This window comes from Theropithecus gelada, chromosome 4, assembly GCF_003255815.1.
Source record: "Theropithecus gelada isolate Dixy chromosome 4, Tgel_1.0, whole genome shotgun sequence".
Taxonomy (NCBI): domain Eukaryota; kingdom Metazoa; phylum Chordata; class Mammalia; order Primates; family Cercopithecidae; genus Theropithecus; species Theropithecus gelada.
In genome coordinates this window covers 30,705,081-30,776,000 of record NC_037671.1, presented here as the reverse complement: position 1 = coordinate 30,776,000, position 70,920 = coordinate 30,705,081, and the positions used below count along the sequence as shown (strand labels likewise).

Here is a 70,920-nt window from a genome sequence, read left to right as displayed (position 1 = left end):
ACGCACAGATATAAAGATAGACACTGGGGATTACAAGGGAGAAGGGATGAAGGCAAGGTTAAAAAACTAACTATTGGATACTATGCTCAATACCTGGATGACGAGATCAATCAGACCCCAAACCTCAGCATTACAAAATATGCCCATGTAACAAACCTACACATGTATCGCCTGAATCTAAGATAAAAGTTGAAATTATTTTTAAAAATACATAAATGTAATTCATTTTTCTTTCTTTTTTTATTATTATTATACTTTAAGTTCTAGGGTACATGTGCATAATGTGCAGGTTTGTTACATATGTATACTTGTGCCATGTTGGTGTGCTGCACCCATCAACTCGTCAGCACCCATCAACTCGTCATTTACATCAGGTATAACTCCCAATGCAATCCCTCCTCCTCCCCCCTCCCCATAATAGGCCCCGGTGTGTGATGTTCCCCTTCCCGAGTCCAAGTGATCTCATTGTTTAGTTCCCACCTATGAGTGAGAACATGCGGTGTTTGGTTTTCCATTCTTGCGATAGTTTGCTGAGAATGATGGTTTCCAGCTGCATCCATGTCCCTACAAAGGACACAAACTCATCCTTTTTTATGGCTGCATAGTATTCCGTGGTGTATATTTGCCACATTTTCTTAATCCAGTCTGTCACTGATGGACATTTGGGTTGATTCCAAGTCTTTGCTATTGTGAATAGTGCCGCAATGAACATACGTGTGCATGTGTCTTTATAGCAGCATGATTTATAATCCTTTGGGTATATGCCCAGTAATGGGATGGCTGGGTCATATGGTACTTCTAGTTCTAGATCCTTGAGGAATCACCATACTGTTTTCCATAATGGTTGAACTAGTTTACAATCCCACCAACAGCATAGAAGTGTTCCTATTTCTCCATATCCTCTCCAGCACCTGTTGTTTCCTGACTTTTGAATGATCGCCATTCTAACTGGTGTGAGATGGTATCTCATTGTGGTTTTGATTTGCATTTCTCTGATGGCCAGTGATGATGAGCATTTTTTCATGTGTCTGTAGGCTGTATGCATGTCTTCTTTTGAGAAATGTCTGTTCATATCCTTTGCCCACTTTTTGATGGGGTTGTTTGCTTTTTTCTTGTAAATTTGGTTGAGTTCTTTGTAGGTTCTGGATATTAGCATGTAATTCATTTTTCAAGGCAAATCCTCCCCCCCAAAACAAAACAAAACAAAAAAACCCACCAAACCCTGTAGTCTTATTTTAACCTCATAATACAGGAATTGTGACTGGAAGACAAATAAGTAGAAGAAATCCCAAACTAACAACAAGAAAGAAAAAAAGAATAGAAACAAATTATGAACATAATGATTTGTATAGATGTATACAAATAATTTAAGATACAAATAGAGTACCAGAAAGAGAAGTGAGAAAATACAAGGCAGAAGCAAAATTTGAAGAGATAATGGCTAAGAGTTTTTCAAAACCAATGAAAAACATCAGCCAACATATTCAAGAATCTCAGTAAATGCTAAAACATGACAGCAAAAGCGTAATCCATAAAAGGAAAACAAATAAATTGACTTCACCAAAATTGAAAATGTTTTTCTATGAAAGGCCCTGTTAAAAGCATTAAAAAAACAGTTATAGACAGGGAGAAAGTATTTACAAACCATATATCTGACAAAAGACTCCTAACTAGAATATATTTTTTTAAAACTGTCAAAACTCAACAGTGAAAACGCAAACAATCCAACTAGAAAATGGCCAAAAGACAGGAGCTAATGTTTACCACAGAGCTGTTGTTTACCACTGACAGCAATAAGCACACGAAAATATGTTCAACATCGTTACCTATTAGGGAAATGCAAATTAAAATCACAAAGAGATATCACTACATACTTAATAGAAGAATTTTTAAAAATACTGATGACACCAAAGCTGACAAGAATACGGAGAAATGAGCTATAATACATCGCTGGTAGAAATGTAAATAGTACAACCACTCTAGAAAATAACTGCTTAAAAAATTAAACATACACTTACCATATAACCCAGCAGTCACATTTCTTGACAGTTATCCCAGAAAAATGAAAACTTATGCTTACAGAAAATTCTAGACATTGCTGTTTATAGTAGTTTTATTTGTAGTACCAAAACACAGACACAACCTAAATGTCCTTCAATGAGTGAATAGTTAAACAAACTATGGTACTTCCATGTCATGAAATATAACTCAACAGTAAAAAGGAACAAACTATTGATACATGCAACAGCTTGAATGAATGTCAAAGGAATTAATCTGAGTGAAAGAAGTTCATCTTAAAATATTACATGCTATATGATTTCATTTATGAACAAACATTCTCAAAAATGACAAATTAATGGAGATAGTGAACAAATTAGTGGTTGCCAAGAGTTAGGGATGGGGCATTGAGAACAGAAAGAGATAGGTGTAATTAGAAAGGAGTAACACAAGAGATATTTGTAGAAATGGAACAATAGTGTATCTTGATTGTGGCAATAGTTACACAAATCTACATGTGACAAGTTACATAGAACTATACGCACACACATGCTTGTAAAACTAGTTAAATGAGTAAAACCTATGGATTGTATAAAAGTCAATTTCCTGGTTATTTTACTATTATTATGTAAGACGTTCCATTGTGGGAAACTGGGTAAAGGGTACAAAAGACCTCTATTATTACTTTTGCAATTTCTTGTAAATCTGTAACTTTTTCAAAATAAAAAGTTTTTAAAGAGACTTTTAAAATAGAATAAAGATGATCTGTATGAAGTAATACAGAGTGATTTCAGGTTATATTGTTAAATGGAAAAAGCAAAGTGCAAAGAGTACTATATATCATCGTTCTATTTTGTTTGTTTGTTTGTTTTTTAGATGAAGTCTCACTTTATCACCCAGGCTGGAGTGCAGTGGCACAATCTCGGCTCACTGCAACCTCTGCCTCCCAGGTTCAAGCGATTCTCCTGCCTCAGTCTCCAAAGTAGCTCGGATTATAGGTGCACACCACCACACCCAGTCAATTTTTATATTTTTAGTATAGACAGGGTTTTGCCATGTTGGCCAGGCTGGTCTCAAACTCCTGACCTCAAGTGATCCACCTGCCTGGGCCTCCCAAAGTGCTGGGATTACAGGCGTGAGCCACTGTACCCAGTCTATACTACCTTTCATATAATGTACTATCTTACAGTTCTTTCATATAAGAAAGAAGGACATGTAATAAACGATACACATATCTGCCCCTTTATACAAAAAGAAAGACAGGAATGATAAACCAGGAACTAATAAGATTAGTTACCCACAGGGTTAGAGGAGGTGGTGATTTGGAATACAGTATTAAAAATGGGAGAATTAGTGGAATGGAAAGGCTGAGGGGGAGTAACACTTTCGTAAGTACATATAACATTTTGTGTGTTCTAACTTTTATAGCCATAGTAATGCTTCATATATCCAAATTTAAATAAATAATTAAAGTCAACCGGAATGGAAGATACCCAAAAGAAATACAGAGAATAATAAATTAACCCACTTGCATTACAAATGAGCAACAAAAGCAAGTTAAAGAGGGTAAGGAAGAAAAAAAAAAAACTAACCTAATTAACTTTGGGAAAAAGAGTATCTTGACTATTTTGCTGATGACAGACTCATCTAAGGATAAAAGCAAAAAGAACTGTACATAAATATTGTACTCTAGTTAGTAAAATTGTTATTCCCAACAGAGTGGATTAGTAATTCTAAAGCTATTTGTGTATTAGAATTGAGCAAATAAGTACATATATTATGGATAATGAGAGCCAAATTTCTCACTGTCCAAGAAAGAAGGTACAAGAAAGGAATGGAGGGAGTTGATGCAGATAAACTCTGTGGTATTTAGATTGGAATCGGAGGCATTAGTATGAACTGTGGTCACACACACACACACACACACACACACAGAGCTAGGTACAGAAATAAAAATGTATGTGTATGCTCTGTTCACTGAGAGTCTGGAAGCAATAACAAATCAGTAGCAATGAGCACACCTGATGCCTAGATCTTGATTTCTAAATATATTTTCCAGTAAAAGGAACCAAGGATCCTTAGAAAAATTATTGATTCTAGGGCTGGGGAAGTAAAAGTCCAAGATGACCCTAGAACAGCTGGTGGTGACACAGAGTATAGAAGTTCTAAAATAGTGATGGGGCATGTTAAAAAGATACATGAGTCAACTTGAAGGAGCTCCCAAAGGCCAAATCTAGGACAATTTTAGCAGTAAATTAAATAATGATAGTATTGGGACTACAAACAATAGAATAAAACAAATTCCCATGAGTCTATATGAGTTTAAATAAATGACTGAACAAATAACAAACGGGGGAAAATAACAGCTCTTCTTTACAGTAGAATTCCAATAAATAAATGTAGAATTAGCAATAGAAATAGAAAATAGATGCTACAGAAATAATGGTTGCAGGCAAGAAGCACTGATGAACACCAACGTAAGTAGCAAAAATATTATGAGAAACAGAATATTTGCATAATCTCAAAATATTCCCTCTCAAGATAATTATAAATTTAAAAAGGAAAAATGGTCACTTTACAGTGGAGAAACCTGGAAGAAATTATCTTAACCAAGTGTTCAAAGTTATCGTCATAGTAATACAATAAAACATCGTGAACATCTTGATATGAGGTACTAAAAGGAGCACCTCAACGTTCTTGTGATATTCTTGCCAAACATATATAACCTCAATATATGCCATAAGAAAACATCAGACAAACCCAAACTGAAGGTACTTCTATAAAATAATTGGCTAATAATCTTCAAAAGTGTCAAAGTCTTGAAAGACAGACTGAGGAACTGTCCCAGGTTGGAGGAGGAGACTAAAGAGATACAGCAACTAAATGCAATGTAGGATCCTGGATGAGATCCTGGGATAGTAAAAGGACATTTGTGAAAGAGTTTGCTTTTTTTTTTCTTCTTTCTTTTTTTGAGACAGAGCCTCGCTCTGTCACCCAGACTGGAGTGCAATGGCTTGATCTTGCTCCCTGCAACCTCCACCTCCCAGGTTCAAGCGATTCTCCTGCCTCAGCCTCCTGAGTAGCTAGGATTACAGGAGTGCACCGCTGCACCTGGCTGATTTTTGTGCTTTTGGTAGAGAACCGGGTTTCACCATGTTGGCCAGGCTGGTCTTGAACTTCTGATCTTGGGTGATCCTCCCACCTCGGCAAAGTGCTAAGATTACAGGTGTGAGCATCCGCAGCTGGCCCAGTTTGCAAAATTTTAACAGTATTTTATCAATGGTAATTTCCTGTGCTTTGAAAATTATGCTATGATTATGTAAAATGTCTAGTTGAAGAGTATACAGGAGTTCTCTCAACTATTTTTGTAACTTTTTTGTAAGTCTAAAATTATTTCAAAATAAAAAGCTAACAGAATCAGTAAAATACACTCAGCAATTCATTTAAAGAGCTTTGCATTTAATTATGCGCAGATATATGTGTATATCTATATACATATATCTATAATCTACATTTCTTAAGACAATTAAGAATGTGAGGTCTCCTTTTATTTTATTTTATTTTTTTTAGCCGTGAGTCTGAAGATCTGAATGTCCTGTTTTTAAAGCAGTAATTTAGGATTCTCACCTTTCTATTTCCCTCAGTTGATCATTTTTTGCTAAAGAAGGCATGGCTGTGCTGCAGAAATCTGGTAGCCTCTGCTAAAATACTTCTATCAAGGCATATATGGCCTCCATATAGCATTCCAATCTGCTTCAGACAGATCAAGCACTTTTGGATTTTCTTGGGTATGACAGCTAAAGCCACAATTGCTCACCTATAGATGGACAGATTCAAGATCTTTCTCTTGCTTTCAGCCACACACAAAGCTAACAGTCTCATGAGTTGATTCAGAAATAGAAGCAGAACATTCAAATACAGTTAATTTCTTCTCCAAAGTTGAAATTTAGCTCACTTAGTTTATTATATCCCTGTGGCAGCTTTTACAAATTGCCACATACGTGGTGACTTAAAACAACATAAATGTACTATCCTACAGTTCTGGAGATCAAAAGATAAAAATCTATTTCAGTGGGCTAAAATCAAGGTGTCAGTGAGAGGTTGCCAGATGTCAAAGTGGTCAAATAGGACAGCAAGTCAAACTGAAAGTAACAATTAATTAAAATTGCCACCTTATGAAGCTTATAATAATCCATTTCATTCATCAATCTCAATTTGCTTTATGCACAGGCTAAAGAGATAATGCAACTGGAGTTCAATACATCTTTCAAGTGTTTAACAGAAACATTATTCTCTGAAATCTCCCCAGAAGGGAGATTCTACTTGGTCAACTACTGAGTGTGGAGATTCGTGGCAGTCAAATGATAAATACTGTTTTCACCTAAATTCATTTCATGTGGGCCCTGGGAGTCCATAAATCCAGTCTGTGGTCATTTCCTCTGATTCAGGATGTTCACCTTTTCCTTTGCTAGGTAGAAAGGAATTTATCCAGGCAATGCCTGGATATATCAAGCATGATGTCTATATATATATATACATCAAGCATGATGTCTATACAGTTTCAAAGTAACTCTCTACAACATACATCTCAGTTAATAAATGCAAAATACTTATTAATTAGTTTTGTAGCAGACAAACTTAGCAGACACTTCATAAACCAGGTAATAAAAGTAAAAAATCTCAAATAATGAGACACATGGATATCAGATGCCTCTTAATATGATGAATGAGAAGATAACAGTATTTCTGTTGTATTCCTGCCAAAAATAAATAATGAAGAAAAGTCAAATGCCCCAAATTGAGAGACAACCTACTAAGTGACAGGCCAACATTCTTGAAAAATACCATGTCATGAAAGATGAGGAAAAGCTGAAGAACTGCTCCTGATATAGGGAAACTAAGGAGACAACACAACTAAATACAACACATAACTCTGAGTTGGATCCTAGACCAAAAGGAAAAGTTGATTATGAAGGACACTCCTAAGGCAACTGACAAAATTTAAATGTGGTGTGTAGATTGGATGGCAGTATTGCAATGGTGTGAATTTCCTAGTTGTGATGGTTATGCTGGAAATGGAGAATATTCTTGTTTGGAGGATATACCCTCTGAAAACTTTAGGAGTAGTGGGTATCAGGTCCAAAACACACACAAATGCTTCAAAAAATTTATACATGCACACATGTATATCTAGAGAGAGAGAGAGAGAACTATAAAACAGGACTTGATTCTTTGTATTGAAGGCTTTGCTTTTTTGGATTTCTTATGGCAACATGGAATTAGTTGAGGAAATTATTGTTGGGCTAGCCTTGTTTGGAGAAAGCTTCAGCATTCCCTTTGATTTCTTAGAATACGACCCACTCCCTTTGGACTCCAGTACTAAGGGTTCATTTTAAACGTTAGTAAAATTTGGTCCTTATCCTATCTCCATTTCTCCTGGGAAAGTTGTTATATCCAGTCTTTCATGCTTCCTTAATATTTATCTGACAGAAAACACTTTGCCCACCTTGCTACTTACAGAATTTTGTTCTAATATTCGATACATTTTCTATTTTAAAATGCTAACAAGTAAATTTCTGAAAAATAAGTCCTAGTGGTAAGAAGGAAGACATGAAAAAAAAAAGAACAACAAAAATACAAAATACAAAAATAAATAAATAAAAGTGGAACAGCCATATTATGTCACCAGTTCCCTGACACATTCTATTTTAATCACCCTAAGCCTCAGTTTCTACATCTATAGAATGCAGATAGTGAATTGCTTTCTCAGAGAGCACTTATGAGGACTGAGTGAAATAATCCTTTGAAAGGATGGCACATGTCTGGCTAGTAATAATAAATTCAGCAGATCCTTCCCTACTTCCAGAACTTGCGTAAGTGGGTATCACTTGATAGTTTCTAAGTTTCAGAACTTTTGAAACCATTTCCATTTTTGCATAATTGGTTCATTCTACAAAATATTTATATTTATTCATATTTTCTTGCTTAGTTCTTTACTTTCTTTTCAAACTATACTTTTGTTTATTTAAATTACAACCTCTTGGCCATGCCCGGTGGCTCACACCAGTAATCCTAGCACTTTGGGAGGCCGATGCAGGCAGATCACTTGAGGTCAGAAGTTCGACACCAGGCTGGCCAACATGGTGAAACCCTGTCTCTACTAAAAACACAAAAAAATTAGTTGGGCATGGTGTTGCATGCCTGTAGTCCCAGCTATTCGGGAGGTTGAGGCAGGAGAATTGCTTGGACTCAGGAGGTGGAGATTGCAGTAAGCCAAGGTCACGCCACTGCACTCCAGCCTAGGCCACAAAACAAGACTCTTGTCTAAATAAATAAATAAATAAATAAATAAATAAAACCTTTTTGAAAATATTGTAAAAAAACAAAGTTCACACACCAGTACAATTTTTCCACTTATTCCTGGTCTTCTATTCAGGGGTAACCACTGCTATTACATTTTTAAAAAATCAATTGTATGTGAAATCTTAATTTCTTTCTCTTTCCAGTTTTACTTCATGTCCCATCTACCTCTTTCCCCTCCTCACCCCACTCCTCCTCCTAATATTACTGTCTGCCTCTCTCCAAGTTACTCTTGTTAATTATGTAAGAAGTGGCCTTTCTTATTATTCTGGGGGAAAAAAATGTCTTTTGTTATGTAATCTCACACAGACACACAATACAGAAAATCATATTTATGGTGCCTTAAATAATTATTTTATAAAACTGGGACCATGTTTTTTACCTTTTTTGCTTCTTTATTTGCTCACCCAGCGATACCCCAGGAAAATATCTCCAAGCTGTCTGTAAGACCCATAGTTCCTTATTTTAGATGGATGCATATTATTCTGTTCAGTGAACATATTAATTATTTAGAAAACTATCTACCAAAAAAAACACGTTTTTCTCTATCTCTGGTCATTAAAATATCTCTACAATAAACGTCATTGCCCATGTGTCCTTACATACTGTTAATTTCCTTTCCCTAGGAAAGATTCCCAGGAGTAACAGTGCTAGAATGACAATATATATAGTTTGTAAGCAACTATTGCCATATTTCTCACCAGAATGCCTATAACACTTTAAATAGCCACCAATAATCTGTGAGTAACTGTCTTCCTTCATCCACCTTAGCAATAAAATTCATTTATCCTTTTGTTTCTGATCTGGTGAAAATGGGGAGCTTTATCATCATTACTTTAATATATCCTTCTCTCAGAAGGAGATGTTGAACTAAAAAGATATATCTTTCTATATTTGATAACTTGATCATATTTTCTTATATCTATTGATCATTAGAATGTGCTATTCTCTAAACTGCCTATGTAATTTATTTTCCTATTGAGCTATTTGTAGTATTTTTTCAAAATTGTTAAAAGTGTTTTTTTCTATTTAATAGATACCAAATATTTTTTCTAGAATTATAAACATATGTCTTCTAATTTTATTAATCTAGAAAACAACTTAAATGAATCTGCATATTACAACATATAGAAAATAAAAGTATTACGTTTGGATTAAATACTGTACTATAAATAAACTTTAAACCAGGCAATTTAAGGGGCCAGATACAATTCTGAACTGAGGAAGACCTTAGAAACTGAGACTGAAAACTCAAAATCCATCAAAGAAAATATATACTAGATATATTGCTGCACAGTAACTTTTTAAAAAGCCATTTTATACAAAATATACCATAAATCAAATTAATACACTATTTTCTTGAGGTAAATGGTAGCTTATTTTCTGATATAGAAATCAAAGTTTTGGGAACATGATCTCGGATCGCATCTTAGAGATTTTACACGTGAAATAAAAACATTCTTCCCTTGGGCTGGGTGCGGTGATTCATGCCTATAATCCCAGCACTTTGGGAGGCCAAGGTGAGCGGATCACGAGGTCAGGAGATTGAGACCAGCCTGGCCAACATGGTGAAATCCCGTCTCTACTAAAAATACAAAAAAATTAGCCCATGCGTGGTGGCGCGCACCTGTAGTCCCAGCTACTCGGAAGGCTGAGGCAGGAGAATTACTTGAACCGGGAGGCAGAGGTTGCGGTGGGCCGACATCACGCCATTGCACTACAGCCTGGGCAACTGAGTACGGCTCTGTCTCAAAAAAAAAAAAAAAAAAAAAAAAAAAAAAAAAAAAAAAAAAAAAAAATTATTCCCTTGGCATGTGCAGCTGTGATTAAAAAAAATAATAACAAAAATAAAGACTTCTTTCCTGATAGAAGTAATTGGTTTTAAAGAACTCATGAAATAGTTTACAGAAGAAAACTAACTTCAATTCAATAGCATAAAATTCCAATGTTTTTTGATAAAGTATTTTAGTCCCCATTGTCATTCCTTTTGCATTAGAAAAAGTTGAGGATTCAGTCCCTAGAGAAAGGATTTTGCTTAGCAAATCAGTTTTGAAAGAGGAACATCACTTCGTAGAGATCTCCTCTCTCTTCCCACTGGGTATGCTGTTTACTGCTATAAACTGGGGTCGCCGGGGCGGGGAGGGGTTTTGCAGTTCAGTGATTGAGATTTCTGCCAGTGACCAAAACAAACACTACAATCAATAGAGAAAATTCTTTTATCCATTTTGCAAAACTGACTCGAAAGGTTCTCCGAGAATAGCAGTTGACACCCTAAATTCCAAGTGATGTGATGCTGCACACCACATTCTGGTCATCAGCAATATTTCATCCTTATTATCTAGTTAACTCTGAGTAGGGACTTCAGGACTTACTGCATATTCAGTGGAATTAAAATAAGTTAAAAAATTTCATGAAATCAATTATACAACTAAATGTATGAAGATGTTTATCTGTGCACTTTAAATTAGTCCTGTTTGAACTCAAGCCTTCTTACACACACACACACAAAAAAGATCTACCTCTAATGCTTAAAATGGAGGTAAGTAGAAAACATTTCTAAAAATTATGAAATAAAATTACATTAAAATTTGAGTGTTCTAAGTAAGCACTCATGTTATAGTCTGTAATTCAAATCTCAGCAAAGACCAAATTATCTGCTGGAAAAATCTGACTTAGCTTCATCTTTTAGGTGCTTTATTGTTATACATAATGTTATTTTGAGCATATCTGTAATTTCTATGGGAAATAAGAACTTTAGAGAAGGTCAGTCTTTTGTTCTAATCTTCAGTTTGCTGCTTACAAGACCTAGGACTTTGGGAAAGTAATTTCTTTGAGTATATAATTTCAGGTTTCTACCTACAAAATTAATCTTTTATAAACAGGAATTTTTTTCTTTTACAAACTTCCTTGTACAATGTATCAGCTGTGTGGAGAAAATGGTCCTATGATTCATTCTCATACTCCAGCAAAAAGACGGTATCTGGAAATGTATCTCACAGGGATATGAGAAACTTTAAGAAAACATAGAAGTAAACAGTTTTATGCTGTAAGGAAAATAGCAACCCTATAATGTTACAGAAAATAAAACTGACAGCCGAAGCTATTAACTAACTCGCCCAATTATACAGTGACTTCGGATGGCAGGTTTGGGACTAAAACTCTTGTTGCCTCTCTTCTCTCGATTTTTTTTTCCACAGTGCAATTTAAAAAGATGCTTCCAAGACTCTGTTGAGCCTCATCTGTTTTTAATGTTAAAAATATATAATGAGAAAATTCAAGAGGGAGATGACAAATATAAGGTCAACCAATACACAGGTAAGAAAGGAGGTAAGGATGCGTATTCATCTAGGTAAGTATTCTAAACTAGGGATTAAAACATTCTAAAGTGACCACAGATAAAAACTATAAAGATCCCCTCAGCAGCTTTCTAAAATTCTCTTCCATTAACTTCTGTTTTAATCCACTTGCTACGCTCTCTTTCTGATCTGCTAGATATATCACATAATTCAAATGTTTTGTTTTGCTAGTCAATGGAATGTTTGCTATTCAAAATGCGAATAATTGTATCTGGAGATGCTGGTAATGTGATTTTATTGGAAAGCAGAGAAAGCTACCACCTTTAAGACATTAGCCACAATTGCAAGCAATTGGAGCAGGTGTTAACAGGTAAGTACTCAGTAGCCTATTTGATATAATCTTAAAGATGCAGATAAGGACTTCCTAGTTTTGTTTTGTTTTGCTTTTTAGTTGTTGACAAACATTTTAATCCTAAAATTAGGGATATGAATCAGAATTTAAATTACATAAAATGTATGAAATACAAAAGGATACCACAGCTATTTAAAAATATCCTTTTAAGAGTGGATAAATATTTGAGGTAACTGTTTGTTTAGAAGATGAGAAAGTATGCAAAGATGAGTAAGACAGAATATTAGAATTCAGTGCTCTGAAATCTCCAGCTTCCTCCCCTCACTGCTTTCCGGCTGCATCATTGTTATTCAGCTCCAGGGCTTCCTACCTGAGTGATAAATATTTCCCCCCTCCTTGTGCCCTTACTACAGAATGCGAGGGGATATTACATAACAGGATACACTAATATGTTATATTGATGAGAGGGCAGTTTATTTATTTTGTAAGGACTGAATCTCAGAGTGAGGCAGTCAATTAATTTGAAAAGAGTCAACTGATTCTCTCCTTCTTCTATAATCCTCAGTGAAAGGGCTTTTTGGTGAGGCAGTCTCTTAGCTGAGTTCTAAGGAGAAAAGTAAGACAGATGGCCTGGTCAGGAAGGAAGGGCCATTGACCCATGTTAAAGGAGAAAGCACATGCAGTGTCCTTAATAGTGAGAGATCTCCTGAGCAATAAATGACAGGAGACGTTATAATTTATCCAAACAGGAACATGTCTGAGAATAGCAGTGACTCTGTTAGTGACTATGTCAAGATAGCAGGAGTACATTCAGCAGTCCTGAATAAACTGGGGCATTTCAGCCATCCCAAAATTATGGGTTTGAGGGGATCTCTTCAACACTTGTGCAACTCAAAGAAATTGTGAAGTATATGAAATCTGTCTTTACTGAGGCCATTTGCCTTGTTTTATCTGATTCCTGCATTCCTTGGCGCTCTCTCTTTCTCTGTCTCTCACATTAATTGGATCAGTCTGTAATTTTATGTAAATTGCTAGCAAAATATATTACTAGTAATATATATATATTATAGTAATATATATATTATAGTAATATATATAATAGTAATATATATATATATTACTAGTAAGATACAAAATGCTCCTACAATCCATCCTTTAAAAAACTCTTTGTACTTTCAGACTGAATTTTAAGTAATTATCAAGAAATAAAAAAATTATATTTCTTATAATATTTATACCATCATGGAGATCAAAGTCTTAACTAAAGCAATGCTAGTCTGAAAGTAGAATACAGAGAATAAATTGGTCAGCACAGTCATTTAAAAAAATATATTACAAAAGTAATGTCTGCTTATTAAAAACTTGAACAAAAAATAGGTAAATTTATTAGTAAAGTCTGCTTTACTCACCACCATTTTGATTTCCTAGGAGTAATACTTTCTTCTGTATCATTCAAGGTAGTTTTAAATTTATATATTAGTATATATATGTTATACTAATATTATATTCTTTTTATAAACTGATGGAATCATGCTATACAAATGTTCAGTAACTTCCTCTTTTCACTTAAAAATACCTTTGAATATCATTTCATATCCACATCTATGACTACAAATCTCAAATTTCTTTTCATATGAGAGTCAAGGAGACATTTATTAGGGAATAATGGTTCTAAAATAACTAGAAAAATTAAAATTCACATTGCTAGCATTTTGCTGAACATGAAGGAAATTGAAAAACAAATATTCTGATATTGATAAAGTAATAAAATAATTAAGTGTCCCATTAAGATTTTGGGGGAGATGAATACATGTTTAGCTGGTAGAGTTGGCATATTAGTCCCTCCAGGAAATGTATGGGGCTGAATAGCCTCTATTCAAAGCATCTCAGAGTTCCTGCAGAACTGTTGTACTTTCTCTGACATGGCTGTGCATCTATGTGCCAGGCACTTTGCTAGGCAATTTACAGTAAAGATCACATTTATACTCACATCATATGCTTACTATGACCCCCTCTTGTTGGAGTTGATGGTTTGTGGGTTAAGAAGGAAATCAGATGTTGAGTTTTAACAGGCATAGTCATTTCCATTGGTAACCCTAGGAAATTTAAACTTCTAAAAATCATAAGTAATTCCTCTCTGAGCACCTCAGACCTTGGATCACTATAGTTCCTTTCATCCACTTTTCTCCATTTCTAAAGGCGTGAGTCTAGGGTAAATGTGTGCGCTTATACCTCACATCATTTATACTTCACATCAAGACAACTTAGAAAAATATTACAGTAGTCCTTCCTTATCTGTGGTTTTGCTCTGCACAATTTCAGTTACCCACAGTCAATCACGGTCTGCAAATATTAAAAGGAAAATTACAGAAGTCAACAATTCAGAAGTTTTAAATTCACGCCATTCTGAATAGCCTGATGAAGTCTTGTGTTGTCCCACCCAGTCAAAGGAATCATCCCTCTGTTTAGAGCAGGGGTGTCCAATCTTTTGTCTTCCCTGGGCCACATTGGAAGAAGAATTGTATTAGGCCTCACATAAAATACAGCAACACTAACAACAGCTGATGAGTTTTTTTTTTTTTAAATCATCAGTGAATATCAGGATGTTTTAAGAAAGTTTACAAATCTATGTTGGGCCACATTCAAAGCCGTCCTGGGCTGCGTTCAAAGCCATCTTGGGCTGCATGCAGCCCGTGGGCCTCAGGTTGGACAAGCTTGATTTAGAGCATCCACCTGCCTGTTAGTCACTGAGTAGCCATCTCGGTTATCAGATCATCAGAACACAGAGGGGTGAGTACACTAGAATAAGGTGTTTTGAAGAGAAAAAAAGAAAGGGCCACCACATTCACATAACATTTATTATAATAAATGGGGGTGTGGAGCTGTTATACTTGTTCCATTTTATTATTGTTCTTAATCTCTTACTGTGCCTAATTTATAAATTAAACCTTATTATAGTTGTGGAGGTATTAAAAAAAACATAGTATATATAGGGTTTGGCACTACCCACAGTTTCAGGTATCTAGCCACTGGTGGTCTTGGAATGTATCCCCCATTGATAAAGGGGGACCACTGTATCATCTTCATTTTACAAATGAGAAGTGTGGAGATCAAAGGGTTAGAAGCATTCCAATATCATGAATGTAACTAATTAGAGAGGGTAGGGATATGAGACCAGCCTGTCAACTTCAAATATCATATTATTAAGGAATCTATACAAATTCTATGAGCTTCTAAAATGAAAAGGATGTGTCTCCTTAAATTGTGTCTGATAACTTACTAGATACTGTCTACATGACTTTTTTGAGGGAAGGGGAATAATGGGAGGTGGCTTTAACTAATTTTAACTGATTCCTACAATCAGGGAATCTCACTGGCCTTGAGGAGAAATTAGAATGAATTCAAATGACAGGAAACTGTATCTACATCTACCTCACAATAAATATCTAGGTAGGAAGAATGTGAAAAATACATTTACAAACAGTAAAATATCAAAGGATACATTATGTCAATTTGGAAACTGAAAATATGGCTTAAGATTTTTGAAATTAGGCCGGGCACGGTGTCTCATGTCTGTAATCTCAGCACTTTGGGAGGCTGAGGTGGGAGGATCACCTGAACTTGGGAGTTTGAGACCAGCCTGACCAACATGGAGAAACTCCATCAATACTAAAAATACAAAATTAGCCAGGTGTGGTGGCACATGCCTGTGATCCCAGCTACTGGGGAGGCTGAGGCAGGAGAATCGCTTGAGCCATGGAGGCAGAGGTTACGGTGAGCTGAGATGGCGCCATTGCACTCCAGCCTGGGCAAAACAGCGAAACTCCGTCTCAAAAAAAAAAAAAATTAAAAAAAAAAAAAATGGATTCTTGAAATTCACTTTGCTGATACGCTGTTACAAATATATAAACACTTTTTAAATACTTGGATGGATAAATATTTATATTTTTATCAATACTTTTTCACATTAATTGGATCAGTCTGTAATTTTATGTAAATTGCTAGCAAAATGATTATAGCCGACAAAATCAGTAAGTGTGTTGTTAACTTCCTGACTTCTTGTATTTCAGAGAATGAAGAGTTGAACCATTCAACATGAATTGGGTAAATAAGAGTGTTCCACAGGAGTTCATTCTGTTAGGTTTCACAGATCAACCATGGCTAGAGATTCCACTCTTTGTGATGTTTCTGTTTTCCTATATCTTGACAATCTTTGGCAATCTGACAATAATTCTTGTGTTACATTTGCATTTCAAACTCCACACCCCTATGTACTTTTTTCTTAGCAATCTCTCACTCCTGGACCTTTGCTATACCACAAGTACAGTTCCACAAATGCTGGTAAACATATGCAACACCAGAAAAGTAATCAGTTATGGTGGCTGTGTGGCCCAGCTTTTCATTTTCCTGGCCTTGGGTTCCACTGAATGTCTTCTCCTGGCCATCATGTCCTTTGATAGGTTTGTAGCTATTTGTCGGCCTCTACATTATTCAATTGTCATGCACCAGAGGCTCTGCCTCCAGTTGGCAGCTGCATCCTGGATTAGTGGCTTTAGCAATTCAGTATTACAGTCCACCTGGACACTTAAGATGCCACTGTGTGGTCACAAAGAAGTGGATCACTTCTTCTGTGAAGTCCCTGCTCTGCTCAAGTTGTCCTGTGTTGAGACAACAGCAAATGAGGCTGAACTATTCTTCATCAGTGTGCTGTTCCTTCTAATACCCGTGACACTTGTCCTTATATCGTATGCTTTTATTGTCCAAGCAGTGTTGAGAATCCAGTCTGCTGAAGGTCGACGAAAGGCATTTGGGACATGTGGCTCCCATCTAATTGTGGTGTCACTTTTTTATGGTACAGCTATCTCCATGTATCTGCAACCACCTTCACCCCGCTCCAAAGACCGGGGAAAGATGGTTTCTCTCTTCTATGGAATCATTGCACCCATGCTCAATCTCCTTATATATACACTTAGGAACAAAGAGGTAAAGGAAGCCTTTAAAAGGCTGGTTGCAAGAGTCTTCTTAATCAAGAAATAAGAAATATACAAATGATAAGTTTTGCTAAAGACACAATGCTTACTTAGCTTACTAACTTCTCTGCAAGTTGCCCTATTTTTGTCATTACTATAGAGAACTATTGTAATCTCCCTCAAAGAAAATTTCCTTGACAAAAAGCTATATTTATTTCTGTTGCCTAAACATTTTCATTGAACAAGCCCCCAGAACTGGCCTTCCAATGCACCAAAAACTAATCAAAACATTTTCAAGGTTTGTCAAACTTTACATCAATGTTTGTACAATTCAATATAAACTAGACTTTTCTGATCCAGAAATCATTTCTTCAGTAATACACACATACACACACACTTAGAAACAAAGATGTAAAGGGAGCTTTTGAGAGGTTGCTTGCAAGGATGTTAATAAATAAATAAGGAATTCCCAAATTATAGGCCTTTTAAAGACATCAATTTTACATAGCTTATAATTTAATTCTCTCCAAATTGCTTTATCATTACTATTCTTAGAAAAACTATTATGGTGGTCTTCAAATAAAATGTCGACAGAGAACTATATCTGTTTTCCACTGCCTAAATATATTCATTGCACAAATCTTGAAAACTGATCTTTTATGAATTCTCAAAATAGCATAGCCTTAAAACCTTTAAGGTCTCAAACATCTTAGCACTAGTCTGTATACATCAGGAAGAGTCTTAGACTTCTCTGAAACCAAAATAAAAGCTTAGAAATTCTTTCCCCAGAAACAAAACATTTGATACACATACAGATGCCCTCATCCTTACACACATACACACACAAACTCCATGGCACAAATTATTTTTCAGACAATTGTAGATCTAACAGAAGTATCCAAAACCTTGTCTTAATTATCGATATAAGGTTAACAGCCCTAGCCTAAATTTTAACACTATTCGCACATCAACACAATACTAAAATCCACAATGATTCTCCAACCCCCAGTTTTACTTAGATCTTCTGTTGTTTCTGTACTTCGCACTTCCCGTTGAAGTGTCTTATTCCATCTACCAAATAAAGTTGTAGCTACATTTTAGACTGAAATCAAATGCCTGCTTTTAACCTTTTAAAATTATTCTTCCATTGTATATATTATCTCTCTCCTTTTAACCTCGAAAGCACTTAAAGGGGCCAGGCATGGTGGCTCACGCCTGTAATCCTAGCATTTTGGGAGGCTGAGGCGGGTGGATTGCCTGAGGTCAGGAGTTCAAGACCAGCCTGGGCAACAATGGTGAAACCCTGTCTCTACTAAAATACAAAAATTAGCTGGGCGTGGCGGTGTGGGCCTGTAGTCCCAGCTACTAGGGAGGCTGAGGCAGGAGACTCGCTTCAACCCAGGAGGTGGAGGTTGCAGTAGAGATCACACCACTGCACTCTAGCCTAGGCAACAGAGTGAGACTCCATCTCAAAAAAAAAAAAAAAAAAAGGAAATGAAAGCAAGCACTTATAGGTTAAGTCATTAAAAAGCACATTATATAATCATGTCCACAGCTTGTTTAATGCACATTTCTTGTCCAAAAAGAAATGCTTATTAATTTCATGTTAGTTCCCTTGAGGTAGCATAGATCGTAATTTCAACTTCTTCCATATGGACTTCAGAGCCCGTAAAAATGCTAGAGAAAATAAACACTATAAGTTGGTTATTTGGTTGATTTTGTGAGTTACACTATAATTATATTAACTGCTTCATTATTATTCTTTTTCCAATTTTTTCTTTTATCAAATATGTCATAAAAGTATAAAATGCAGTAACAAAGAAATACAATTAGAATGTTTTACTTCAAAACCTTACAGTAACAACATAAATTTCAGCATAATTCTAACCCAACATGGTGGATCTTAAAACTTTAACTTGCATCAGAATCATCTGTAGGGCTTTTAAAGTTCAGATTGGTGGGGGTCACCTACCCCTAGACCTTCTAATGCAGTAAGTCTGGAGTGAGGCCTGATAATTTGCATTTCTACAAATTTCCAGGTAATACTTATGTTGCCTGTTAGGAGACCACACTTTAGGAACAGCTGTGCTAACAGTTAAAATAAATAAAGGTATGCTGCTTGCTGAGTTTCTATCCTTTATTTTTAGAAATGAGTTATAATTTAAAGGAAAATAGGAGAAAACACTAATAGAGTATATTGAAATACGAGGGGACATTCCTTAATAAAAATGTATTCATATCTTAAAGTCCAACTAAATGATATGCCAGATTTCCAGAGACAAATTTTGATGTCAGCTCAAAGGCAATGTCAGGGTCCTTTAAAGAATTATGAGAAAATAGTAGAGAAACCAGAGTGATGGAGATTGAAGTATTTTATATTTTTTTAAATGAGCCATTAATTGATCTAATAAATTGCATATTGGTAAGTTCTAAAGCCATATGACAAAATGTTATATATATTTTGCCATCAGTTACCTTGTGACTATATACATATATATTCTGGCTTCATTTAGAATAACAATTACTAAACTATGTTATAGAGATACGTATAATAATTTTTTTTTTTTTTTTCAGACGGAGTCTTACTCTGTCACCCAGGCTGGAGTATGGTAGCACAATTTTAGTTCACTGCAACCTCCGCCTCCTGGGTTCAAGCAATTCTCCTGCCTCAGCCTATGGAGAGTAGCTGGAATTACAGGCAAGTGCCATCACGCCTGGCTAATTTTTGTATTTTTTGTAGAAACAGGGTTTCATCATGTTGGCCAGGCTGGTCTCAAACTCCTGACCTCAGGTGATTCAATTGCCTTGGCCTCCCAAAGTGCTGGGATTACAGGCGTGAGCCACTGCACCCAGCCTATAATTCTTGATTTCTTTTTTTTTTTTTTCCTAATTCAACTTTTAGTTTAGATTCAGGGGGTACATTTGCAGGTTTGTTACCTGGGCATATTTTGTGATACTGAGGTTTTGGGTATGATTGATCTTGTCACCCAGGTACTCAGCACAGTATCAATAGTTAGATTTTCAACCCTTGTCCCCCTCCCCACCTACCCACTCTAGTAGTCCCTAGTGTCTACTGTTGCTATCTTTATGTCCATGAGTACCCAATGGTTAGCTCCCACTTATAAGTGAGAATATATAGTATTTGGTTTTCTATTCCTGTGTTAATTCACTTAGGTTAATGGCCTGTAGCTGCATGTTGCTGCAAATGACATGATTTTTTTCTTTTTTATGACTCATGGTATTCCGTGGTATATACGTACCACATTTTCTTTATCTAATTCACTGTTGGTGGGTGCCTAGGCTCATTCCATGTCTTTGCAATTGTGAATAGTACTGTGATGAACATATGAGTTCATGTGTTTTTTTGGTAGGATTTGTTTTCTTTTGGATATATACCCAGTAATGGAATTGCTGAGTGGAATCGTAGTTTTAAGTTGTTTGAGAAATCCCCGAACTGCTTTCCACAATGGGTGAATTAATTTACTTTCCCACCAACAGTGTATAAGTATTCACTTTTCTCCATAGCCTTGCCAGCATCTGTTGTTTCTTGACTTTTTAATAATAGCCATTCCAACTGATACGAGATAATATCTCACTGTGGTTTTGATTTGCATTTCTCTGGTGATTAGTGATGATTAACATTTTTTCATATGTTCATTGGCTGCTTGTATGTCTTCTTTCAAGAAGTGTCTGTTTATTTCTTTTGTCCATTTTTAATGGGTGTTATTTGCTTTTTGCTTGTTCAATTGTTTAAGTTCCTTAGAGATTCTGGACATTATGCCTTTGTTGGATGCGTAGTTTGCAAATATTTTCTCCAATTCTGTAGGTTGTCTGTTTACTCTGTTGACAGTTTCTTTTCTATGCAGAAGCTCTTTAGTTTAATTAGGTCCCAGTTGTTAATTTTTGTATTTGTTGCAATTGCTTTTGAGGACTTCGTCATAAATTATTTCCCAAGCCCCATGTTCAGAATGGTGTTTCCCAGGTTTTCTTCTTCGATTCTTGTAGTTTGAGTCTTACATTTAAAACTTGAATCTATCTTTAGTTAATCTTTGTGTATGGTGACAGATAAGGGCCCAGTTTCATTCTTCTGCATATGGCTAGCCAGCTATTCCAGCACGATTTATTAAATAGGAAGTCCTTTCTCCATTGCTTATTTTTGTCAATGATCAGATGGCTATATGTTTGTGACTTTGTTTCTGAGTTCTCTATTCTGTTCCATTGGTCTATGTGTCTCTTTTTGTACCAGTGCCATGTTGTTTTGGTTACTGTAGCCCTTATAGGATAGTTTGAAGTCGGGTAATGTGATGACTCTGGCTTTGTTCTTTTTTTCTTAGGATTGCTTCGGCCAGTGGGACTCTTTTTTGGTTCCATATGCATTTTAGAATAGCTTTTCTACTTCTGTGAAAAATGACGTTCATAGTTTGATAGGAATAGCATTGAATCTATAGATTACTTTGGCTGATATGGCCATTTTAACAATATTGATTCTTCCAATCCATGAGCGTTGAATGTTTTTCCATTTGTTTGTGTCATCTATTATTTCTTCAGCAGTGTTTTGTCGTTATCCTAATAGAGATCTTTTTGTTTGTTTGTTTGTTTGTTTGAGACGCAGTCTCACTCTGTCGCCCAGGCTGGAGTGCAGCGGTGCGATCCCGGCTCACTGCAAGCTCGGCCTCCCAGGTTCATGCCATTCTCCTGCCTCAGCCTCCCGAGTAGCTGCAACTACAGGCGCCTGCCACCATGCCCGGCTAATTTTTTTGTATTTTTAGTAGAGGCAGGGTTTCACCGTGTTAATCAGAATGGTCTCCATCTCCTGACCTCGTGATCCACCCCCCTCGGCCTGCCAAAGTGCTGGAATTACAGGCGTGAGCCACTGCGCCTGGCCTAATAGAGATCGTTTACCTCCTTCATTAGATGTCTTCCTAGGAATTTTGTGTGTGTGTAGCTATTGTACATGGGATTGCCCTCTTGATTTGGCTTCAGATTGAACATTATTTGTGTATAGAAATGCTACTAATTTTTGAATGTTAATTTTGTATCCTGAAACTTTACTGAAGTAGTTTATCAGTTCCAGGAGCCTTTTGGCAAAGTCTTCAGGGTTTTCTAGGGATAGAATCATATTCTCAGTGAACAGAGATAGTTGCACTTCTTTTTCTATTTGGATGTGTTTTACTTATTTCTCTCACCTGATTGCTCTGGCTAGGACTTCCATAAATCTTGATTTCTGAATAGAATTTGCAAACAATTCTTATCTACTTCTGTACAACATGGAGCAATAATGACCAAAATGTCAAAGCGGTTCCATTTGTCCCTATCTTTTTGTAAAATCTCACTCAAAAGGTGATTAATAAAACACTATCACCCTGAAAATATCATTATAAGACTTAAGTGTTTTGTCCTACTAGAATATGCACTTACAAATAACTTGCATGAATTTAAAGAGAACAGACTTCATAAGTTAAAAATGACATTAAACTTTGGGAAATTAATAATTCTAGAGAAATCAGAAGTAAAATTAAAAAATAAAAGCAATAAATAAAAGGATGAAATTTAACATAAATCAAGATGGACACATTTACTTCATTCGTATACTACAGAATAGTATTAGTAGAAATATGACTGGCAGTGAATCCCATAGAAGCCCAGCTAAGACATATGGATAATAAAACATGTAGATTATTGGCTTTAGTTTGAGGATTTTTATCTTAAGTGATACATTATAAAACTAAAATGCCTACACAAAATAATGACTAGAGAATTGAAAAATCAGAACATCATGCCTCTTGAAGAATTATTGAAGGCATTTATTTTTTCAATGTTGAGTAGAAAATGCTTTGTCAAAGTATGAAGCAGAGCTTTCTTCAGGTATTTAAAGGGAAATCATGTGCATAGCTTAGTTTGTCTCATAAGGGTTAGAAATCCTACTAATGCATAAAAATTAAAAAGTAGATCTGAGCATGATATATGGACACACACACACACACACACACACACACAAATAGATGTTATACCATGATGAAATAGCTGACCATTTCTGGCAATTTGGGAAAATAGAATTCTATATAAAATAGAGATTAAAGAGGAAAATGCCTTTCCTCTTTAAATTCTGTTTTAGGAATTTTCTTTTGTGAAATAACATTTGTGATAACAATTTCTGTTAATGACCAAAGAAACAAAAACAGGCAGAGAAAATGATAGCTATAACTAAACCTTTGGAATAATGTCATGTAAAAGAAATTGAGTTGATTCCAAGGAAAGAACTGGATGGAAGCTATTCTGATTTAGCATATAGAAGTCAATGCTAGAAAACATGAAATGGCTTGAATGGGTAAATATCTGTGGAGATACGATTTTCAAATATGAGAAGTAGTCCAAGGGAAGTTGGACTATGTGACTTATAAGATCCCTTTCAATCCAAAAAGTGTATGGCTCTGCCAATTACAATATAGGAGAAATTTGGTTAGATTTTTTAAAAACTTCCTGAAGATAAAAGATGGGGTTTAATGGAATATTTAAACAAAGGATACAGTGAAGTAATCAACTGTATCAGTTTCCCAGGGCTATCATAACCAATTGTCATGTACTTGATGGCTTAAAACCATAGAAAGTTATTATCTCACAGTTCTGGAAGCCAGAAGTCCGAAATCAAGGTACTAGCAAGGCCATGTTCTCTCTGGAGGGTGGTGGGCAGAGGAGGTGTGGTGGTGCTGGTGAACTTGTTTCCGCTTTTTTTGTTTTTTAGTGACTATTGGCATGCCCTGCTCATCCTTGTCTTGTGGCTACATCACTCTCAGCTCTGGCTTCATTTTCATATCTCTTTCTTTTCTGTGTGAGCCTCAGTCAAATCCCTCTTTGCCTGTCTCTTACAGGAATTCATGATGGCATTTAGAATTCACTCAGATAATCTAGAATAAATGTCTCCTCCCAAGATTCTTAATCACATCTTTCTCCATATAAGGTAACATTTGCAGATTCCAGTGATTATCACCTAGACATATCTTTTGGGAAGGGCCATCATTCATGGTACTGCATCATCTGTATCATTTAGGGCTATATAGTCCATCATCTTCCAAAGAAAAGAGCATAAAATTTACTTTTGAAGGGTCAGATTTTTAAATTTTAGATTCTTAAGGAAATGAGCAAGAATCCAACTGTATTCCTACTCGTAGTATCATTACTAGCTTATGAGAATTTGTAAACTGTATACATTTTCCTGTTTAAAACAACAAACACATAGATTATATCATTTTTCAGTACATACACTGAATTGACCACAGGGCAAAAATTGGTGAAAAAATAAAATCTTTTGTGCAGATATAAGAAATCAATATAGTTTTTAAAAGGTGCATGAGTATTAGCACCATATGGATAGTGGAATTATTAGGAAGATAATACAGTCTGTCTCTCTGTGTATAATTTAAATATAGACACAAAATACATCGTCATATTTATCATATTTTACTTTTCTAAGTTATTTACATTAAGAATAACAATAATAGTCCCATAAATATGTCACAGGTTTTTTTTTTAAACACCATTTCCAGTACCAAAATGTGTCCCACATATACTCCAATAAAACGACACAGATCATCAGACTGATAAAAAAGCAAGGCTCACTATATGCTGTCTATACGAAAGGTACTTTAAATATAAGGACACTAGCCGGGCATGGTGTCTCACACCTGTAATCCCAGCACTTTGGGACCCCAGGGTGATCACTTGAGGTCAGGAGTTTGAGGCCAGCCTGGCCAACTCTGTCTCTACTAAAAATATGAAAATTAGCAGGACACAGTAGCAGCACATCTGTAATCCCAGCTACTTGGGAGGCTAAGGCACTAGAATCGCTTGAACCCAGGACGCGGAGGTTGCAGTGAGCCATGAAATGTGCCACTGCACTCCAGCCTGGGTGACAGAGGGAGACTGTTCCAAAAAATATATAAAATAAAATAAAATAAAAATATATGTGTGTGTGTGTTTGTGTATGTGTATATATATGTATCTATAATGACACACACAAGTAAATAGTAAAAGATTGGAAAAGGTAGCCATAGTAACATTAATCAAAAGAATTGGCTATGTTATTATAAGAGAAAGTAGATTTCAGAGTAAAAAATATTGCCAAGAATATAATCATTTAATAATAATAAACCAATCCATCAAAAGGACATGTGAATCTTAAACATTTATACACATGATAACTAAACTTCAAAATACATACAGAGAAATCTGGTAGAGATGAAAGAGGTAGGTATGCCATGATTATAGGTGATTTCAGCACCCCTTCATCAATAATAGATAGAACAAATAGACAGAAAATCAGTAGGCATATAGAAGACTTGAACATTATCAACCTAAGTGATCTATTTGACATTTATAGAAGGCTCTACATAGCATCAGCAGAATATGCGTTCTTCTCAAGCGCACACACATTTCCCATGATAGACCATGTTCTAGAGTATAAAACATCTATCGGTATAGTTAAAAGGATTCAAATCATAGCAACATATGTTCCCTGACAACACGTTTTGTTGCAAGCCTGAGAGAATTTTAGTTCAGTTATAGATGTTTGCTTCTATGCCTCACAGTTTATATTCCAAATTTCATAAATTCTAAGATGTATATTTTCTCACATTTAACTTCTCTTAAAAATTGCTGTTCATCTATAATCTATGACTTTTACAATCATGTTGGCCAGGTGACAGTCACAACATAGTTGCTATTGCAGTTGTGAATTGCAATGTGTGAAGTTCACTGTTACTCCTGATAGCCTAGCTGGCTAACTGGAATCCTCCATGTTTCAGTCAACAAATGATTTTAGGACCATTTATGGAAGGACTATAAGTCTGAGTTGTATCCTGAAAACTTTGTTGATACTGTGAAAGAAAAATCAAAATTACTAAACTAAAGGGAAAAGTCAAGCTGGGAACTACTCAGGGCAAACCTTCCCCCCATTTTATTTAAAGTCATCCCTCTGCTTGCTGAGACAGATGCATATTCTGATTGCCTTCTTTGGCAAGGCTTATCAGAAACTCAAAAGAATGCAACAGTTTATCTCTCACCTACCTGTGACCTGCAAGCCCTTCTTCCCTGCTTTGAGTTGTCCCCGCCTACCTGGACGGAACCACTGTTCTTACATATATTGATTGATGTCTCATGTCTCCCTAAAATGTATAAAACCAAGTTGTGCCCCAACCACCTTCGGTATATGTCGTCAGGACTTCCTGAGGCTGTGTCATGGGTGTGTGTGTCCTCAATCTTGGCAAAATAAACTGTCTAAATTAACTGAGACCTGTCTCAAATTTTGGGGGTTCACAATACTTTCTGGTAAGCTCAAGAATGCAATAGCGTTTGTATTTGCAGAATAGGTATAGTAACTATTACTGGATTACAGGGAATACTGTAAGAGTTCAGAAATTTAATGGTTCAGCATAATTCTGGGAACATAGTAAGTTCTCACTGAGTATCTGCTACAATAATGTTTCAAATATTATTGTCCCTCAGTAGCAGGTAAAAACTGTGGCTCAGATTGACACATACTTTGTAACAGGGAGTTCCAAAATTTGAATTCCGGCCAGTACCTCCAAATTCCAGTTGTTTGCCACTAAACCACTCTTTTCATATGTGTTAAAAGTGTAATTGAATTACATCTTCTATTTAAGAAACAACTTATTCTTTTCAAAGAAATCACATTTCTTATCTCTTTGAACAGATGTTCTTATTTCCATTGTACACGGGCAGAAATTGAAACATGACAATTATCTAGTCAAGGTTGTCCAGCCAATCTAACAGAGAAATGTCCTTTTCACTAGAGAAACACTATAGGTTAACCTGGTTTTTCACAGGAAAACTTGAGCAAAAAAATGAGAATATCAGGATTGTTAAGCATGAAGAAAATTCTAAAAACAAGAGACAAAAGTTGATAAAAATGAGAGTCACTCATGCCTGTAATCCCAGCACTTTGGGAGGCCGAGGAGGGCAGATCACAAGGTCAGGAGTTCGAGACCAGCCTGGCCAGTATGGTGAAACCTCGTCTGTACTAATAATACAAAAATTAGCCAAGCATGGTGGCATATGCCTGTAGTCCCAGCTACTTGGGAGGCTGAGGCAGAAGAATTGCTTGAACCAGGGAGGTGGAGGTTGCAGTGAGTCAAGATCATGTAACTGCACTGCAGCCTGGGTGACAAGAGCGAAACTCCAACTCAAAAAAAAAAAAAGGAGAAGAAGAAGAAGAAGAAGAAAGCCTCAAGTAAGCATGTGTACAACTTCAGTAACACATTGTGCATGCAGCCCCTCCAAGTGCTGGCAGGGCCACCGTGCATGAGCACAGTCCACCCCAAGGGAAGAATCAGGGGAAAAGGAATGCAACTCCCCGGAAACATGCCAATGGAAGCATGCTAACATATAAAGTCCCAAGTCAAACATCAAACAGCGCACTTGAGTCTCTCAAGTCACCCACTTGGCCGTCTTCCAAGTGTACTTTACTTCCTTTAATTCCTCTCTAAAACGTTTTAATAAACTTTCTCTCCCAGGGCACAGTGGCTCATGCCTGTAATGCAAGCATTTTGGAAGGACAAGGCAGGTGGACTACCTGAGGTCAGGAGTTCGAGACCAGCTTAATCAATATGGCGAAACCCCATCTCTACTAAAAATATAAAAATCAGCTGGGCGTGGTGGTGTGTGCCTGTAGTCCCAGCTACTTGGTAGGCTGAGGCAGGAGAATTGCTTGAACCCAGGAGGCAGAGATTGCAGTGAGCCAAGATTGTGCCCACTGCACTCCAGCCTGGGCAATAGAGTGAGACTCTAGTTCAAAATAATAATAACAATAATAATAATAAAATTTTCACTCCTGCTCGAAACCTTACCTCTATCTCTCCCTCCGCCTTATGACCCTCAGTCTAATTCTTTCTTCTGAGGAGGCAGGAGGTGAGATTGCTATAGACCTATACCGATTTGACGCAGCTAGTATCACAGCCAGCAAGGTATGGAATGCCTTGATGGCATCACCTGAGAACTTGTTACAAATGCAAATTCTTGCATTCTATTCTGACACACTGCTTTAGAAACCCTAGAGTTTGTGGCCCAAATATCTTCGTGTAATAAGCCCTCCAGGTGATTCTGATGCATGCCAAAGTTTGAGAACCACTGGTTTAAACTATTTGAAAATTGAGCTGTTGTCAAATTGAATGCTGAGTAACCAACCAACATTGCATCCTTCAAGTGTCTACGAGGTGAACAACACCATGCTAAGGGATACAAATTTACTCATTCATTTGATGGGATTCAAGACATGCTACCCCAAAATATGGCACCTTGGCATTTGAGAAAACATCAGAAGCAGGAAGGTCACTCTTTAACCTTCCTTTAAAGTAGGTCATAAAGTGAACTAGTGAAGTATTAACTCTCACTTTCATTCCAAAGGTACCCTCCCTAAACCTGGAGGAAAGCCTTATCTTGGCCACTGCACCTTATTTTGGCCAGGCGCTGTGGCTCACGCCTGTAATCCCAGCACTTTGGGAGGCCGAGGCAGGCGGATCACGAGATCAGGAGACCAAGACCATCCTGGCTAACACGGTGAAACCCCGTCTCTACTAAAAATACAAAAAATTAGCCGGGTGTGGTGGTGGGTACCTGTAATCCCAGCTGGTCGGGAGGCTGAGGCAAGAGAATGCCGTGAACCTGGGAGGCAAAGCTTGCAGTGAGCCGAGATGGTGCCACTGCACTCCAGCCTGGGCAACAAAACAAGACTCCATCTCAAAAAAAAAAAAAAAAAGAAAGAAAAAAAGAAATGTCCTTATCTCTGAAGACATAGTAATACAGAAGAATCTAAACAGGTCTGCTAAGATCCCCCCAGTTTATTACCATTAGATCATACCCCTTCTGTCCTACAATGATATTTCTCCCCAGCTATCCAGTTCTTCATCAAACTTAGCATAGAAATACACAGGTATCTTTGAAATTTGTCTCTGAAGGCTTCTGTGTCACATAAAACCTAGAATAAATAAGTTTCTGTTGTTAATTTGTCTTTTGTTATAGGGGCCTCAGCCATGAACCTTGAGATGGGTGAGGAAAAGATATTACTTTACTGATAAGTACTTACTGCGCATCTACTAGGTGCCTGCATATTTTCAGAAATTGCAGACACAGCAGTAAACAAAACTGACAAAAATCCATTTCTTTTGGGGACATCTAATCTGGTGGACAGGAAATAAAGTGAAATTTATGCTAGGTCAGAAGGAACTAACTGCTATGAAGAAAAATGCAAAGCAAGAAAGAGGGGTAGGGTGTGTACATTTCTCTGTTTGAAGGCAGATGTTGCTGCATCAAATAGTGATCAGGCAAGCCCTCAGTGATGACAAATGGACACTTAAAGGAGGAGTAAAATTGAAGAAGGTGAAAGACCTGCAGGAATTTCTTGGGGAAGAGGTTTATGGGCATAGGGAAGACAAACTGCAAAGCCTGTACTGAGTCTGTGTGATATGGTTTGGCTGTGTCCCCACCCAGATCTCATCTTAAATTGTAGTTCCCATAATTCCCATGTGTCATGGGAGGGACCCAGAGGGAGGTAATTGGATCATGGGGGCAGTTTCCCCCATGCTATTTTTGTGATAGTAAGTTCTTATGAGATCTGATGGGTTTTATAAGGGGCTTCCCTCTTTGCTGGGCTCTCGTTTCTCTCTCCTGTCACCATTTGAAGAGAGACGTGTTTGCTTCCCTTTCCGCCATGATTGAGAGTTTCCCGAGGCCTCCCCAGTCCTCAGTTAAACCTCTTTCCTTTATAAAGTACCCAGCCTTGGGCAGTTCTTTATAGCATCATGAGAACAGGCTAATACACTGTGATTGGAAGGCTCTAAAGAATTACCTGGCTCTTCATTGGTTGAAGCACAGTGAACAAGGCCTGGCGTGGGAGGAGAGGAGGCATGTGTGGCAGGAGGCAGGGAAGTAGGGCCTCGTGGGTGATTTTCAGGAATACAGCTTGGTGTGTACCTACTTACACATTATCTGCTCCCCGTCCCCTTCCCATCTAAGCTGCTTCCCCAAGGAGGGGGCCTTCACAAAGGCGAGGCTGAAGAGTAGGTGTGAGAATGAATGAATGAGCAGCATGAGAGGGATGGTACTGATGAAAACTACTTTTTTTTTTTTTTTTTTTTGAGACGGAGTTTTGCTCTTGTTGCCCAAGCTGGAGTGCAATGGCGTGCTCTCGGCTCACCGCAATCTCTGCCTCCCAGGTTCCAGCAATTCCCCTGCCTCAGCTTCCCGAGCAGCTGGGATTACAGGCATGCGCCACTATGCCCGGCTAATTTTGTATTTTTAGTAGAGACGGAGTTTCTCCATGTTGGTCAGGTTGGTTTTGAACTCCTGACCTCTGGTGATCTGCCCGCCTCGGCCTTCCAAAGTGCGGGGATTACAGGCGTGAGCCACCGCGCCCGGCCGAAAACCACCTTCCTGGTTAAAAGAGGGAGAGCAGAGGCCCTAGAACTACTGGAGTACGGTTTCTAATGTTGCTGGTGGGCTGGTTCAGGTTCTTGACTTCACTGCACAAAATAATTTGAAAGTGAGTCCTAAATAAGCAAGAGTTTATTGCAAAGCGAAAGTACACTCTGATAAAGCTGATCAGAGAGGGCTGCTCAAGAGACAGTACTGGCTGATACTGGACAAACTCGCCTCACGGGAGTCTTACATGATTATTCATGAGCAGGTGGGAGGACATTGCTATAAAACATGTTCTGGGTGGTCTCTTGGTGCACTGTGGTTTTGCATGGTAGCACATACATCGCATGTCTCATTAGCATGTTAAATATCCCCCTGGGGTGTGTTTTTTACTGCTATAATGAGTATAGGTCAATTTAAGGACACCAATCACGGGTTTCTGTGCTTGCGCCTATTGGAGGATTTTTTTCCCCCTTTTTGCTCTTCTAATTCTTCGCTGCAGAATGTTCCAACTGTCAGGCCTCTGAGCCCAAGCCAAGCCATCGCATCCCCTGTGACTTGCACGTATAGGCCCAGATGGCCTGAAGTAACTGAAGAATCACAAAAGAGATGAAAATGCCCTGCCCCGCCTTGACTGATGACATTCCACCACAAAAGAAGTGAAAATGGCCGGTCCTTGCCTTAAGTGATGACATTACCTTGTGAAAGTCCTTTTCCTGGCTCATCCTGGCTCATCCTGGCTCAAAAAGCTCCCCCACTGAGCACCTTGTGACACCCCACTCCTGCCCACCAGAGAACAACTCCCCTTTTGACTGTAATTTTCCTTTACCTACCCAAATCCTACAAAACGGCCCCACCCTTATCTCCCTTCGCTGACTCTCTTTTCGGACTCAGCCCACCTGCACCCAGGTGATTAAAAAGCTTTATTGTGCACACAAAGCCTGTTTGGTGGTCTCTTCACACCAACGCGCATGACACCAACCATAAGTCCAGGATGCGGCTGGTTTGTGCACTGTCAGGCAATTTGTCCTCTCTATTTATTTAGCAAGTTTGTTCTCCTTTAAGAGAAGCTATGATCACCGTATCTAACCTACCTCATTTAAACTAGGTTCCATATCTGAAATCAAATGCAGATATGTGTGTGCATGCACAGGCTTCTAGAGAGTGAGTCCAGATCTTTCATCACTGTCTTAGCTTGGGCTGCTATAAAAAACAACATAGGCCGGGCGCAGTGGCTCACGCCTGTAATCCCAGCACTTTGGGAGGCCAACGTGGGTGGATAACGAGGTCGGGAGTTCGAGACCAGCCTGACCAATATGGTGAAACCCCATCTCTACCAAAAATACAAAAATTAGCCGGGCGTGGTGGCGGGCGCCTGTAATCCCAGCTATTCAGAAGGCTGAGGCAGGAGAATCGCTTGAACCCGGGAGGCGGAGGTTGCAGTGGGCCGAGATCAGGCCACTGCACTGCAGCCTGGGTGACAGAGCGAGACTCCATCTCAAAACAAACAAACAACAAACAACAACAACAAAAACTGCCACCATAGACTGGGTAGCTTAAACAGACATGTATTTCTCACAGTTCTAAGGCTGGAAAGATCAAGCTGCCAGCATAGCCTGGTTCTGAAGGGGGTATTTTTCCTGGTTTGCAGACAGTTACCTCCATGATGTGTCCTCACATGGCAGAAAGAGGTAACGTCTTTCCTGTATCTTCTTATAAGGGCACTAATTCCATTCATGAGGACTTAACCCTCATGACCTAATTACCTCCCAGCTACCTTCAAATATGTCACATGGGGAACTGGGGCTTCAACATATGAATTTTGGAGAGACACAAACATTCACATTCTGTGAACCGAGGTCTTAAGAATCCCCAGCCCTGTACTGCAGCCTAGGCGACAGAAAGATACCAAAACAAACAAAACAAAAAAAGAAAGAAAGAAATAAAAGAAAAGAAAGGAAAAGAATCCCCACCCAAGACTTTCCCCAGAATATGATCAGGAATATCAGACCAGTGCTTTTGGCATTGATAAGCTTTCAAAAGCAAGTTTAACTTCTGAGTTTGGCCCTTACATTTATGCTCAGGTAAGGTTGAGCAGCAATCTACCTTAAAAAGGAAAAGATTGCTGGAAAAATTTGTGCTTCAAAGGAAAACTATAACACATCTTTCTGTGTCATCTGATTCCGATTGTACGGGAGCTATTTTACAACTCTGCAAATTGTAGATAATGATGGCAATACAAAATTCTTCGTATCTATGGACATGCAAATTAATTATATACTGCGGTAGGGACAAAATGGATGGCCATCTTCTTTAAACACGTTTGGGGAACATCTCACCAAAACAGTTTTGGCCTCATTTATACACCTATTTTAATATTCCTGATCTATAAATAGCATCTGTTCTTTGGATTCTCCTATATGTGCTGCGAGCACTCTTTGGATTCTCCTTTGAACAGGTATCAACACCTCACCAATTACCTCATTGAGTTACACAAATTTTTTTTACCCGGGTTCATTTTTATATTTGTATTAGAGTCATCACTGCACCCGTTGTGGAAATTATTCTTCAATGAGACCTTTGCGCTCAGTTTGCCAGGAAGAAGTTTCCAGTGCCACCCCATAACCATGGCAACTGAAGCATAAGGTAAATCCACAAAACTCTTAAATCCCCCACTGCCTCCCTTTTCTTTGGGGAGACCAGTGGAGAGCAACACTAGGTTCCTGTTTGCCTCCCCTTCCCTCTGGCTCCTTCCCTCCTCCCTCCTCTTTTGGCCGCCCTACCTCCTTTATCCTCTGCTCGGGTTCTCTTCCTCCGCGGTCCTCCACTTCATTTTCTTTATTCTTCGTGCTCATGTAACCCTATTCTACCTCTCCCGTTCCCTCCAGAACCCACCTGGACTTTGAGCGGTCATAAAATGTCTTCTGCCTCCCAAACTAAGGAATTTGGCATCTTCCATAGCGCTTCCTGAAACTTAAGAGTCCGGAGCTTGAGAGCACTCGGCAAGTGGATACCCAGGGCCCTGCGGCGGCGGACAGAGTCAGCTCAGGAGCCCGCACCCGCGTGGTGAAGGTGCAGGCCCAGTCGGAGCAGTCCAACTGCGCCGCTGAGACCGTGCCGGAGCCGGGCAGCCCACACACGGGCCAGCCTCCAGTGTTGCCAGAGACGCTTTGAAGTTGCATTGAAAGGGATTTTTTTCTTCCTGAAAAGAAGGGAAGAAGGCAAGAAGGCTCTGTTATGAGGCTCTATTCGATAAGAACGGAAAGCTACCTAAATATCTTTTTGAAAACAAAGTCTATGGTGTCAGTTGGAGTCCTGAAAAATGGCAAAGCATTCCTAGAGACGGTAAGGGGTTGTCTCTACAGCAAGCATTGGTGGTTCAGTGGTAGAATTCTCGCCTGCCACGCGGGAGGCCCGGGTTCGATTCCCGGCCAATGCAGCGGTGACGTTTTGTGCTTCTTGAAAACTACGCATTATAGTTCAGAAGTTGGATATTTTCCCTATTCGGTTTTTTGCCTTAGTCTTACGTCCTGACTACATGATAAAGCAGGCAGGGTAGCGACAGGCTATTCTTACAGAAACATCGAGGTTTTCTTTTTTTTGCTTTCAGAATGTTTGATACCAATACACGCTGAACTCATCCTCATGTTTGCAGCATAAATAGAACTAGTGACCCTTGGTGGGGGGTGGAAATCAGATTTATTTAACTGTACCAAAAAACCAAAATCCCCACCAACTTTTACCAAAATCCCCACCAACTTTTGAGGTAAACATCACAAAGAATTTCCCGGCAGAGCAAGCTTCCACGTGTAGCAGAGTGGCGCAGCGGAAGCGTGCTGGGCCCATAACCCAGAGGTCGATGGATCGAAACCATCCTCTGCTAGCCCTTCTTTTTTTTTTCTTCCCCCCCTAAAAAGTTAGTTAGGATATACTGTCACCAACCTTCCTTCCCTTGCTAGGTCAATCAAAGTGAAAGTGACAGCAAATGGAAGTATTCACATTCCTTAGAGGAGAAAATCAGAAAGCAGCTTTCAGTTAAGAAATCAGAGGTATCCCATCTTACAGAGCGGGAATTGATACTAAGTCCATGAGCTGAAATACCTCCACCTCTACATACTATCATTTTGTAAACTATAATTTAAGTTTAGAGTTTCCAGTTTATAGGTAGGTAAATTTTAGAGATTCAGTTAAAGAGAATTGGAAGTATTTATTTTATTTTTATTATTTTATATTTTATTTTATATTTTATTTGAGACAGGGCCTCACTCTGTCACTCAGGCTGGAGTCCAAGTGGTGCGATCATAGCTCACTGCAACTTCGAACTTGTGGGCTTCAGCAGCCTTCTGAGTAGCTGGAAGTACAAGTGCTCCCCGCCTAGCCCAGCTGTATATATATATTTTTTTAATTGTAGAGATGGGAGGTGGGAGGAAGGTGTCTCACTTTTTTTACCCAGTCTGGTCTCGAACTCCTGGGCTCAGATGATTCTTCTGCCTCGGCCTCCCAAAGTATTGGGATTACAGGTGTGAACCCTCTCGCCAGACCATGAAGTTATTTTGAATAACAACTCTTCCAAAAAATGTCTTGCTCCTAGTCTGTTTTCTTCCTTAGCACTTATTACTGTGCAGTATATTGTGTCTTTATTCATTTAGTATTTTCTCTCTCATGGGAAGTAAATTTAAAAGGATAGATTTTTGTGTTTTGGCACTGTAGTTGCCATCATACCTAGAACAAGGCCTGGTACATCTTAGATACTGGTGAGTTGGTAAATATTAGTTAATAGCCACAATTTTCAATTCACTAAACCGAAACATCAGCATTTCTCATTACTCATCACCTTATTTTACCTTTTAAAAAATTATAGAAGAGTTAAAAGTGACCACACGGATTTGATCTATTATTAGCATCATGACATATTCACTACAATTTTCTTTTATATTTAGAGAAAAGAGGAAAACACTCATGAAATGTAAGTATTCTTCAACTCCATCCCCAGACCTGTTAACGACTTTCTCAGGGCAAGTCTATTATGACTTTGATGCTCATCTGTCACGTTTCGTTTTCACTCCTGCTTATATATAGGCCCATGGCAATACAATTTTTTTCTGAAACGGTCTTACTCTGTCGCCCAGGCTGGAGTGCCATGGCACCATCTCAGCTCACTGCAACCTCCACTTCCCGGGTTCAAGCAATTCTCCTGCCTCAGCCTCCTAAGTAGATAGGATTACAGGTGTGCACCACCACTCCCAGCTAATTTTTTGTATTTTTAGTAAAGACAGGGTTTCACCATGTTGCCCAGGCTGGTCTCAAACTCAACACTGTTCTCAATAAGAAACTTTCTAATCACACAGATAAGCAGGGACACTTGTGATTTATCTTAAAAACAAAAAACAAACAAAAAAAAACAAGAAAAACGGAACTGTACTTTTTATTTTCTCCTGGATCCTATTTAAGAAATGAATTTTCAGTTTATTCTTGGATATCGTGACTGTAGACAGAGCCTCCTTCCAAAGTAGTGAATTCAATTTACCTCCTAATCTTATACAAGGCTGCCATTCTTCTTTCTGTATATAATTTCCTATTAGCAAGCATGAAATTGAAAAGAGAGCAGCTATATAAAGATAGTCGTTTTGTAAAGACAGACACTTTGGGACCTCAGAGCACACTGTCAGTGTATTGTGAAAGTTGTCAGAATCAAAATGTAATCACTAATGTTAAGAAAACTCTGACAAATAGAGCCCAGGAAGGCCATGAGGAGTGAGTTTTTATATTTGTATATCTGATCATAAAAACTATCACAAAACATTATAAAAACCACAACCTTGTATAAAGGCCCTTGCAGATTTACACAAAAATATTTTTATAAGGACATCCATCCAGTAACTGTCTGTCTAACCTTGAACTGGTGTTACCTTTGTTATTGATCTTGTCAATGAAAAGAGTCAAACCCTGTAAAATATTTGAAGAGATGTATTCTGAGCCAAATATGATTGTGTCCTGTGACACACCCCTCAGGAGGTCCTAAGAACATGAGACCAAAGTGGTCAGGGCGCAGCTTGCTTTTATACATTTTAGGCAGGCAGGAGACATCAATCAAATACATTTAAGAAATACATTGGTTTGGTCCAGAAAGGCAGGATGCCCAGGCGGGGCAGGAGTGTTGGGGTGGGGGGTGGGGATGGGGTGCTTCCTCGCTACAGGTGAATTTAAACATTTTCTGGTTGACAATTGGTTGAATTTGTCTGAAGACCTGGGATTGACAGAAAGGGAGTGTTCAGGTTAAGAAAAAGATTGTGGAGACCAAGTTCTTTTGAAGTCTTACAGTGGCTGCCCTTAGAGAAAATAGATGACAACAAATGTTTCCTATTCAGATCTTAGTTAATCTCTTTAGGATTGGGAGGGTCTGGAACAGAGATTCTTTACAGACGCAGATTTTCCCACACACAAAAAAACAACTTTGCAGGGTCATTTCAAAATATGGCAAAGAAACATGGTTTTTGGTGTAAAATATTTTGATTTTCTTCCTTGTCTCATAATGTTTTATGCCAGAGTCAGGTTGGAAAGTAACTCATGATATATAGGGTTAAATAAAACCCATCTGATGAGAATTTATGATTTGTAGGGCATGACTCCCCAGACCCCTTATTTGGGAATTGGGCAAGATAAAAATCAGAGTTTAGTCCTCAGTCTTTATGGTCAAGGATAATTCTTTCTAAACAATTATGTAAATAATTGATTTTTTAACCTTGTCTTTTTTTACCTTCCTATATACTCACCTTATTTACTCTGGCATGCATATTCCCATTACAATGCTCTAGTCCCCCAAGATATATTTTATTTTAGAGAGCCTCCCTCTGTTATTTAGGTTGGCAGTGTAGAACTACTTTTTCCATGATTGAAACAAGTCTTATGGTATGTGACATTTGTTAGTGATAGCTTCATGTGATCCATATGGAGGAGATCTATTTTCACAAGCCAACTATTTATTCTGGAAGAGACTTTAGAAATCACTTTTAGTTGAGGAAAAAGAGACCAGGAAGAACAATCCAGTAAATGACATAAAATGAGGTGATGGCAGCCAGGGCGAGTGGTGGATAGAACTTAAACTTTCTAATTCCTCAAATTATTAGTCCTCAGTTGCCCATTTTATTCTTTTGGATGCCAACTACAGAGATTTTCTAACCTCAGAATTTCTTAGAGATGCCACGAAACTCCTTGTGTGGGAGACTATTTCTCTGGCCAAGAACTGCTCAGGTTTGGAGGAAAAGGGTATTAAGATTAGCTTTCCTCTCTCCCCACCTCCTTTCCACATTCATCACTCCGAACCATTCAGCATTTTATCAACTCTCTACAACTTAAATTCTTTCTCTATTTAAATAGAGGAGTAAGGAGAAAGGGGAGTTGGAGCGACCTAGGAAGAGTACGATAATGAAAACAGGAATGGGTTTTCAGAGTAGATAGTGGCCTATCTGGACGAGGAGCCAATTTCTAGTCTCTTCTCCATTCCACTTCTGTTGCTGTTAATCTTCCCAAGATAGATAAAAATGCCTAGGAAGGATTTTCATGATTAATTAACTTCCTTCTCCTGGAGAATCTGCATTTAATCAAATAAAAGAGATTCAGAAAAAGCCCCTCTGTGCATTTGCTATTTCCCAAATGACTTTAGCATGAATTAATCAGCATGACAATGCGGCATATTTACAATGCGGCATATATTTGGGATGATATTTACTGAACTCCTTCAGTATACACTATAGAGGCAAGGGGCCAGGCACGGTGGCCCACACATGAAAATCCCAGCACTCTGGGATGCCAAGGTGGGCGGATCACTTGAGTCCAGGAGTTCCAGACCAGCCTTGCCAACAGGGTAAAACCCCTTCTACGAAAAGTACAAAAATTAGCTGGGCGTGGTGGTGCGTACTTGTGGTCCCAGCTACTTGGGAGGCTGAGTGAGACATGAGGCTTAAGCTTGGGAGGTGGAGATAGCAGTGAGCCGGGATGGAGATCGCAGTGAGCCAGGATGGTGCCACTGCATTCCAGCCTCAGCAACAGAGTGAAGGCAAAAAAAGAAAAAGAAAGAAACACTCCTTGAATTACATTACAGAGTAAAGGAAAGCTTCCCCTTCACCCTCTGAAGGTTTGCTGAAAATCACTGACTAAAAGGCAGATTAATAGGAGAAAAAAAATTGATCATAGTTGTAAATCACATGGGAGCCCTTCAAAATGAAGGCCTAAAGATACAGGGGAAATTGTCCATTGTTTTTAAGGTTCTATAAAGTATGGACAGCCTTGTAGAAATGATTGGACATGAAGGGTAGGATCTAATGATAATAAACACAGTAGGGAAACCCAGAAAGGCCTGTCTGTCCAGATTCTTCTTGGCCTCTCTGAGCAGCATTCCTTCCTTCTCGGTATGGGGCAGGTCCCTCTCTGGAATAGGGATCTTATGACCTATAGTCAAACAAAGAAGGGCAGATAATTTCTGACCATAAATGGCCAGTTTTCATACAAAAAGCCTTGTGGAATGGGGTGGGTGAGGGGAGCTACAATAGTATTTGTAGGTTTTACAGCTGGCTTTGGGGAAAAGGGGTTCTGGTTTTTATGACCTGCCTTGGGGAAGAGAGATTTTAGTTTCTGTGGCTAAGCTTGAGGGAGAATGACAGATCAGAGACAGAAGGGCAGGAGGTCAGGGAAAAGCTTCTGCTTCTGAGGCTGCTGCTGAGGCCTTCATTTTGGGTTATAGTTTTCTGAGCCCCAGCAATATATCAAAACATCATACTCTTTCTCAAAAATGTATACAATTATGATTTGTCAATTAAGAATAATATTAATAATAAAAAATAGTGTTACAGCTCTTTTAGAATTTGTCTAGCAGGCCTTATGGTTTTCGCTAGGAAGTCCCCACCCCCACAAAGAATAACATTAATTTAAAAATAAGACAAATGTAACATAAATAGAAAAGAACAGGTTTATTTACCCGGGTAACTACTCAATCCACAATGAACAACTCTGAACGTCTTTCACCACTTTTACCTCATAGCTGTGAGAACTGAATTTTTTGTTTTTTCTCTAGTTCACTTTGCCTGTTTACTTAACTGGCAGAAAGTAACTCTTGAATGCCTGATGTATGTGAAGCCTAATGCGCTATCCAGAGGGGCCAAGTGAGGAATGAATTACTTTCAGCTGAGGATTTAGAAAGTTGGGAAGTCCGGGGCATTTGATGTGGGCCCTGATGGCAGAAAGAGCAGCTTGGTGAAAAGCTTGTCATGGATACAGGAATCTTTGTTAATGTCCAGAGATCTCAACTTCAAGGATGAAGGGCTTCACGAGATCTCTATTTTAGAGGTGAAGGGCTTGATGAAGTCAGCAGATTTGTTTTTTTAATAGTCTGTACCATGATATAAATGTTTTATTAGTTGTCAATATTGAAAATTTATAATATTTCATATTAAGCTGCACATAATCTTGAAAAATTAGAAGTCACACTGTCCGTGTGCTTGCATTGCTAGAAGGGAGAAATCAGTGAAACCAAATTGCACAGGTTTTGTCTTCACTTCTCAAGTTCCCACTGGTCCTGTTAGTTTCCATATTAGTTGGCATTTATCAATATGCTTGTGCTATGGTTGTTCTTACAGCAGAATTAAGAAAACAGTTAAATATATCTTGGTCGATTATCTCTATCAAAACTGGAAAAATGAAATATGGTGTCAGAAGTTAGTGTGTTTCAAGAAAAATAGCAAATAGCACCTCTCTTTATAGAGATAAGGCATGATTTTTAATATCCAGATATTTTGCTCTAATGTGCTGGGCCTTTGTGAGCAATTTACTTTTAACTTCTGGTTTAAGGAATATCATAACTGTCACCTTATCTGCAAATTAAGCTAAATGTAGATATTTTATAAAGGAGAACTTGGAATAGAAAGTTGGGATGAAAGCATGGAAAATGGTCTTAAGTGCTGTTATGGACTTCATTGTGTTCCCCCAAACTTAGACCAGGTGCAGTGACTCCCGCCTGTAATCCCAGCACTTTGGGAGTCCAAGACCAGCCTGGACAACATGGTGAAACCCTATCTGTACTAAAAACACAAAAATTAGCTGGGCGCGGTGGCAGGTGCCTGCCTGTAGTTCAGCTACTCAGGAGGCTGAGGCAGAAGAATCGCTTGAACCCAGGAGGAGGAAGTTGCAGTGAGCCTAGATTGCGCTACCGCACTCCAGCCTGGGCGGCAGAGTGAGGCTCTGTCTCAAAAAACAAAACAAAACAAAACAAAACAAAACAAAAAAACTTAATGTTGAAGTCCCAACCCTCAGTGTAGTTGGTATTTGAAGTCAGGGCCTTTAAACGGAAAATTAAGGTTAAATTGAGTTGTAAGTGTGGGGTCTTAATCTAATAGAACTAGAAAGCGTGATCCTATTATTATTTATTTTAGGGTACAAAGCATTTTGGCTTTTGATTTTATTTGTTTATTTCTTTTGGACAGCTCTGACCAGATCACAAAACTCAACAGGACTTCCTCCCTTACCCACTCCTCGCTCTTTCTATTTACCTCCCCCACCCTCCTCCCGCTCCCTTTTAACCTCCGCACTAACGACTCTTGAAGAAGCTTGAATCCTGCAATTAAAAGGAGTGAAAAATGGAAACCCTACCCTAGCCCACTGACTCAGTAGAAAGTTAAGAAGAAAGCATTTTAACTGGGACCAGAAAACACAACGCCTTGAACTTGTGCTTTTGCTTTTTTTGCCACAAGATGGCAAGAGAAAGTCACACGTGCTCTCTCACCCACTCGGAGGCTAATCATCCCTCAGATGTTCTCTCAGGGTCGCGGGATGGGCAATCTCGTAAAAGAGAGCGACGAGGAATAAAGGGAGGCGACAAATGTGATGCCAAGTTAAGGAACATGATGAAATTAGGGGACTGCTCTCCAAGTAGCTTAGCTTGTCGATAAGCTCTGTCGCCAAGCCCGAGGCGCCAAACTAATGACAAGGTACTGGGGAAGAGAACATTTTAGGGTAGTGAACGGCAAATCCTACATGTATTTTGCACGACTCACTAACCAGTTGGCATAATTCGGGGCTGTTTGTCACCTGTGACAGAGACGACCCTATTCGTCCGAGATAGCCTTCCACCCAGAGCTGCAAAGGAAGTGACGGCAGGAAAATAAAGGAAAAGCTACGGGGTGATTTTAAAGCCTGGAGTGGAATTGTGGAGGGGCTTGCTATTTTGCTTTTAAAGATTTACAGTAGAAGTAATTTATTTAAGAGAGGATAACGCTGTGGCAGAGGATGCAATGCTGAGAATTCAGGCACTGTTGAGAAGAGGGGATCATGCCTTGAAAGTCTCCACTCCCTTATACTCCCAGACTCTTGGTTTACCTCCTATTTCTGTGATCTCTTCTGGTGTCCGCTTCTCTTTAAATGAGGGATTCTCCAACATCTGTCTCAGGATTCCTAATCATGGACTTTAAAATCCCACCTGCACAGAACGGAAAATTCATTCCCATTCCCGGAGAACCTCTTCGAAAAACACAACCATAATGAGACTATCTGGCAAATTGCAGCCCTTGGCGGGCTTTTCAAATAGAGCGTTGGCCAATCAGAGAAGGGGGACGTTACAGGCATTTAAAGATTAACCCGACCGGGCGCGGGCTATGGCTCACGCCGGTTATCCCAACACTTTGGGAGGTCGAGGCGGGTTGATCAGAAGTTGCAGACTAGCCTGGCCAAGATGGTAAAATTCCGTCTCTACTAAAAACGCAAAAATTAGCCTGGCACGGTGGCGGGCGCCTGTAATCCCAGCTACTCAGGAGGCCGAGGCAGAATTGGTTGAACCCGGGAGGCGGAGCTTGCAGTGAGCCGAGATCGCGCCACTGCACTGTATCCTGGGCAACAGAGCAAGGCTCCGTCTCAAAAAGAAAAAAAAAAAAAAAAAAAAAGGAAGGAGTAAGCGAAAGCAAACTTGTAATTGTAGTTTAAAGCACAACTGCAAGGCTTTTTCCCCAAGGGCACCTAAGAACCTAAACTAAATTTGTCAGACTGAGCGTATATACTCACACGCAAAAAGCCTAGGGAGCTTAGCTTACTTTTTCCCGCCATCTGCCCTCCTAAAGGAGGGCGGCCGTAGCCCACTCAAAAGACTACAAGCAAAATGCACCGGCTCTTTCTCTGGAAGCGTGAGTGGCTCTGAAAAGAGCCTTTGGATTGTCGGCAGCTGCGGGCGAGCTCACTTGGAGCTGGTGTACTTGGTGACGGCCTTTGTGCCCTCGGACACGGCGTGCTTGGCCAGCTCCCCTGGCAGCAGCAGCCGCACGGCCGTCTGGATCTCCCTGGAGGTGATGGTCGAGCGCTTGTTGTAATGCGCCAGGCGGGAAGCTTCACCCGCGATGCGCTCGAAGATGTCATTGACGAAGGAGTTCATGATGCCCATGGCCTTCGATGAGATGCCGGTGTCGGGGTGGACCTGTTTCAGCACCTTGTACACGTAGATAGAGTAGCTCTCTTTGCGGCTGCGCTTGCGCTTCTTGCCGTCCTTTTTCTGGGCCTTGGTTACGGCTTTCTTAGAGCCCTTTTTGGGGGCTGGAGCGGACTTAGCCGGGTCAGGCATGGCGGAGGAGAGTGAAAGACCACTCAAAAAAAAAGAATGAAGAGAAGCTAGGTTATGCCCTATTTATTCACAAGTCTATATGCAGATGAGATTGAGAAACTCTTCTGTCTGATTGGAAGTTACTCAGATGACGTCGATATCAATATAGTCCAATCAAAATACGTATATTGAGAAACCTTATTTGCATTAAGAGAGAGCCGCAAGCTTAGCCAATGGCCCAGCTTCTTTTTCGCGCCCAGCAGTCGCTATAAAATGCGTCCCTCTAGTTTTCTTCCAGTCACTTTCTGACTTAGGTCACAGGTCGTTTTACCATGTCTGGACGTGGCAAGCAGGGAGGCAAGGCTCGCGCCAAGGCCAAAACCCGCTCCTCTAGAGCCGGGCTCCAGTTTCCCGTGGGGCGAGTGCACCGCCTGCTCCGCAAGGGCAACTATGCTGAGCGGGTCGGGGCCGGCGCTCCGGTTTACCTAGCGGCGGTGCTGGAGTACCTGACCGCCGAGATCCTGGAGCTGGCGGGCAACGCAGCCCGCGACAACAAAAAGACTCGTATCATCCCGCGTCACTTGCAGCTGGCCATCCGCAACGACGAGGAGCTCAACAAGCTGCTTGGTAAAGTTACCATCGCTCAGGGCGGTGTTCTGCCTAACATCCAGGCCGTGTTGCTCCCCAAGAAGACTGAGAGCCACCACAAAGCTAAGGGCAAGTAAGGACTGGACTTTAAAAGTGTAAACTTGTAAGACAAAAGGCTCTTTTCAGGGCCACCCACCGTTTCTACGGAAGAACTGAGCACTCTGTTCTCCAAACCTATCAGAAATTTGTGGCCGAGTTCAAGCACTGAGGTCATTAGTTTCCTATTGGGTAAAATGCAGGTATTGAATCAGGCCTAGTGAATACTATCCAATTGCTTCATTATACTGTTAAACGACCGTCCTTCATTGTACCCTCCCCACAAACACCTTTCTAGGTCTTTAAAAAACATTTTGGGGCCGGGCGTGGTGGTTTACGCGTGCTCAGCATTCTGGGAAACTGAGGCAGGTGGGTGGGGAGGGGAGAAATCTCTTGGGACTTTGAGTTCCAGACCACCATGATAACGAGACCTCTGCCTCTAAAAAAAAAAAAAAAAAAAAAAAAAAAGCTGGGCGCGGTGGCTCACGCCTATAATCCCAGCACTTTGGGAGGCTGAGGAGGGTGGATCACGAGGTCAAGAAATCGAGACCATCCTGGTCAACATGGTGAAACCTCGTCCTTACTAAAAACACAGAAATTAGCCGTCCGTGGTGGCGAGCGTTGCCAGGGAGGCTGAGGCAGGAGAATCTCTTGAACCCAAGAGGCAGAGGTTGCAGTGGGCCGAGATCACACCACTGCACTCCAGCCTGGGCAACAGAGCGAGACTCCATCTAAAAAAAAAAAAGAAAGAAAAAATCAATGCAGGGCGCAGCGGCCCTTGCTTGTACTTGGCGGCAGAATAAACTTGACAGCAGAAGGAACACTTGAGCCCCAGGAGTTTGAGATTTCAGTGAGCCAAAACCTTGCCACTGCACTCCAGCCTGGGAGACAGAGCGAGACTCCGTCTCAAAAAAAGAAAAACAAAACCTAAACAAAAGTATTTCTGGTGATCATTTGCTCCTGTGAATATAACAAATGTTAAACCAACCTTTTTGTTGTTTTTATGGGTCTTTATCAATACCAGAACCTGGTAGTCCTTTGATCAACTAAAATCTCCATCCTAATAAAATGCTGTTGTCAGAACTACCCAGATTCACTGGCAAAAATCTAATCACTGACCCAAACCTATAATTCCGCGCATGCTAATGAAATTAAACAATGATTTACATAATTAATCCAATAAGCCATTGGGTTGCTTTAAACTCAGTTAATCAAGAGGTCACATACCATTTATTGGTTCAAGCACCTATCAGACTCCTTCTCCACACTACACTGGGCAAAACTAAGGTTTTGGTGTTTTAGCGGAGAATGTGCCAGACTAAATTTAAGTTGTTTTTGTTCTGGGTGTTGATATAGTCATTAAAAGATTTAATTAAGAAGTTACAAAACGGAACTACTTTTTGGAAGTACTAGCAAATACATTGTTCCACTGTATATATTTTTACACGATCCGAAATAGGAAAAATGACCCATTGGAAATGAATTTAAGACTACGACTGACCTATACAAATTCTAGGTCAGATTATATTTTCATTGGGGGAATCTTAACATGATTGGTTGAAAACAATAAATAAAATAGCCCGGAGGGCGGGCGCGGTGGCTCGCACCTGTACTCCAAGCACTTTGGGAGTCCGAGGCGGGCGGATAACTGGAGGTCAGGAGTTTGAGACCAGCATGGTCAACACGGTGAAACTCCTTCTCTACTCAAAAATTAGCGGCGTCGTGGCAAGTGCCCAGCTACTCCGGAGGCTGAGGCAGAATCGCTTGAACCTGGGAGGCAGAGGTTGCAGTGAGCTGAGATCGCACCACCACACTCCACCCTGGGCGACAGAATGAGACTCCGTCGGGGGGAGGGGTTGGCGGGGGAAGAGGTGGCAGGAACCAAATGAAGGTAGTACTGAGAACCAATCAGGTTATTCTCACGGCAGTTCTGACCAATCAGGATCAGATCATCGTTATAAATTCTGGTAGAAGCCACTGCTCATTCAGTGCCTTCTTTCAGAGCATAGCTTTCTCAACTATGGCTCGGACGAAGCAGACAGCCCGCAAGTCCACCGGCGGCAAGGCACCGCGGAAGCAGCTGGCCACCAAGGCAGCGCGCAAAAGCGCTCCAGCGACTGGCGGTGTGAAGAAGCCCCACCGCTACCGGCCAGGCACTGTGGCCTTGCGCGAGATCCGCCGTTATCAGAAGTCGACTGAGCTGCTCATCCGCAAACTGCCATTTCAGCGCCTGGTGCGAGAAATCGCGCAGGATTTCAAAACTGACCTTCGTTTCCAGAGCTCGGCGGTGATGGCGCTGCAAGAGGCGTGCGAGGCCTATCTGGTGGGGCTCTTTGAGGACACCAATCTCTGTGCCATTCACGCCAAGCGCGTCACTATTATGCCTAAGGACATCCAGCTTGCGCGTCGTATTCGTGGTGAGCGAGCATAATCCCCTGCTCTAGCTTGGGTTTCCTACTTGTTTCCAAAGGCTCTTTTCAGAGCCACTTACGTTCTCACGGAGGATAGCTGTCACACCATTGGTTGACTTAAATCAACTTTAAAACAGGGGTAAACTGGGGGAAACTGGTCAAGGCTTGTTCATTATGATTCCTTCCTGTGTCCTTTGTCTTCTAAGATGGTCCTTTTCTCTGGGCCCATCTCACAAAAGGGTCTTACTTTATCCGAGGAAATCTGTACATCTAAGGTCAATCTGCTTCAAGGGGAAAGCCAAAATCCTTGCACATGCTGTCCTTTGGGGCAGAACTTTGGGGATAGCATGTCCTGAACCCCATAACTAACAATTAGATTACAGGTTATATGAAATGCCATTCTTAACTGTGAAACGGGCACTCGCCTTGGATCCCTGGAAACTCGCTGAAAATCATTGACGTGAGGCCGGTTGATTAATAGAAGAAAGGGCATACAAGTGTATTTGGCACATAGACGCGAGAGACTTCAAAATGAAGACCCACCCGCCAATGAGATACAGAAATTTATATATCACTTTGAGGTTATAGAAAGAATGCAAGCTTAGATCCTGGCAAAACAGATTATAGGAGGGAGAAAGGAAGAGGCTTGGCTAGCAAGGGGTGGGGGGTGTTGTTATGTAGCTGAAACCTCACAGGTAGCAGTCCTCAGAAAAAATAGATGGTAAATGTCTCTTGTCAGGCTGGGCGTGGCGGCTCAGGCCCTCCACTTTGGGAGGTTGTGGAAGGAGGATTCCCTGAGCCCAGCAGTTTGAGATCAGCCTGGGTAACAGCAAAATCCTGTCTCCACGAAAAACAAAAAAGCTGGGTGTTGCAGCGCACACCTGTAGTTCTAGCTGCTCGGAAGGCTGAGGCAGGAAGATTGCTTGAGCCCACCGAGTTCAAGGATGCAGTGAACTATGATTGCAACACTGCGCTCCAGCCTGGGTGACAGCAAGACGGTCTCAAAAAAGTAAAAATAAAAAAGGTATCAGACTCTCAGTTAATCTCTCCTAGATCCAGGAAAGGACTAGAAAGGGAAGGCCTGGCAACAAAGGAAATTTCCCCCACAAAAGACTGATTCGCAGGGCCTCATTGGTCTGCGGGCCCTGAGGCAGCCATTTAAAAATAGGTCAAGGCCGGGCGCGGTGGCTCAAGCCTGTAATCCCAGCACTTTGGGAGGCCGAGACGGGCGGATCACGAGGTCAGGAGATCGAGACCATCCTGGCTAACATGGTGAAACCCCGTCTCTATTAAGAAATACAAAAAACTAGCCGGGCGAGGTGGCGGGCGTCTGTAGTCCCAGCTACTCAGGAGGCTGAGGCCGGAGAATGGCGTGAACCCGGGAGGCGGAGCTTGCAGTGAGCTGAGATCCGGCCACTGCACTCCAGCCCGGGCGACAGAGCGAGACTCCGTCTCAAAAAAAAAAAAACAAAAAAAAAATAAAAATAGGTCAAAGAAATATCTTTTGGGGTAAAAGAGTTTTATTTCCTTCACTTTACTTTCCTCAAGAGATTGCTTTAAAGGTTAAATGCAGTAGTATATTCTAGGGCCTTGGACAGTGCCCCAGAAAACACATTAGGCGCACAAAAAATACTCCTTGAACTTGATTTTATCTCTGAATCTTAGTGTGGAGTACCCCTTGTGGGAGACTAAAATATGCCATCCCAAAGTATACTTTGTCCTATTTCAAGATGGCTATTCAGAGAAACTGCAAACATAGGAATAGCTTTGAAAAACTCTTTTGTAAGAGAAATTTATACCTATCAAGAAAATCTACATTAGTAAACCATGGATGCAGGTACTGGCTTTCTCTGAGGCCCCTTTTCCTGCCTAAAGAAGTATCTAAGACTGACTCAAAGGAGAGAAAACTACTTTGTCACAGGCTGTCAGCTATTCTGCGATTACCAGAGAGACTTTATCTATATAACAAGAAAACCTTTGCCTTTCCTCCCTCACCCTCCTACAACTTGTGTCACCACCTCCTCCAACCCCCCAGAAGTCCTAAGACCTTTTTTCTTTCTGTAGTCTCAGAATGGTATAAAAACATCAATTATTTGGCCCTTCTGAGAGAGAAATAATATAGGGTGGTCACAAGAGAATAGAAAATTCCAGGCAGCAGTTTCACATGACTAGCAAAAAGGAAGCTGTTGAAATAGCTGCACAAGCTAGGAGCCAAAAAGACCCTGAAAACTGAAATGTTTGCTAAGCTGAGTAAGTCCTAGTTGACCCAACATGGCACTGGATTTGACCGAGCTTTCACCTGGGACCTCTTTATACACTTATTAACATACAAATCAGACACCCACCAACACCATGACAGTTCTGAGAACACCCATATTTCATGGAAAAATGGATAGCACCACAGTTCTGAGAAATTGTCACCCTTTTCCAGAAATCTTCATGAATATTCCACCCCTTGGTTAAAGAAACCCACAAAGATAGAAGCCCCAATCACTGCTGGGCAAGACTGACTCTCTTGAGTAAGCCTGCACTTTCCTTCCTTGAGTGTGTATTTTTCACTTTGCAATAAACCTCTGTACTTTCACTATTTTCTGACTTGTCCTTGGATTCTTTCTGGCAACAGTGGCAAGGGCCTGGACACTGGCTGGGATCAACATCCTAACGGCGTTTGGGTACCTCCCCTAGCCCACAGTATCATTTCTTGGAGCATTGTATTTTGTGAGGCTCTTGTGCATATGCAGGTAATAAATTTGTATGTCTTTTTTTTTTTTTTTTCCTGTTTATCTTTCTACTGTTGGTTAATTCCAGAGACTCAAATTATTGAAACTTCAGAAATCAAAGCAGAAGTTTAAAACAACCTTCATCCTCATAGAACTGGGGAAATACATCTAAATTCTCTGATAAGATTGGATTGAGAAGTCACTCTTGTCATTGGTCAAGATTTGGGAAATAATACAGTTTGATTAGTAACACAGAAACAAATCACTGTAATGATGTCACTTCTGCTAATGGCCAGTATTTATTTGTTTATTTATTTTTATGATTTCTGTTAGCTTCTGCTTCACAAAGCAACATTTTCCAATCTTGTGTTCCAAAACAGGAAACATTTTTGTTTAGGAAGCAGAAAAGATGAGAACAAATGCTTCAGAACCACTCCCTCCTTCCCAGAAGTGATGAAGCCCTGAAAGCGTATAAAACAAGACAGGAAACAAAGTCACTGAAAATATATTATAAATAAAGCTTATGTAGATTTCCACTCAAATGGAATCTTGAGATTCTACAAAAACTGTTTCCCAAAAATATGGTTCTCAATATGAAAGAGATTCTAGGCCTGACCCAGTGACTCACACGTGTAATCCCAGCACTTTGGGAGGCCGAGATGAGTGGATCACCTGAGATCAAGAGTTTGAGGCCAGCCTGGCCAACATGACGACAAAACCCTGTCTCTACTAAAAATACAAAAATTAGCCGGATGGGGTGACCCGCACCTATAATCCCAGCTACTCAGGAGGCTGAGGCAAGAGAATCACTTGAACCCACGAGGCAAATGTTGCAGTGAGTCAAGATTGTACCACTGCACTCCAGCCTGGGCAGAGGTGGCAAAGCCAACATTGTACCACTGCACTCCAGCCTGGGCAACAAAAAGGTTCTAAAATGTGAAAAACATGTTTTTCTATATATCTGTTGATAATAATAAGGTTTCTTATCTGCACAAGATTAGAAATACTGAATTTTCTGAGATGGAAACTAGTACAAGCTACATTAAATTTTTAATCTATACAAGTAGTGTAGAGAACCAAGGGAAAAACTTCCCCTTTGCCATCTGAAGTTTCACTGAAAAATACAACTCACAAAGTGCAGATTAATAAGAGAAATGGCAAATGAAGTTATGATGTATACATGGGAGACAATCATTGAGTGATCATCCAATATCCCAATAAGGCCCAAATACTTAAATAGCCTGATTTCAGAAGGGAGAGAAAAGATGAGAAATATAGGTAACTTTGTTTATGGACAATAAATAATTAATAGGGTGAATAAATGGCTTGGGGAACAGAGATTAAATGTAAATAATTCCCTTGGGAAATTGACCTAATCGCCCCCCAAAGGCCACATCTAATATCACCACATTGGAGACTAGGCTTCAACAGTGAATTCTGTGAGGACACAAACTTTCAGTTTATAGCACTAGGTATAACTTAGTGTCAAATGGGAGATGGAGAAACTCACTCTCATGTGGTGGTTTAGTGATAGTGGCTTTGCAAAAGACATTTGGAGAACCATTCCTTCTGTGCCCAGGCCTATGCTCCAAGAAAACTCTCCTGTAGACCCATATGAGGACAGATCAAGTGTATTCATCAAAGATATTTGTGATAACATGAAAGTAGAGGTAATTTAAGTCATTGAATAAGTAAAATATAGTGGATGAATACTAACCAGTGCTCTCTTTTTTGAGGTCAAGATATAAGTAAATGTCAAAAACAAGAGCTGAACTCAAGACTCCATCAACCTTACTATTGCCACTCAATTCATACTGTGAAAGAAAAGGGCTGGGCGCGGTGGCTCACGCTTGTGAGCCCAGCACTTTGGGAGGCAGAGGCGGGCAGATCACAATGTCAAGAGATCCAGGCCATCCTGGCCAACATGGTGAAACCCCGTCTCTACTAAAAATACAAAAAATTAGCTGCATGTGGTGGTGCGCCTGTAGTCCCAGCTACTTGGGGAGCTGAGACAGGAGAATCACTTGAACCCGAGAGGCGGAGGTTGCAGTGAGCTGAGACTACGCCATTGCACTCCAGCCTAGTGACAGCGAGACTCCGTCTCAAAAATAAAAAATAAATAAATAAAATAAAATTTCAGGGACTTCTAAATTTATTATGTCAAAGGTGAACTTAAGCCCTGAAGACTGATTCATGTAGCATATTTTCAATTATGCCTCTTAGATTATAGTTTAACTCTTTTCCTCATTGTTCTTGTTCTGTAAATGTCTAGGACAGATCCAGACCTCCCCGCTTCCAATCACTGATCTTAGTTATGCATTATCTGCCTCCTTCACTGTCCTTTGTCTAACTCAGACCAGATGATGCTCGAGACCTCATGACAGTTACATCTTCTTGAGGCTCAGAAACTAATAACCAAAAATATGGTGGGTTGACATGCTGAACTGAAGAAGCTTCAAGTTCTCTCTGACCATGCTTTGCAAAATCTCTAAATCCTCTATCTCAAAGCACTAGATGAAGTTGTTCTCTGAAGTTCCTTTATCGGCCTAAAGTCCCAGCCCACCAACGAGAACAATTGTTTTTTATTCTTTTTATCCTGTAATCTCATTATCTATTATGGAAAAAAAAAGATCAAGAATATAACCATTGACCGGGTGCGGTGGCTCACGCCTGTAATCCCAGCCCTTTGGAAGGCTGAGGTGGGCGGATCACCTGAGTTTGGGAGTTCGAGACAAGCCTGACCAACACGGAGAAACCCCGTCTCTACTAAAAATACAAAAAATTAGCAGGGCGTGGTGGCGCATGCCTGTAATCTCAGCTACTCGGGAGGCTGCGGCAGGAAAATCGCTTGAACCCGGGAGGAGGAGGTTGTGGTGAGCCCAGATCCCGAGATCGCGCCATTGCACTCCAGCCTGGGTGACAAGCGTGAAACTCTGACTCAAAAAAAAAAAAAAGAATGTAACCGTACCTGAACAGACCCTCAAGATAATGTTGTCTCCCAGGAGCATTCAAATTCCAAAGAGAACTATTTACAAGTTAATCTCTTTTCCCCAATCCACTCATTCTACCTAGTAATCATTTACTGCTCCTCAGCAGAACCTTCGGTTAACCTGTTTAGCTACGACCTTCTCTTCTTCTCAGAACCTTCGGTTAACCTGTTTAGCTACGACCCAAGCGCACATTCTTTCTGTAAACATTTTCTGCCTAAAGAATGTTTGTAAACTTCTGTATACTAGTTGGAAAGTGGGTAAACACTCTGCGGTTGTCTCCTATGTGCACGTTAACACATTCGTAAGCCTTTTCTCTTATAAATCTGCCTTTTGTGGTAAAATGTTGTAAATGACTACAGGACACCAGGGAAGACCACTTACCTCTTCACTATTGAGTCTCATTATAGATGAACTTCCCTGTTTTCTATCTTACACAAAGACTTCCTGACTATCATATTGTATAAGATGGAATTTTAAATACACTCTTTTAAATGTGAAAGAAAATAAAAACAAGCCGTAACTAGTCAAATTGTAACTCGTAAGCCACCTTTGTACAGAAACTTAAAATTCTACTAAATTTCTTTGTTTTCTATCGATAGAAGCAAAATCTTTACTTTTATATTTGGCGCTCTGATTGATTCCATTGATCCTGGAGTCTATTTTCCAAATGGCTATTCCCAGCTTTCATTTGAATAAACTTAAAAATATATATATTCTTTTTTTTTTTTTTTTTTTTTGGAGACGGAGTCTCGCTCTGTCGCCCAGGCTGGGGTGCAGTGGCCAGATCTCAGCTCACTGCAAGCTCCGCCTCCCGGGTTTACGCCATTCTCCTGCCTCAGCCTCCCGAGTAGCTGGGACTACAGGCGCCCGCCACCTCGCCCGGCTAGTTTTTTTTGTATTTTTTAGTAGAGACGGGGTTTCGCCGTGTTAGCCAGGATGGTCTCGATCTCCTGACCTCGTGATCCGCCCGTCTCGGCCTCCCAAAGTGCTGGGATTACAGGCTTGAGCCACCGCGCCCGGCCAAAATATATATATTCTTAATAGAGACAGGGTTGCTATGTTGCCCAGACTGGTAGGCTGGTCTGAACTCCTGGGCTCAAGCGATCCTCCTGTTAAAGAAAGGGTTCCCAATACAGACCCCAATAGAGGGTTCTTGGATCTCTTGCAAGAAAGAATTCAGGACAACTCCGCAGTGCAAAGTGAAAGCAAGTTTATTAAGAAAGTAAAGGAATAAAAGAATGGCTACTCCGTAGAACAGACTGGTTGCCCATTTTTATGGTTATTTCTTGACGATATGCTAAACGAGGTGTGGATTATTCATGCCGCCCCTCTTTAGACCATATAGGGTAACTTCCTGACCTTGCCATGGCGTTTGTAAATTGTCATGGCCCGCTGGGAGTGTAGCAGTGAGGACTACCAGAGGTCACTGTCACCACCATTTTGGTTTTGGCTGGCTCCTTTACTGCAATCTGCTTTATCAGCAAGGTCTTTATGACCTGTATTTTGTGCTGATCTCCTATCTCATGCCGTGACTTAGAATGCTTTAACTGTCTATGAATGCAGTCCAGGAGGTTTCAGCCTTATTTTACCAGCTGCTGTTTAAGATGGAGTTGCTCTGGTTCACACCCCTCTGACATTCTTGCTTTTGCCTCCCAAAAGGATGGGATTACAGGTGTGAGCCACCAAGCCCAGCCAATTAAATTCTTTACAAGTAAATTCTGATCCTTTCAATGATAGGTTGAAAGACTTTCAGGAGAAACTGAGAGGTTTCCTGATAGAGTTTTACAAGTCAGGTTTAAAACCGTAGGCACTCGGCGGGAAGCAATGGCTCCCGCCTATAATTCTAGCACTTTGGGACACTGAAGCGGGCGGTTTGACTGAGCTCAGGAGTTCGAGACCAGCCTGGGCAACACGGTGAAACCCCGTCTCTACTAAAAATACAAAAAATTAGCAGAGCGTGGAGGCCTGCGACTGTAGTCCCAGCTACTCGGGAGGCTGAGGCAAAATAATTGCTTGAACCTGGGAGGCGGAGGTTGCAGTGAGCCAAGATTGCGCCATTGCACTCCAGCCTGGGTAACAGCCAGACTCCGTCTCCAAAAAAAAAAAAAAAAAAAAAAACCAACCATAAGCACTCAAAGAATATAGCACATATGGCATAGTAAACGTCAGGCAAGAGGGTAGAGGGCGGTCGCTGTGGCTCACGCCTGAGATCCCAGCACTTTGGGAGGCCAAGGCAGGTGGATCACCTATCAGGAGTTGGAGACCAGCCTGACCAACATGGAGAAACCCTGCCTCTACTAAAAATACAGAATTAGCCAGGCGTGGTGGCGCATGACTGTAATCCCAGCTACTCGGGAGGCTGAGGCAGGAGAATCCCTTGACATTCGCCATTGCACCCGCCATTGCACTGGAGCCTGGGCAACAAGAGCAAAGCTCTGTCTCAAATAATAATAATAATAATAATAATAATAATAATAATAATAATAATAAAAAGGGCACGGTAAGAGGAAGAGAAGTCAAGAAGGGCAGTGGATTCTGTATCTTCAAAGTTCTTTAATTGATCTTTTTGTTTTGCTTTTTTAGAGACAGGGTCTCACTCTGTCACAGGCTGAAGTGCGGTGGTGCCATCGTAGCTCACTGATACATTGAAGTCCTGGGCTAAAGTAATACTACCCTCTCACCCTCTGGAGTTGCTGGGGCTATAACCTTACCTGGCATCTCAATAGGTCTTAATACCACTTGGAGGCATTATAAGCTTAAAGATGCGGGCGGGGCGCGGTGGCTCATGCCTGTAATCCCAGCACTCTGGGAGGATGAGGTGGGCTGATCACCTGAGGTCAGGAGCTGGAGGCCAGCGTGGCCAACGTGGTGAAACCCTGTCTCTACCAAAAAATACAAAAATTAGCCAAGCATGGTGATGCGTGCCTTTAGTCCCAGCTACTTGGGAGGCTGAGGCAGGAGAATCGTTGGAACCCAGGAGGCGTAGGTTGCAGTGAGCCGTAGACCACACCACTGCCCTCCAGCCTGGGCAACAGTGAGACCCTGTTTCAAAAAACAAAACAAAAAAACGCTTAAAGATGCTTTGAGGATGAGAGCAGGGATGGTCATTTCTCTGAGGCAAGGCCAAGGAAGAAGGAAAACTTGATGTTTCCATGTCTCATGTTTAAGGTTCTGACCTGGCAAAGGCCAATGAAGTAGAATGCAAGACTTCAGAGAATAAATTAACGGAGAGGAAAAAACTGAATTGCAAATGGTGTTTTGTTTTGTTTGAGACAGTGTCTCATTGCGTTTTATATACATATATATACACACACACATATCTATATATATACATGCACATATATATGTGGGGGGGGTGTCTTTGTGTGTGTGGTGTGTTTACGTGTGTGTATTGGAGCAGGTGAAGTGAGAACTAGAAGTACTAATAAATAAACTATTTGTGAATGAAGACCAAAGAGGGGGAAAAGCCATGTAAAACACAACCTATCAACCAATTCTAAAGCCTTATGCAAAACAAACAAAACTAGGTGTCAATGAGATAAATAGGTGGCATATCAAATGGAAATTTTAAACTATATTAAAAAGGATTGAGGCCAACACTGAAACCACCTTTGCAAAATTATGACTGAGACAGTGAAAGAGATTTAACTTAATCAACTCCATCTTGCTTCTAACCTCCTAGCTGTCCTTGTTCATTCCTGGCCATAGACTGAACTAACTTTGGGAGAAACATAGTTTATAGTTTAAAAACAAAAATTGTAAGCCCAGCATTTTGGGAGGCCGAGGCGGGTGGATAACGAGGTCAGGAGTTCAAGACCAGCTTGGCTAAGATAGTGAAATCCCGTCTCAAGTAAAACTACAAAAATTAGCCAGACGCGGTGGCAGACGCTTGTAATCCCAGCTACTGGAGAGGCTGAGGCAGGAGAATCGCATGAACCTGGGCGGCAGAGATTGCAGTGAGCCGAGATCGCGCCATTCCACTCCAACCTGGGCGACAGAGTGAGACTCCATCTCAAAAAACAAAAAACCAAAAACCATAACAGCCCTTTCCTGGGGCAGATCTCCTTCTTGCCTGGGGACTAGATGCAAATATGAGCCGCAAGATTTGAAATTACGGTTTAGAAGTCATGCAACTGGAGGCTACAAGATTCAGACCCTCCCTAAACTGCTTTCAAGATCAGCACTTGAGATGTTTTGCAGACCCTACACTTGATGAATCAGCTGGCACCACACAGATCGATAAAGTGGTTCATCTGATCTTGTGGTCCCCACCCAGGAACCGACGCAGTGCCAGAAAACAGCTTCGACTCCCTGTGCTTTCAGCCCTGACCAGTCAGGACTCCCGGCTCATTGGCTTCTCCCCATCCACCAAGTTATCCTTAAAAATCGTACTCTCTGGGCAACCAGCTCGGGTCCCCTTCCACGCTATGGAAGCTTTGTCCTTTCGCTCTTCACAATAAACCTTGCTACCGCTAAAACAAAACAAAACAAACAAACAAACAAAAAACCTGTACTCCCTGAATGCCCGGCTCTGCGTGAGTTACTCTTTCTTTATTGCAATTCCCCTGTATTGATAAATAGGCTCTGTCTAGGCAGGGGGCAACCTTGGGCGGTTACAGTACTCTAAAGTAAGGACATTAAGAAATTGTCAGAGACAACTGCAGATCAGCAAGCATCCCCCAGAACATCGAAAAGATAAGCACACTTCATTCATTTGCTTAAGCATAGAGGGAATTATATGGAAATGAAAATACTGCTAGCATTTCTCTTGGAAAAGTAAAACTTTTTTTTCTTTTTTTTTTTTTTGAGACGGAGTCTCGCTCTGTCGCACAGGCTGGAGTGCAGTGGCACGATCTCGGCTCATTGCAACCTCCACCTCCCGGGTTCAAGGGATTCTCCTGCCTCAGCCTCCGGAGTAGCTGGGACTACAGGCGCGTGTCACCACGCCCGGCCAGTTTTTTGTATTTTTAGTAGAGACAGAGTTTCGCTGTGTTAGCCAGGATGGTATCGATCTCCTGATCTCGTGATCCACCCGCCTCAGCCTCCCAAAGTGCTGGGATTACAGGCGTGGGACACCGCGACCGGCCAGGAAAAGTAAATATTTTAAATCTCTTTTTTAAATATCTTTTTAATTTCTATTATTTATTTCTTTTGTTTTCTTTTTTTCTAGTCAATCTTGAGCATGGTAGAAGTACAACTTTTTTTTTTTTTTTTTGTGAGACAGCTTCTTGCTCTGTCACCCAGGCTGGAGTGCAATGCTGCAATATTGGCTCACTGTAACCTCTGCCTCCTGGGTTCAATTGATTCTTGTGCCTCAACCTTCTGAGTAACTGAGATTACAAGTACAGGCCACCATGCCCAGTTAATTTTTTGTGTGTTTTTAGTAGAGACGAGGTTTCATCATCTTCGCCAGGCTAGTCTCACTCTCCTGGCCTCAAGTGATCTGCCTGCCTCAGGCAGTACAACTCTTTTTTAATGTGAAAAGAATACACAATATATTCCAGTTAACCAACAAGGATATACTGAGCAACTGTCATATCAATTAACATTATCATAAGTGAGGAAAACAAAAAGGAGTCATTAAAAAAGGTACTTAATTTAAATGAAACAAACTTTTTTTTTAAATTAAGAAATCTTCTATTTGTTTCCATGCTGGTAGGAGAAGAGAACTAACAAAGTATCTGATTTAACGATTTAACACAGAGAATTTTCAAGGGTCTGGGTGTGGTGGCTCATGCCTGTAATCCCAGCAGGTTGGAAGGCTGAGGCAGGTGGACCGCTTGAGCCCAGGAGTTCGAGACCAGCCTGGGCAACATGGTGGAACCCCATCTCTACAAAAAATATAAAAATTAGCCGGGCATGAATGGTGGATCACACCTGTAGTCCCAGGATCTGGGAAGGCTGAGGTGGTAAGATCGCACTCCAACCTTGGTGACAGAGCAAGAGCCTGCCTCGGGGAAAAAAAAAAAATTACATATCTGAAAAACACAGATGTCAATGCTGTAGGGCACAGAAGTTGGGAGACCATAAGGGTCACAGCCTGAACTATAACAAAAAAGAGGTTAACAGCCGGGGCAGGTGGCTCACGCCTGTAATCCCAGCACTCTGGGAGGCCGAGGCGAGCGGATAACGAGGTCAGGAGATCGTGACCATCCTGCCTAACACGATGGGACCCCGTCTCTACCAAAATTCCAAAAAAATTAGCCAGGCCTGTTGGCAGACGCCTGTAGTCCCAGCTACTTGGGAAGCTGAGGCAGGAGAAAGGCGCGAACCCGGGAGGCGGAGCTTGCAGGGAGCCGAGATCATGCCACTGCACTCCAGCCTAGGCGACAGAGCGAGACTCCGTCTCAAAAAAAAAAAAAAAGGTTGACAAATGTAAAGCATAACAAATGAATCTAATCAAAGTTTTACCTGACACTAGAGACTTCAGAAATGAAGCTCCAAAGATCCAGGGAAAACTGTCTATTTTCATATGTACCTCCAATGAAGAATAGACAGACATTTAGAAATGTGTTTAGACAAAGACAGTATTGAAGAAACTTAGCAAACCTTGTCCAGATTCTTCTTGGCCTCTCTGTATAGCATTCCGTCCTCCTAGATATGACAGGACCCCTTTGGAATGACAGTCTTCAAGGGAGAAGGGAGGGTAACTTTCTAGGTTTTAAGGCTTGCTTTGAGGGAGAGGAGTTGTAGTTTCTGTGACCTACTTTGGGGAAGAGACCTTCTGGTTTGTATGACTCTCTTCCAGGGGAGAACAGGAGGAGGTCGGAAAGACTTTGCTTCTGAGGGTCCTCCAATCTCCTTTAGTTCAAAGTACTCAGCATGCCAAGATGTTATACTTTCAGGAATTATGTTCTGAGCCCCAACAATGTAAATATTCTCAGGGCAATGCATTTATTTATTTATTTATTTATTTATTTATTTATTTATTTGTATTTATTTACTTTATTTTTTTGAGATGGAGTCTTGCTCTGTCGCCCAGGCTGGAGTGCAGTGGTGTGATCCTGGCTCACTGCAACCTCCGCCTCCCGGGTTCAAGCAATTCTCCTGCCTCAGCCTCCTGAGAAGCTACAGCATGTCAATATGCCATACTTTGGGGAATTATGTTCTGAGCCCCAACAATGTAAATATTCCCAGGGCAAAGCATTTTTGTATTTATATTTATTTATTTAGAGACAGAGTATCGCTTTGTTGCCCAGGCTGGAGTCCAGTGGTGTGATCTCGGCTAACTGCAACCTTGGCTTCTCAGGTTCAAGCAATTCTCCTGCCTCAGCCTCCTGAGTAGCTGGGATTACACGCATGCGCCACTATGCCCAGATAATTTTTGTGTGTATTTTTTTTCTTTTTTCGTTTTCTTTTTTTTTTTTTTTTTTTTTTTTTTTTGTGACAGAGTCTCGCTTTGTTGCCCAGGCTGGAGCGCAGTGGCGCCATCTTGGCTCCCTGCAAGCGCCGCCTCCTGGGTTCAGGCCATTCTCCTGCCTCAGCCTCCCCTGGGACTACAGGCGTCCGCCGTCATGCCCAGCTAATTTTTTGTATTTTTGGTACAGACGAGTTTTCACCATGTTAGCCAGGATGGTCTCGATCTCCTGACCTCGTGATCCGCCCACCTCGGCCTCCCAAAGTGCTGGGATTACAGGCATGAGCCACCGCTCCCGGCCGCTTCGTGTGTATTTTTAATAAAGACAGGGTTTCACCAGGTTGACCAGGCTGGTCAGGAACTCCTGACTTCAGGTGATCCAACAGCCTCAGCCTCCCCAAGTGCTGGCATTACAAGAGTGAGCCACCGCGCCCAGCCCAAGGGCAAAATATTTTCAAGGCAATCAGTAAACCAGAGATCTTTCATAGGATTGTGAAAGGAAAATAAATCTCAGGACCCCAAAACCACTAAGCCAAGGGAAAAGTCAAGCTGGGAACTATGTCAGGCAAACCTGTCTTCCATTTTATTCCTAAATAAGATAGCTATAATAAAAAGCTACATACCTCCCTTACAATTTTCCCATAAGGAAATTCCTTGTGGACAAAGGATAAAGAGAACTCAAAGTCATCCTTCTGAGGCTCACCTGAGACACATGTGTATCTGATTGCGTCCTCTGCCCTATTATTTATGTAAAAATGCAGATTCACTGAGCCAGACTAAATTGTGTATTCAATGGGAGGCTGATCAATGACTCAAAAGAATGCAGTCTTTTGTCTCGAATCTACTTCTAACCTGGAAGCCCCCACTTCGAGTTGTCCTGCCTTACTGAACCGAACCAAAGTACATCTTACACATGTTGATTGATATCTTTTGTCTCCCTAAACTGTATAAAAGCAAGCTATACCCCAACTACCTTGGGCACATGTTATCAGGACCTCCTGAGGCTGTATCACAGGCCCATCCTTAACCTTGGCAAAACAAACTTTCTAAATTGATTGACACCTGCCTCAGATACCTTTTGGTTTACAGGATGTTATATAGACAACCAGAATATTCCTCCCCCAAAATATACCACTTGGCTATAAGGATTATTTTGAGAAACAGCTGACGCAGAAAAAGCACTGAAAACGGTAAAAGTTTCTCTTTCATGAAGCAACAAAAACAAACACAACTCCTTTCATGTATAAAAGACATTTCCCTTGGTAAAGATGTCCTCCTTGGTTATATCAGAAGAGGAGAATGGCCCTCAGAGACAATTCTTACCACCTGAGATGACTTGAACCTGCATACAAGACTTTATCAGATAATCCTTGTCTTCCATTAGTTTACTCCCTATATTTTCCTTCCCACAGTTTACTCCCCTAGGAAACCACCACCTCTTTAAAATGGTATACAAACCCCCGGGTCTGTCTGCCTCCATGGGCTTTTATTCCCTTTCTGTGAAGGCTCCCATATGCATATATACAGCAATAAATCTTTTCCCCTGTTAATCTGTCTTTTGTCAATTTAATTTGTAGGGCCCAACTACAAAGCCTAACAGAGTAAAATAAAAGTTTCTTATTCTACAGTTTCCTTCACCAGATAAAGGAGCACTTATAAGGGTTTTCAGTGCTTCTAGATTTCATCTTGAAAAAATTAATTATAAAATAACATATTCAATACCTTGTTTTATGGTCCAAAATGCTGCCTAATTTTTCTGTAGTTGGAAAAGAGGATTGCTGAGATTAATGCGCCACATGAGATACAGGGTTTAAACCCTCAAGTTTAAGCACTTAGGTTCCATTGTTAAAAGTGAGGGGAAAAGGCCCGGCCTGGTGGCTCATGCCTGTAATCCCAGCACTTTGGGAGGCCGAGGTGGGCGGATCACCTGAGGTCAGGAGTTTGAGACCAGCCTGGCCCACATGGCGAAACTCCGCCTGTACTAAAAATACAAAAATTAGCTGAACGTGGTGGCAGGTGCCTTTAATCCCAGCTACTTAGGAGGCTAAGACTGCAGAATCGCTTGAACCCGGGAGGCAGAGATTGCAGTGTGCAGAGAACCCGCCATTGCACTCCAGCCTGGGGGGACAAGAGCGAAACTCTGTTAAAAAAAAAAAAAAAAAGGAGAGGGGGGAGAGGCCAGCCTAGCTCAGCGAGAAATTGATTAACTGATACAACATAAGTATGTAATGTTTTGCACATACAGTAATCATAGAATAGTTCATAATATACTTGGAGAGACTGACTTTTAGAATAAAATTACATGTTTGTTAAAGGCATAAATAATCTAACACTTTTGAAATATAAAAGGTAAACATTACTGAGAAACGGAATCTGATAGCTGGAAGGCAGGACAAAGCAGGGCCAGCCTAGGTCACGAAGGTCACCCAACATGAAACTGTTTTTTTGTTTTGTTTTGTTTTTTGTTTTTTTGAGATGGAGTCTCACTCTGTTGCCCAGGCTGGAGTGCATGGAGTGCAGTGGTGAGGTCTTGGCTCACTGAAACCTCCGCCTCCCGGGTTCAAGCGATTCTCCTGCCTCAACCTCCCGAGTAGGTGGGGTTATGGGCGCCCTCCACCACGCCTGGCCAATTTTCTTTATTTTTAGTAGAAAAGGGGTTTCGCCATCTCAGCCAGGCTGGTCTCAAACTCCTGACTTCGTGGTCCACCTGCATCGGCCTCCCTAAGGGCTGGGATTACAGGCGTAAGCCACAGAGTCCAGCCATTTGAAACTCTTTTTCTTGGAATAAAGTCATCCTTGGTCTTTCCCTCCTGCATTTTATTTGTAAATGTAAAAGACAGGGTTTCCGGGCACAGCTGATTTCCTAGTTCAACAGAAAAGAGGAACAAGAGGGAGCTCAAGCGGCATCTTCACCACTCGAAGGAACTAGAGGGTAAAAGCCACCTTTCTTTCTCAAACAGCTTCCTGAAGTGTTTCTAGGTGGAATGAGGGGGAAAAAAATAGGAAATCAGTTCTTGCCCCAAAAATGTGGTCGGGGAGGGAGGTAAACGAACAGAAAGGACAGCTACAGAAAGAATAAAAGGTAAGGAAAGAATAGAGAACCAAATTTGGGAAAGGTGAGGAATCCCACCTTGGAGCTATCATCAGGTGTAGTCTTTCGCAGTCAGCCACTCCACAGGCTGATCACTTCGAGATTGTACGGAAGCAGTTTCTACACACGATTTCACAACTGCCCGAAACGACTGTGATTACCCCTCTAGAGATGGCGCCACTTGATTCCAGCAGCCACAAAGCACTACAGCAATCGATGCTAAGAGGTGACAGGAAAAACAGGCTGCAACGATCCAGCCAAAGGAATGTCGTTGCAGCGGCGGTCAACCTAAAACACTGTGGAAGGGAAAGATGAGCTCAGTAATTTTTAATTGGGCATCATTTTCAGAATCTGGAGTTTAAGCACCGCCCTTTCCATTTTTTTCCTGAAGTCGTTGGCAGGGCGTAAGGTCTGCGATTGACTGACCGGATGCAGCTGGTGTGGACAGTTCTCAATCAGGTCCGATTTATCACTATATGTACAAGTACTGCTGCGAGACTCGCTGTGTTGCATTTTACTTAGTACAAGATATGTCTGGACGCGGCAAAGGTGGGAAGGGTCTGGGCAAAGGAGGCGCTAAGCGCCACCGCAAAGTCCTGCGCGACAATATTCAGGGTATCACCAAGCCAGCCATCCGACGCCTGGCACGGCGTGGAGGCGTTAAGCGCATCTCAGGCCTTATATACGAGGAGACGCGCGGAGTTCTTAAGGTATTTTTGGAGAATGTGATCCGCGATGCAGTTACCTACACGGAACATGCCAAACGCAAGACAGTCACGGCCATGGACGTGGTTTACGCGCTCAAGCGCCAGGGTCGCACCCTCTATGGCTTTGGCGGCTGAGTGTTTTCCTTACTTATCCCATTCCTCAAAGGCCCTTCTCAGGGCCACCCATGAAATCTGTGAAAGGGCTGTAGACTAGAGCCTTAATGTCCTAAGAACATCTAAACGTATGGCAGTTTTGGCAAATTAGCGATTCTACATAAGCAGTCTCTAAGGTTTATTGCGGTTCGGTGCCCCTTTCAGCATTACTTAGTGGTTAAAAGTGTCGTATTCTCTGATAGACGGCCAAATTCATAACGCCTCCGGTTTTTGCAAGTCACAGTGGAACATCCGGTCTCATTTACCTTGTGTCGATTACTTTCCCGCTATGAATGCAAGGGCTGTGTAACTATGACACTAGTCCGCAACGCTCAAAATGCCTCAATATCGCCCTTTACAGAAAAAGTCGGCCAACTTCTAAAACATTCTTAAGTACGTTTAAATTTGAGAAATACTGGCATACCTACAACGCTCGAGTTTCATGTCCCCTTCAATGCCTCCACTTAAAAATTTACTCTAGTTTCACTTTTCCTTCACGTTCCTTAACTTTTTGTCAAACCAATAATGACACCACATAATTCAAATAGTGCAAGGTAAGTTTAAATTTTTCAAGCTTACATTTAAACAGGATTTTGATGCATGAAAATTCCTAGAGTTTAGGGGGATTTTTTGTTTCCGTTTTTGTTTTTCTTTAGCTATCAAAACCATTTTACGTTTCTTGACCCAAAGCTGAGGCGGAATGTCTCCCTTTCACTGGCAGATTAAACTGGGAGCCAATTCCGTGTGTGAGACGTGGCATGCCACAGTCTACTGTCCAATCAGAACGCGAGGGCAGCTATAAATACAGGGATGATCAGTTTTTTTTCTCTCATTTGTGTTGAGTAGTTAGGCCTACTTAGCAATGGCACGGACAAAGCAGACAGCTCGCAAGTCCACCGGCGGCAAAGCGCCGCGCAAGCAGCTGGCCACCAAGGCGGCTCGCAAGAGTGCTCCGGCCACCGGTGGAGTCAAGAAGCCCCATCGCTACCGCCCCGGCACCGTGGCTCTGCGCGAGATCCGCCGCTACCAGAAGTCCACTGAGCTGCTAATCCGGAAGCTACCTTTTCAGCGCTTGGTACGGGAGATCGCACAGGACTTTAAGACCGACCTGCGCTTCCAGAGCTCGGCGGTGATGGCGCTGCAAGAGGCTTGCGAGGCCTACCTGGTGGGGCTATTTGAGGACACCAACCTGTGCGCCATTCACGCCAAGCGCGTCACTATTATGCCCAAAGACATCCAGCTTGCGCGCCGCATCCGAGGGGAGAGGGCATAAATGTTTTTCTATCATCCCAAAAAGTCTGTCCAACCCCAAAAGGCTCTTTTCAGAGCCCCTCAATTGTCACCGAAAGGAAGCTGTAGATTTTGAGACGTGTCTTAAATCCATGTTAGTTACAAGTTGTGGACAAAACGTAGTCGTGGCTCAACACACTAACGCAGGAGTTAGGTCACAGGCTGTTGGTATGCTAAATCAATTCCACATGCAGAACCTGCTCCTACTGATAAGGATTACCATTCAAAAAAGACATATGTCATAGGGACAATTGTGCAGATGAAGTTTAACTTTTGAAAAGTATTCCTGTTCTTTGTGGAATGTGTTTCCTGCTTGTCTATCTGCTCCTAAGGAAGGGAACAAGTAATATAGTGAGTGTACACAGGCTCTTATGAGGCCGAGGCGGCCAGATCACAAGGTCAGCACATCGAGACTATCCTGGCTAACACGATGAAACCGTCTACTGAAAAAAAAAAATTGCCGGGAGGGTGGCACGCGCCTGTAGTCCCAGCTACTCCAGAGCCTGAGGCAGGAGCATTGCTTGAACCTGGGAGGCGGAGGTTGCAGTGAGCCGAGATCGCGCCACTATCCTCCAGCCTGGGCTACAGAGCCAGACTCCCTCTCAAAAAAAAAAAAACCAAAAACCAAAAATCAGGCTCTAAAAACTGCACACATGAGAGTGGAACAATAGACAATCAGGACTCAGAAGGGACGAAAGAATGAATGATACGTTACTTAATTTGTACAATGTAAGCTATTTAGCTCTCGTATACCCCATGTAACTTGACCACCATGGAGCATATGCATGTAACAAAGTTGCCATTTGTACCCCACGCAAGTAACAATTTTGACCAAAAGCTCAACACTTTTGTTCTGTTTCAATGTAATGTTTAGCAAGTCATGTGTTAGGTAGTGGGCCTCTGAAGAGGGATACTTTAACCTACCGCATGCTGTCATCTGTGAAATGAACTTTTAGCTCTGTAAGTGGACCTTAAAAAGTATTTTCCTGTCATTTCACAATATGTTTGTCATAGATTGTGGAGTTGGATTTTCATGTGGTGTTTTTTTTGTTGTTGTTTTTTGCTTTGTTTGGTTTGGTTTGGTTTGGTTTGGTTTTTCCGAGAGAATCAGTCTGGGTATTCAACTTCAAGTGGCATTTAAAGCTCTTCCTGGTTTCTAACCAAACTTGTCCAGTATTTTCAGCTGTTTAGAGTTTGGCAGAGATGTGAAGGCAGTTTTTCTCCCGAGTGCTCTCAGCCAGCTCAGCCATGTATCTGTGCCTTCCCTTCTTTCTCATATTGGATTCACTCTTGCAAAGAGGCATGCAGTGGTGTCCAGCCCTTTGGCTTCCCTGGGCCACATTGGAAGCAGAAGAGTTGTGTTGGGCCACACAGAAAACACAGGGTCACTAAGGATAATTGATGAAAGAAAAGAAAAGGAAGGAAGGAAGGAAGGAAGGAAGGAAGGAAGGAAGGAAGGAAGGAAGGAAGGAAGGAAGGAAGGAAGGAAGGAGGTGCGCGAATCTCGAGGTCAGACCAGCCTGGCCAACATGGTGAAACCCCGTCTCTACTAAAAATACAAAAAATTAGCTGGGCATAGTGGTGGGCGCCTGTAATCACAGCTCCTTGGGAGGCTGAGGCAGGAGAATCGCTTGAACCCAAGATTGCACCACTGCACTCCAGCCTGGGCTACAGAGCTAGACTCCATCTCAAAAACATCCCAGCTCCTCGGGAGGCTGAGGTTGCAGTGAGCTGAGATCGGGCCACTGTATGCCAGCCTGGGTGACAGAGTGAGACCCCATCTCAAAATAAATAAATAAATAAATAGAAAAAAGGAAGGAAGGGAAAGAAGGAAGAAAAGGTCTGTGCATAATTTTTGTGATATCCATCACCACAGATGAGCAAAAAAGTCCTCACATTTAAAGGGTTGGATAAGCATATACAGTTTTCGGAAACTTAAGATTTGATTCAGAAAAACAACAACAACAAAAAACCACTTTTGATCCATGGGGCCAGAAGCCTCTTTCCACAATTAACTTAGAGCTCTTTTAGTGGCTGTCTGCTAGGTGTAGGAACAACTTGACACTGCCTCTTCCAAGCTTCAAAGATAGTTCTCTTCTCACCTCTTCAAGGATTTTCCCTCCATAATGGAGCTGAGGCCATGTTTCTAGGTTTAAAATTTAGAGCTGCCACTTCATAGCTGTATAACCTTTGGCAAGTTATTCATTCTCTATCTGGGCCTCATGCTGTATAGCTGTAAATGTGGCAAATTAATAGAAACCTGTAGAACATATTTAAGATTACTTCCTGGCAGGTAGTAAATGCTGAATGAGTGTCAGCCCTTATTGTTATACCCCTGCTCCCACTACGCATGGAGTTTTGGGGTTTTTTTCTCCTGGACCTTCTAAGTTTTGTGTTTGGAACAGCGGAAAGTGCTTGGTTAGAACATTTTCTTGTGAAGATCTCCTTTTCTTTAGTTCTCAATTTGCATTGTTTGGTAAGAGGCCTATACAATATCTGTGTCTCTGTGGATAAATTTATAACACAGCAAAAGGGCTAGATAATAAATAGTTTGGAGTTTAAAGGCCATATATAGTCTCTGTCACACTTTCTTTTTAGTTTTTAGTTTGTTTGCTTGTTCGAGACAGCATCTTGCTCCATCGCCCAGGCTGGAGTGCAGTGGTGCTATCACTGCTCACTGCAGCCTTGACACCCTGAATTCAAGTGATCCTCCCACCTCAGTCTCCCAAGTAGCTGAGACTACAGGCATGCACCACCACACCCAGCAATATTTTTTGTAATTTTAGTAGAGATAAGGTTTCACCACGTTGCCCAGGCTGGTCTTGAACTCCTGAAATCAAGCAACCCTCCTATCCCGGTCTTCCCCAGTGCTGAGATTACAGACATGAACCACCGTGCCCAGCCTTTGTTTTTGTTTTTGTTTTAAACAATACTGTTAAAATGTAAAGACACTTCTTAGCTTGAGGGCCATACAGAAACAAGCCATTGTCCAGATTTGGCCATAGTCTGCCAACCTCTCCAGGAGTTCTTAGAGAGAAGATGAAATGTGTTGGCTACTTTAAATTTTCTTGCACAGCATTTCAAAGGTGAGAAATAAGTGACTGTTGAATTCATTAGGAATCCAAATCATTATTTGATCATTTTTATCATCCAGGCATCCTGTCCAATCCCCTCCACATCCTATAAATCGTAAACTTCACCATTTATTTCAACCTCAATGTATTTGCCTGTGTTTTCCTGAGTTCCTCTGAACTTTTATAACCTGAAGTCGCTCAATATCCAATCCAATCTTTTCAGTCAATAGCCAGATATTCTTCTAAAATATTAGCATTTAAACACACAAAAATACCCATATTGATGTATCCTGGCTGCTTATAGAAGAGAGTACTCCTGACGGTGCAGCTTGTTAAATGTGGGTGGAGATTCAGGGGGAGCAGTGAGAACATTTTGAAAACCTAACAGAATCCTGGGTCCCCTAAACAGTTTGTGTATTTGAGGATGACAGGGCGCTCTTGAATAATTTTCCGCAGGTTTGAATTTTCTCTAAATTGAATTATCTATGTTATTTTTCTTCCCCTTTTTAATGGATTTGCCCAGGAACTAAAAAGGGAAAACACTTCAATTAGAAAACATAACACATTTAAGTTTGAATTTGAATCTGGGTAGTTGGATTCTTAAGTCAAAGCGACTTGAATTACTGGTGCTGCAATGCAGAAGTCACTCTGACCGTGGAACTTTTCCAAGCTGCAAAATCCCATTCTGTAAAGACATCAGCACATGGAAACTCCTAGGACACAGAACCAGTTTGTAAAGTCAAGTCTGTGTGGTTAAGTTGGGGCTGTAGGCAACCAGCTGTCCCGTGCCTGTGTTACTTGCTACAGTTAGAAACAAAGTTCATGCCCAAACCAAGGAACCCAGTGTCTTTTCTCTTGCAAAAATCAAAGCGTGAACTCATGGGCAAATTTTAAAAAATAACTTTCACCGGATACTTAATAGAAATTTATCGCGACACGCTACTAACTAACATGATGCCCTCAGCCCATTGGATTCTTGTGAAAAGCAGAAGGGATTTTTAAAAATATCTTTCATCAATTGCACGAGATTCGTGAAAACACAAACAAGTATGTGAACCTGGAGGCTGTTTTCCTCCTTTGGAGCTTCAAAGTGCCAAATTCTGTACCGTTGTTTTAAGCATTTAATCAAATTTTGAGGACTAACAAACACAATTTGGGAGTCCAACAGCGAGCGGCGGCGGCCAGAGGGCGGCGGATTGGACGCTCCACCAATCACAGGGCAGCGCCGGCTTATATAAGCCCGGGGCCCGAGCATAGCAGCAATGCAAAACTTGCTCTTTGGATTTTGAGCTTATTCTCTTCTAGCAGTTTCTTGCCACCATGTCGGAAACCGCTCCTGCCGAAACAGCCACCCCAGCGCCTGTGGAGAAATCCCCCGCTAAGAAGAAGGCAACTAAGAAGGCGGCCGGCGCTGGCGCGGCTAAGCGCAAAGCGACTGGGCCCCCAGTCTCAGAGCTGATCACCAAGGCTGTGGCTGCTTCTAAGGAGCGCAATGGCCTTTCTTTGGCAGCCCTTAAGAAGGCCTTAGCGGCCGGTGGCTACGACGTGGAGAAGAATAACAGCCGCATCAAGCTGGGCCTCAAGAGCTTGGTGAGCAAGGGCACCCTGGTGCAGACCAAGGGCACTGGTGCTTCTGGCTCCTTTAAACTCAACAAGAAGGCGGCCTCCGGGGAAGCTAAGCCCAAAGCCAAGAAGGCAGGCGCCGCTAAAGCTAAGAAGCCCGCGGGGGCCACGCCTAAGAAGCCCAAGAAGGCTGCAGGGGCGAAAAAGGCAGTGAAGAAGACTCCGAAGAAGGCGAAGAAACCCGCGGCGGCTGGCGTCAAAAAAGTGGCGAAGAGCCCTAAGAAGGCCAAGGCCGCGGCCAAACCGAAAAAGGCAACCAAGAGTCCTGCCAAGCCCAAGGCAGTTAAGCCGAAAGCGGCAAAGCCCAAAGCCGCTAAGCCCAAAGCAGCAAAACCTAAAGCTGCAAAGGCCAAGAAGGCGGCTGCCAAAAAGAAGTAGGAAGCTGGCGTGTGAAAACCGCAACAAAGCCCCAAAGGCTCTTTTCAGAGCCACCCAGAGATCTCTAAAAAATTGCTGTGCACAATGTGTTAGATCAGGCAGGCAGTTTTCGAAGTTGGTGTCAAACTTTTTGTCTGACGCCTAGCTACAAAGAAGCTTCTTAAATTTTAAAAGCCCCGCTCTATAATCTGATTGGTCAGTTTTGTTCCACCATCAGTACGTGGTTTCTCCGCGTTTAAGCCACTTAGGCGCCAGCTACTTCGGCGTTACTGTGTTCGGCATTGATATAGCCAATTTGATATGACTATCATTCTGTACTGGATTCCCTTTTTTCTTTACCCGAGTCAGAGTCTCGCTCTGTCACTCAGGCTGGCGTGCAGTGGCGCGGGCTCGGATCACTGCAGCCTCAGCCTCCCCGACTCAAACGATCGTCTCACTTCAGCCTCTGAAGTGCTAGGACTAAAGGTATGCACCACGCCGCCCGGCTAATTTTTGTATCGGCTATGATGCCTAGGCAGATCTCGAATTCATGAGCTTCAGCGATCTTCCCGCCTCAGCTTCCAAAAGTGCTGGGATTACAGGCGTGAGCCACTGCGCCTGGCCCTGGATTTTTTTCTCATTGGCTCTAGTACATATAACCCGCGATGAATAAACACAGCGAACACTCTTGTAAGCCCTGTATTAAATGACTTGTTCACATTCTGACTTAAGTCACCTGAATCCTGTAAGGTTTTCCCTAAAGTCATTACTAAGCTTTAGATGAAAAATGCTTTTCTTTTCACAGTAAACGTTCCGAATGTTTAACGAGTGGCCCAGCTCTCCCGCAGAAATAGTAAGTGGCTCTGAAAAGAGCCGTTGTATTGGAAAGTGACGCTATGGAGACATTATTTGCCCTTGGCCTTGTGATGACTCTCGGTCTTCTTGGGCAGTAGCACGGCCTGAATGTTGGGCAGGACACCACCCTGAGCGATGGTCACTTTGCCCAGCAGCTTGTTGAGCTCCTCGTCGTTACGGATGGCCAGCTGCAGGTGACGCGGGATAATACGGGTCTTCTTGTTGTCGCGGGCGGCGTTGCCCGCCAGCTCCAGGATCTCGGCGGTCAGGTACTCCAGCACCGCCGCAAGATACACCGGGGCGCCGGCCCCGACACGCTCAGCATAGTTGCCCTTGCGGAGCAGCCGGTGCACTCTGCCCACGGGAAACTGGAGACCAGCCCGAGAAGAGCGGGTCTTGGCCTTGGCGCGAGCTTTGCCTCCCTGCTTGCCGCGTCCCGACATGACGAAGAAACGATCGGTAGACAGACTGAGAAGAGATTAGAGAACTTTGCCAGAACTCCACTACTTATAGTCAGTACTGGGCGCGAAAATAAAGCTGTGCCATTGGCTCAAATTACAGTTTTATTTAAACCAATGGAATCTCTGTTGTGAAACACGTTTCTTTGGATTGGACAAAAATGCATATGAC

At 41.3% G+C, this 70,920-nt stretch overlaps 7 protein-coding genes and 3 non-coding genes across 10 annotated transcripts in view; 8 read left to right on the top strand and 2 right to left on the bottom strand.

Moving 5' to 3' along the window:
• Positions 1–16,101: 16,101 nt before the first annotated feature.
• LOC112623743 (olfactory receptor 2B2) lies at positions 16,102–17,043 on the top strand. Its single transcript, XM_025384367.1, has one exon. The coding sequence runs from the start codon at positions 16,102–16,104 to the stop codon at positions 17,041–17,043; it is 942 nt and encodes a 313-aa protein (XP_025240152.1).
• A 16,729-nt stretch (positions 17,044–33,772) lies between these two features.
• TRNAG-GCC lies at positions 33,773–33,843 on the top strand. The gene has a single exon. It is a non-coding gene; the product is annotated as a tRNA-Gly (tRNA).
• Positions 33,844–34,215: 372 nt separating this feature from the next.
• On the top strand, positions 34,216–34,287 carry TRNAM-CAU. Its single transcript has one exon. It is a non-coding gene; the product is annotated as a tRNA-Met (tRNA).
• Positions 34,288–39,242: 4,955 nt separating this feature from the next.
• LOC112623950 lies at positions 39,243–39,305 on the top strand. Its single transcript, XR_003119288.1, has one exon. It is a non-coding gene; the product is annotated as a U7 small nuclear RNA (small nuclear RNA).
• A 3,182-nt stretch (positions 39,306–42,487) lies between these two features.
• LOC112623042 (histone H2B type 1-O) lies at positions 42,488–43,031 on the bottom strand. Its single transcript, XM_025383209.1, has one exon. It carries the CDS (start codon positions 42,997–42,999, stop codon positions 42,619–42,621), a length of 381 nt encoding a protein of 126 aa, XP_025238994.1. The 5' UTR covers positions 43,000–43,031; the 3' UTR covers positions 42,488–42,618.
• A 279-nt stretch (positions 43,032–43,310) lies between these two features.
• On the top strand, positions 43,311–45,840 carry LOC112623332 (histone H2A type 1-like). Its single transcript, XM_025383687.1, has 2 exons — positions 43,311–43,699; positions 45,665–45,840. The coding sequence occupies exons 1-2, from the start codon at positions 43,311–43,313 to the stop codon at positions 45,669–45,671; spliced, it is 396 nt and encodes a 131-aa protein (XP_025239472.1). The 3' UTR covers positions 45,672–45,840.
• Positions 45,683–63,118, top strand: LOC112622544 (histone H3.1-like). The gene is made up of 3 exons (XM_025382317.1): positions 45,683–46,087; positions 46,694–46,705; positions 62,717–63,118. Exons 1-3 carry the CDS (start codon positions 45,683–45,685, stop codon positions 63,071–63,073), a joined length of 774 nt encoding a protein of 257 aa, XP_025238102.1. The 3' UTR covers positions 63,074–63,118.
• An 835-nt stretch (positions 63,119–63,953) lies between these two features.
• The window catches only part of LOC112623100 (histone H3.1t-like), a 42,797-nt gene continuing 35,830 nt past the window's right edge, over positions 63,954–70,920 (top strand). Inside the window, exon 1 of the mRNA XM_025383306.1 lies at positions 63,954–64,282. Coding sequence (XP_025239091.1) covers positions 63,954–64,282 — 329 coding nt within the window. The remainder of the gene's footprint in view (positions 64,283–70,920) is intronic.
• On the top strand, positions 68,577–69,507 carry LOC112623099 (histone H1.5). Its single transcript, XM_025383305.1, has one exon. It carries the CDS (start codon positions 68,776–68,778, stop codon positions 69,454–69,456), a length of 681 nt encoding a protein of 226 aa, XP_025239090.1. The 5' UTR covers positions 68,577–68,775; the 3' UTR covers positions 69,457–69,507.
• On the bottom strand, positions 70,219–70,826 carry LOC112623111 (histone H2A type 1). Its single transcript, XM_025383313.1, has one exon. The coding sequence runs from the start codon at positions 70,731–70,733 to the stop codon at positions 70,341–70,343; it is 393 nt and encodes a 130-aa protein (XP_025239098.1). The 5' UTR covers positions 70,734–70,826; the 3' UTR covers positions 70,219–70,340.

What these genes read in the sequence shown, in the direction of transcription:
- LOC112623743 (XM_025384367.1), top strand. Translation starts at nt 16,102, where the DNA reads ATGAATTGGGTAAATAAGAGTGTTCCACAGGAGTTCATTCTGTTAGGT.
- LOC112623042 (XM_025383209.1), bottom strand. Translation starts at nt 42,999, where the DNA reads ATGCCTGACCCGGCTAAGTCCGCTCCAGCCCCCAAAAAGGGCTCTAAG.
- LOC112623332 (XM_025383687.1), top strand. Translation starts at nt 43,311, where the DNA reads ATGTCTGGACGTGGCAAGCAGGGAGGCAAGGCTCGCGCCAAGGCCAAA.
- LOC112622544 (XM_025382317.1), top strand. Translation starts at nt 45,683, where the DNA reads ATGGCTCGGACGAAGCAGACAGCCCGCAAGTCCACCGGCGGCAAGGCA.
- LOC112623099 (XM_025383305.1), top strand. Translation starts at nt 68,776, where the DNA reads ATGTCGGAAACCGCTCCTGCCGAAACAGCCACCCCAGCGCCTGTGGAG.
- LOC112623111 (XM_025383313.1), bottom strand. Translation starts at nt 70,733, where the DNA reads ATGTCGGGACGCGGCAAGCAGGGAGGCAAAGCTCGCGCCAAGGCCAAG.